Source organism: Silene latifolia, chromosome 4, assembly GCF_048544455.1.
Source record: "Silene latifolia isolate original U9 population chromosome 4, ASM4854445v1, whole genome shotgun sequence".
Taxonomy (NCBI): Eukaryota; Viridiplantae; Streptophyta; class Magnoliopsida; order Caryophyllales; family Caryophyllaceae; genus Silene; species Silene latifolia.
In genome coordinates this window covers 37406537-37478625 of record NC_133529.1, presented here as the reverse complement: position 1 = coordinate 37478625, position 72089 = coordinate 37406537, and the positions used below count along the sequence as shown (strand labels likewise).

The 72089-nt window shown below is 38.6% G+C and overlaps 2 protein-coding genes and 1 non-coding gene across 3 annotated transcripts in view; all 3 read right to left on the bottom strand.

The window, feature by feature from the left end:
• LOC141651397 (uncharacterized) overlaps positions 1-2582 on the bottom strand; it is a 2975-nt gene extending 393 nt beyond the window's left edge. The window contains exons 1-3 of the mRNA XM_074459112.1: positions 2163-2582; positions 1626-2068; positions 1-1561 (exon numbers count right to left, since the gene is read on the bottom strand). The exon at positions 1-1561 is cut by the window's left edge and continues 393 nt beyond it. Coding sequence (XP_074315213.1) covers positions 1-1561; positions 1626-2068; positions 2163-2582 — 2424 coding nt within the window. The remainder of the gene's footprint in view (positions 1562-1625; positions 2069-2162) is intronic.
• Positions 2583-27022: 24440 nt separating this feature from the next.
• On the bottom strand, positions 27023-27129 carry LOC141653997 (small nucleolar RNA R71). Its single transcript, XR_012547580.1, has one exon. It is a non-coding gene; the product is annotated as a small nucleolar RNA R71 (small nucleolar RNA).
• Positions 27130-33056: 5927 nt separating this feature from the next.
• Positions 33057-33812, bottom strand: LOC141651396 (uncharacterized). Its single transcript, XM_074459111.1, has one exon. It carries the CDS (start codon positions 33810-33812, stop codon positions 33057-33059), a length of 756 nt encoding a protein of 251 aa, XP_074315212.1.
• Positions 33813-72089: the final 38277 nt, after the last annotated feature.

Below are 72089 nucleotides of genomic sequence, written 5' to 3'. Positions count from 1 at the left end.
GCGCATACCATTGCACAGACCAGCTGCATGATCTAAATTTCTTAATAATATCACAGGTGAATCTTCCTTCAAAATTAGTTCATGCGGTGTCATTCCAACAGGGCATAGCGAATTCAGGAACTCAGCTGGGTATACATTTGAGTTGTCATCAACAACGCTATCAAAGCTATGATAAATGTGTGGTGTTCCTGGGAACATTTCAATCAGCGCGCTGTTTACAGAGTCAACATCAGCGTTTCTCGGAGTTAATATGGCTCTGTCGTTGAAAATTTCTGGGTTGAAGGCGTAGTGCTTCATCTCTGGGAACACAACATTAATCAGTGTCTCCTCTGGTTCCTCTCCTTCTTTTGTTTGAAGAATTAACTCTTGCGGCAGTGACACCCAACTACTTTCTTCTGTTTGCAAGTTTCCATTCCCCAAGTCTAGAAAAAACTTTGAAAATTGAGGGTCCTCTCGCGCCCTAATATTTTCAGTGAGGCCAAATTTTGTTAGTTGTGGCCAAATAGGAGAGCTTACAATGCTTGCTTCAACAGCCTCTTGTTGTGTGCGCCGTGGAAGCACTGACAACACCTGCCTAAAATCTCCACCAAAAACTATGACTTTTCCACCAAATAGCTGCGAACTACTGCATACATCTTGGAATAACATATTTACAGCCTCAATATTCTCCCTCTTTGCCATTGAAGCCTCGTCCCAAATGACTAATGAAGCTTCCCTTATTAAGCAGGCCAATCCTCCTTGTTTAGGGACATCGCAAGTTATGGACTCTTCAGTATCAAGAGGAATTTTAAACCTAGAATGGGTTGTTCTGCCAGTGGGTAAATTCGATGCAGCTATTCCTGAGGTAGCTGTTGGTAAGCATATTTGGCCCATTGACCTGACTTTTGCATATAAAGCCCCATACAAAAAAGTCTTGCCAGTTCCACCTGGACCATCTATGAAAAAAGCTCCTGCTTTTGCATTCTTGACGTGTTGAATTATTGCCTTATACGCAGTGCGCTGCTGAAGATTGAGCTGTTTGCGTGAAGCAAGCTGCAGAAGAGGTACGGGGGCGTTCAAAGCATCGCTGATATCCCTTGTACTTTGTAGTATTGTTTCTTGTTCAAAGTGTAAATGGTTCAATCCAAACTGGCTGAACGTCTTACCCATCCCCTCCAAAAATTGCTCAACCTTTCCTACTGTCAGCTGCAACACCTTTGCATGCTCTTCAGGAAACTGCTTTCTAAAATCGTCGGAAAGTGGCTTGTAATATTTATCCCAGAATTCAGCAGGGTTGTTTGGGCAACTAAAAACCAGTATTGTTGCAAACAATCTTCTAAGAGCATTAGGCATCTCAACTTGGATAGCTTCGTCCATGCACATATCCGCTGCATTATCTTCTTCTAGGACCCCTCTTTTGAGCGCTGCTTCTTGAAATGAGACGCAGCAAACACCGTTCACTGTTTTGAGGTCTTCAAATAACTTAGGCCCTCTAATATGTGCTAGAAGCAACCTTAGGTAATACCGTTCACCTTCTCCAGGAGAAGCATGGGCAACCCTTCCTACCACAACACCGCGGTCTCTTGGTTTCCAGGTTTTTTTTATCAATCCATACAAAATGCTCTGGGAACTCGCTATACAGATACCGCTGTTCCTCTTCTAGGCGAGAATTTGTGTTAAAAAATTCAGTTAGCATTGTTTTCGCTCTGTCTTCATCAGCAATGACCATTGCAAGTTCTTCGTTCTCTGAAAACCTTGCCATCTGACAATTGGGGATATGAAGTGGCAAAGGCTGTACATGTGGGTAAATTCTCCAAGCTGCTTCTGGAGGTGATACCCACCTACTAGATTGGTACCTCTCAATTTCATCCACCAACATAGAAGCAGTCCCATCCGCGACATTAAATAATATCCTATCATAGCCCTTGTACATGTATTTATATAAGTATTTCACTGCTTTAATAGTAGAGCATACCTCTACATTTAAGTGGCAATCAAACATAGCAAGCAGATAAGGGTTGTAAGGAACCACTGATCTATTATCCAACTTAGCTTTTCTTAATGAAACAGTTTCACCAGTATCCCATCGCTTATACAAAGGATATGAGTCTTTCCCATTTGTAGTAAACTCCCTGAATTTTTTGGGGTAATTTTTACTACAAATTTTTTTTATCCTTAATTACCATACACGCACATTTAGGAAAATCAGTGCCACATGGGCCATGCAGCATGTGTTTTGGTACAACTGCTCTTAGGTGTGGGTTATCAGTTGAGGGTATTTCTGCTGATACATATTTGTCAAACTTTTCTGGTGCAGTAATCTTGTGCTCGGGTTTTAGAATGATAAGGAAATGCGCATGTGGTAAGCCACGCTTTTGAAACTCCACCACATTTATCATTGCTGCAACCTCCCCAAAGATCTGTTTTTCCTTTATCTGCTTTCGAAGTAATGTTAGCTTAGCATGGAATATCCTGGCCACCAAATCTGGCCTGTTATGCGCCTGTTCCCCTGGGGACAATTCAGCTTTTATCTCTGGCCAGTTTGGATTGCACGTCATAGTTATAAACAGATCAGGTTTTCCATATTTTTGCACAAGTGCCATTGCATTTAAATATCGCCTTCTCATATCTCTTGGTCCCCCGAGGAAGGAAGGTGGAAGGACTATTCACTTCCCCACATTACATGCACAATTTTCTCCTAGCTGCAATGTATCTAGAATCTCTTGGTAGAGGTCCGCCCGAATAGTTGCTTGATTCAACCTTAAAAAGTCCAAGCGTGTATTCTCAATCTTCACATACATATCTACTATGTATTGTTGAAACAGCCTGCCCCCTCTAAGCAGAAAATTTCCAGGTCTTATCTGAAAATTATATGCGTAATACTCTCTACAAGAAATATACTTTTCCGCTTTTGTTCGCCTTCTTGCAGAATCTGTTACATGTTATAAAAAAACATTACAGAAGTGTATTTGCTGATACACCTGTTGGGTGCTAACTGCCAAGCTATAAACAATAACAGAGCCTATTAAGGTACCATTCACTGAAATAAACACTTACTTGCCACTTCTGCTTCAATAAGAGATTCAGGCATGTCATCTGAAATCGCAGACCTTGGAAATGAGGAACTGGCTTCGTCATCAAAGTTTGGGCTTGAAACTTTTTTTAAGCCCTGATGCCACCCACAATCTCCCTTCGGGCAGCAAGAGTGGATACTGCAGTGGGTCGTAGCAACCATAAAAATGCCTAATTCTATGGTTATGAGAACCTCTTCCATATGCAATTATATTAGGGCCTTCATTTCCTTGCACAACTGTAACATCTGGCCAAACTACAGTCACTTCATCAGATGTGGGTGCATTATATACACGCTGATCATTGCTTGCATTAGTACTTAACAATATCCTCGTATTCTCAGTGACCTCTATTTCTTTGAGGGATCTAAAAAACTTTCCATATGGATTTGCATCCATAAGTCCCATTAGAAGAGTAATCATTTCCTCTTTCAAGTTAGGGAACAATCCTAATCGATTTTCTTTTTCATGCTGGGCATCATAGAAGTATAGTTGTAAATACCGAGGGATACTATCCATGGGTATTAGATCCGGCAAATAATGATATAGTTGGCCCTGTGCTTGGAACACGTATATACCTTTGGCAGTTTCAGCGCCAAAACTCCCTCCTAAAGAACTGAAAGCAAAAAGATTATTATATAACCTTGAAAAGGTTTGGAAATGTTGTGATTCTGGGTCCCTAGAAGTATAGAGTTGCATCAGTTCTTCTGGATATTCATTAACAGCTAATTTAATTTCTCCACTGCAGCAACAAAACCCCTTTGATTCAAACTCAAATTTCATTGCTCCACAATCACTGCAATAGGTTGGTGGTTTTAATTTTGCAGCTTCTAATGGTATAGGCTTCCCACCCAATGCATTAGGTATTTCTGTTAAATTAACCAGGTAAGCCATATATATTTTGTGCTGGCATGTTATCATTTGTATGTAATTTTAAAAGATTGAGAAAGTACTTTTTTTAGAAGTTCAGCGTCTCTTCTTCCCTTTATTTGCATTCTCTACTGGCGTTTGCTCTGCTGTTTTTGGTCGTCGAAATCTATATGGCCGCTTTGGTGTTTGCTGTGGTTCAGTTGACGCTGCACCTAAGATTGTTTTAATTTAACGCGTTATATAAATGGCCATGCCTTAGAGAATACTCTTGTTATAAAACGCATGCACAGTTAAACCTTCGTGGTGCTTATCTTGAGACTTGCTAGTTGTGGCAGCATTTTCATTGTCTGTGGCTACAGGTCCTACCTCTGGTTGTGTCAGTGTTTCTTGAAAGTTGTTGGTTACGTTGTTCCTGTGTCTTTTCCTAGTTGGCCTGCCTCTTTTCACAGTCTTTCTATTGGTACCAAGCGGTATCTCTCCTGCAATGTATAGCCACTATTAGTTTCAATAACCTTCTAACATGACAGTTTAATTACCCTCCAGCGACATGCCGTTGATGCTTAGTTGAATGTTATGATATGTCATTTAAGTTTGCTTTTTCCTGTTAATATCGTTCACAAATCTGTGCAAGTTTGAAATGGCAACCAACAAATTCAGTTTACATCACATTGGCCCTGCCCTAAAATATTATTGGGGATTATTAAGGCCATACATTGCACCAACCTGGTTCCATAGGTTGACACATCTAGAATGAGTGTATAATTCTAACGGTCCTGGTACTGTGCCTATGGAAAACGGACACACCCTGCAAAAACATTTTAAAATTCCAATCAGACATAGTTCACAGTCTACATAAACGCAACACTAATGACTATTACTTACACTGTAGGTTCTTACTCATATCATACCCAATAAATTAACAAACACTTTTTTTATAGAAATTGCTTGTAGGCCTTTTTGGTTATATATGTTTACTAAAATCAATCTAACATTTATGTCCTTATATCAGTTCTTCTGCGCATGGTTATTTCCCTTTTTTTTTACAAAGTTTTGTTGTCAATCATAATTTGGCCAAGTTAAATATTACAAGCACACAAACCAGCAAAGATAGGGCATCCTGCTCGAAATTTTAGCTTTCCACACACCCTAAAATAGATTTTCTTCGTCCTAGAAGATGGCAAATAACATTTCATTGCAAAAGAGCTGGCCTGGGTTTTTACATTTCAACATGGTAGTACAACAGTCGTTCAGCATCCATCATTGAACAGCTGAAGATTCTGGTTGCGCTTGACAAAATGCTGCCCAAATACATTATACACAACTAATGACTAGGCAACGCAACCTAGTTGAATGACCATATTTTATACTACTTTATTACTAACAAAATGAGAGCAAGGCCCTTATTCCTGTTTAATTTGAGGTCTCGTCTTTGGGCAGACACTGTCTCAACATCAAACATTACAGCATCATTAGTGGGCAGCTTTTGGTCTACATCAGCTGTTCCTAAACATGAGACACCCTGGCCCCAAACCATTTTAGTTTTCTTAGGAGCGGGTGGTAAGGTAAAACCAGACCGAATTCCATAGGAAGTTCCTTTAGGAGTCCCGCACTCCTCCGCAATAAAGAGAGGCACTGTTTCCAAGTTAGAAGCTACACGGATCTGGTTTGCCTGGACAGACCTGTGCCTTCCCCTCTGAAATCCACACTGGATTTGGGAATACCTCATCCTGTTGAAGTTAGCATCCTTCACAGTGAAACCATAAATGGTTTGAAAATAAGCTATGACCTTCTTAGCCAGGTTTTGCCTTGCTTTTTCAACAGTTTCCATGCTGTTGCTAATAAAATACTTCTCCCTAGAAGGATGTTTGGGCCAGCTTACTGTAAAACAGCAAACAAACCGCCCATCAGGCTATGTAATGAAATCCATTTCATCAACAACAACATCATATGCAACCACTACTTGAAGCCAGATATCCCACAAGTCTGTAGTCACCATTTTAGGTAAGTTAGTAGGGACACTGACTTTGCCCTGAGCGTGAACCCTCAACGCATCATTGCTAGGCCCCCATTCAGCATATTGCAGTGCCTCTCTTTTACGCTTGAAGAAGTCGCAACACCCCTTATAAATCCCACGCCTTTCCAAGTTGATATCGTCCACCACAATTTGTTTCTTCTACACAAGGTATTGCACGGCCTGTTCAACAGCTTGCTCTTCTGAGTCTGCCATAAATTCCTTTTTCTCACCCATAAAAAAACAAGCAGCAGGTCCAGAGCCTCTACGCAGCACCAAATTGGCCTGATTGAGTTCCAAAGTTGCTTGGCTATATATTGGTTCAGGCCAACCTAATGCCTTCATAGCATCAGCCAAAAGAGTATGGAACGAAATCCTGAACTCCCTCTTTTCATCAGACATCTTAACAATAACCTGTAAACGCACCTCATAAATTCCCACGTCAAAGCACATCCTTTTGCAACTTCTAATCGTAGGCTTATATGCACTTAATCCACCCCCATTAGAACTCTATCTAGTAAGCTATCAGATACCAATTCATATAGCAAATATTTAAAAGTTACATCCTTCTTAATTCTACCCACATTTCACAACAATTTCACGCACAAACCTTTTTTTTAATTTTTGAAAAACAGGCAAATTCACCTAAAATTTAACATTATTCCATGGCCACATTTGGCCCTTAAGTTCAGTATTTAGTTCACAACTCATACAACAATGCACCACTATAACCATTTAAAGGAAACAACAAGACACAACACATTTTTTAGACAAAACAAGTACAGATAAAGCGCAACCAAACATGCAGGTGGCAACCAAAATCTAATTGCAAGGCAATTTACCCAAATGTACCTCTGTCGATGGCTTACTCCAGCAGTTCTGCTATTTTGTTCCCTGCAACAAAAAGCCACCAAAATCACAGTCAGTTGAAGTATGAAGAAAATTTTAAATCAGGTTAGTATATTTAATTACACCAAGAGGTCACAACTCGAATCTAATTGCAAGGCAATTTACCCAACTGTACCTTTGTCAATGGCTTACCCTAGGAGTTCTGCAATTTTGCTCCCTGCAACAACAAACCACCAAATTCAAAGTCAGCTGAAGTATGAACCAAATTTTAAATCAGGTTAGTTTATTTAATTACACCTAGTGCCAAGAAGTATACCTGTAAATTAGACAGGAATGAGCACATTCACTCACTTCAGCGTTGCCTGCATTTTTATATTTAACAACGACCCCTTGCCTTGCTACTATGCTGAAACAGTACTGTGACATCAGAAGGCCATACCCAACGCCTCAACACACATGCTTTTAAACCTGTCACACTTACTTAAGACACATGCTCTTAAGCAAACCTTACCTTAACAGAGAAAGGTCACTTCACCTGATATCCCTCCCTTTCTAATAGATCAGTTAACCCACCAACTTTTCCAAAATATATGAATCACTGACCTCCTAATCCCATTCCGTAACTGAATTGGCCCCACAAATCCAACCAACTACCTTTCCTACGATTTTTGAGCATGTCATGATTTTAATTCTAAAATAACATGGATTGCTTGCATTTTTTTGTTTATTTATGGGCAAAGACGAACCAATTTACATGCATCACATTCGATTGTTTACACCTTTGACGTCCTCTTCCCTTTTAATTATTGTCTTCCAATGACACCTAATTTTGGCGGTAATGATAACAATGATCGTATAAGTATCTGACATATTTTGCAAACGTTGGTGATGATGACCATCATTTTCTACTAATATTATCTCACCCTTTTCTAAAAACTATATTAAACGGATCTAGCGCTAACCAGTAATGCCACAACGAAGAATATTAATATCCATTAATTACCTGAAAAGGAGAAACACCCTGAAAAGGTTTTAAAATACAACGGGCCCACCGCCTTAACACACATGTTGTTAGATCTATCACACTGACTGTAAACACATGCTAGTAAACAAAACTTACCTTAACAGAGAAAGGTCACCTCACCATACTTCCCTCCCTTTGTAATATATAAGACACCACCTCTCACACATCAACTAACCAAATTTCCCTAAAGATATTAATCAGTGACATAATAACAACATCCCCTTACTGTAATTGGCCCACGGAACCACCTAACCACGTTTCCCCCTTATTTTTCAGCGTACTTTGCTTTTAATTGTTATAAATTATAGCCATGTTTTGCCACTTTTGTTTTTTTGCTGGCAAATTACTAAATACCAGTCAACCCATTTGTATTGTTTTTAATGGTAATGATAACAATGACCACTCACGACAATCAGATTAGACGATTCGCCCTTTTGGTTTTATAAATTACTATTATATTTAACGTGTTTAGTTCCTAGCAAACACGGGTCAAGAAAGGCTGTTTAGATACAATCTTTACTGCAATAGAAAGACGGTATTGAAAAAGGTTCGCACAATACAAAGTTGCTTAGTCCACCGCCCCGAAGTCGTTTGTACATCTTAATCCGTCTGATACTGCTACACATTATTATTTGTGTGTCTGCTAAGCCAATGTAGAAGTAGGAATACGCATGTTCCTTTTCTCGCTCTTGTCGCACCAAAGTTTATAGAATTATAGCGCACTGTAGTTACTGCCGATACATAGATTTGAGGTATTTAAATGTTAGCGTATAAAGGCTGTTTACAATTTTATAAATTGTAATAGTAAAACGTTGCGGGAAAAGGTTCGCACAATACAACATGCTAAACAGCTACGGGCAAAATCGCTTGTACCGCGAAATTCAATTGAGGCTCCTACACATAAATAATAGTATTTTAAGTAGTCGACTATAAAACTAGGAAGTTGTTTCATCCGAAAATCGCTTGATATAGTGTATAAATGTTGTTCACATACATTTTCAACGGTAACAGATAACATATGTTGTTTATATACATTCTCAACTCTAACAGTAATACGTCGCGGAGAAAGGATGGCACAATACAACGGGAGAAATAGCCAGACACGAAGCCGCTTGATTGCCTTAAAAAATGGCAGTTAGAAAGTCGTTTGAATGGCTAATTGCATTTGCGTAGAAAAAGGAAATTGTACGCTGGCTGAGAAATAGAACACTTGGGCCACAAACAAGAAGCTGGCTGAGGAATGCACCGTAAGCCCAAATAACCAGCAAAACCGTTTTAGACAAACCAGCCCATATTGATTAAACAATAATATTTTTTCAACTATTCATTAGGAATAGTAGCTTACCTTATTCTCTTTTATATAAGGGGAGGGATTATTGTGGGTTTCGAATTGGTATTAATTCGGGACGGTTACGTTGTACTGGTACTATATTATTATAGTGGTGTAACACCCCCATTTATTTAGGAGCTTTCACTAGGCATTCCTAGATAAATGAAAGTGTCACCATATCAGTTGCCTGAGGTAGTGATTACAAAAGTAAATGAAACCACTGTACTTTAAATAAATATAACGTTAAATGGCTTTATTACATTGTTCCAAATTAAATAACTATAATTAATTAAAATACAACTGCAGCGGAAACTAATTAAAACGAATAATAAATAATGAATGTCCGTTCTAGATGATCTAGACTGCTAAGTAACCGTCAATGCCTCACGCCCTTCTGCTTCCATCTAACACTACAACGAAAACGCGGGAAACTAACGAAAAATATCCGTCAGTAACGCGAAAATATCGTCAGTATTTTTTGTTTCCTGACGGAAATTCCGTCAGGAATCCGCGTCAGCGATTTTCGTCACTAAAATCCCTGTCCTGACGAAATTTTTGTCAGCAAAAGGCAATTACTGACGGATCATTGACGAAATAATCGTCGTCTAGCAACAGCTGGTGACTGACGGATTATCCGTCAGTACAGTGTATTCTGACGGATTTTCCGTCAGGATGAGGGCACATGGCAATTTTGGCGGATGATTTGAAATTCTGAAAATTTTGGCCTCTGACGGAAATTACGTCAGGAAAGTCAAAGAATGTTTGACTTTCCGGACGGACTTTCCGTATGGAACATGACACGTGGCACTAGACTGGGAAACCAAAGTTTATGCCTTTGACGGAATTTCCGTCAGGAAAGTCAATTGAGGTTTTACCTTCTTGATGGAATTTCCGTCAAGGATTATTAAAATGCAGTTGCTGGAAACAGCAGCTTGCTGCCCAGCCACGATGCGTATTTGCATCGTTTCAAATACTGCCACGATGCGTATTTGCATCGTTTAAAAACCTACAAAACACATATACAATCGTCGACCGCTAAGCGGGAATCCTTTTTCACGTCGACCGCAATTGCGGGAATTAAGAGAGCCAACAAAAGAAAATTGAACGCAAATTTTTTACATAAAAAGTCGGTCATATTCGTACATTGTCTTACTGATTAAACATAAATCACCAATATTTTTTCATACTCCCTACTAGACGACAAAACTAACCTAACTAAAGACTCTAACCTATGGGGGAAATAAAACTGCCACCTCCAAACCCGTGTCCATCATCCGCAAAGTCGTCTTGACCATGTGGATTGAATTGTGAGCACGTGTTTGGGAGTTGAGATGCTTGTATATCAGCCCAAGACTTTTGCATTGCCCTCATTTGTTCGGCCTGTTGATGAACAGTTTCTTCAAGAGCTAGTCGAGCGGCTCGCTCATCATTCATTTGGGTGGAAAGCTGTGAAATCATGTTAGGAGCATAAGAAAAAGATCGGCGACCACTTTTGTTAGTAGGAGGATCATACCATACTTCAGCCCCTTTTTCTCCAGTCCCAAATAGCCGGTTCTTCTTGTCAAAGCCCTTGACAGCCTTGTAGTATGACCGGATCTTGTCAGGACACTGTTCATGTGGCAATGGTTGACTCATCTCCTCATTGTAAGCACTCTGAAAACAGAGACAAAACCATCAGAAATGATATATATATATATATATATATATATATATATATTACCGTTCTTTCTAAGAAAGATATTACCGTTCTTTGTAATAAAAATAAACATTAAATTGAATACAATAACTTACGTCTATCTCAGCAGTTCGAGGATTAACCCACTCGCCCTTCTTATTTTTCTTCGTCTTCTGAAACAACTTGTACGGAGTGGCCTCTGCACCCTGAAAGTAGCATGAAAACAAGTAAAATCAAGTATATTCGCCAATCATTTATATTAACTACTTTTTAAAAACAATATAAACAATACTCACCAATTCCTTAAAAGCATCGGAGCAACTCTTCCGACCAAGAGTGTGAGTTGCCAATGCTTTCCCATCTTTAGCACCCGACCTCCGATTTACCTTGTTTATTTTCGAGTTTTTGGCAAAATTGGGATCGGTTTCTTTCCTTGTCTTAAGGTTCTCCTACCAAGTATCAGGCACCCAATCTGGCTTTTTCTTATTATACTTCAATCCATGAATAAAAGAGGTAATCCGCCTTGTTACCTTAGTCTGCCACTCAGGCCCATGGTCATAGCCACGATCGACGGGTCTTACATGAGTTTGTTTCAAAAGCAAGTGTCAAATTAGTTATATAAAACTTAAGAAAATTATTATATACTTAGAAAATTATTATTGAAATACATAATTATAGATAAGTGTCAAATTAATTACCACAAAATAATTCCACATCTTCATACACTGTGCTTGGCTCGTTTCACCCCACCTAGTGAAGTACTCATCTCCGAGGTTACGGGTGAACGACCAAGTAACATATTGCTTGATCTCTGAGTCATCCCACCTGAAAAACACATAAATATTTGAAATTAAAACATTATTATGTAAATGATATATATATATATATATATATATAATTCATAAAAGTTTTAAAAAAAATTAACATAAACTTACCAATAACGACCTCGCCGAGAATGGTCCTCTGAGAGAATCACTTGCATGCCCTCCTGCTCTTGTGTTGGAGCTCTATGATCGTCATCCTCATCCTCCTCGTTCTCCTGATCACGACGAGATCCACCACTACCACTCCCTATAATGCGTCGAAAAAAATTCGGCATAGGCACTGCTTAAAAACATTGCAAATTGTTAGTCTAAAGTAAAATCGTTAGTGCAAATCAACCATTTCTGCAGGCTATATGAAACAATGGAAACAAACACTAACTATATATAAACAATGCAAATTTTATTGAATGTTTAAAATTCAAACTTTTTTACAAATGGATTAATAATTGTACAATTACAACTAGTCCTCCTCACTATCACTGTCACTACAAATCAAAAGAGGTTCATCATCTGAAAAAAGCACTCGTACTTCTTCCTCTTCTTCCTCATTTTCGTCTCTAATAAGTTCTTGAACTTCATCTTCATCTCCTTCTTCTCCGACATCTTGGTCATATTCCCCTTGACCTCTTTCCATAACCACTTCATATTCATCTTCATCTTCTATATCTTCCACCAAAATTGGTGAAATTGAATGATCATTCACAACCACATCTACTTGAAAGACACTTTCTTCGACAGGAGCATCAACTTGTGATCTTGCCTTGGTTTTAAAAACCGTGGACTACTGAATACCTTGATTACCTTTTTTGATGGTTGGATAAGGAGCATAACAAACTTGATCGACTTGAAAAGCTGCAACAAATGGGTTACGTCCACAAAGTTTCTTTTTTTCGTTTACATCTACAAGTCCGTAAACCTTATGGATATTAAGTCCTTGTGGGGAATTATCAAACCAATCACATTTAAACAATATGACCCTATAAACCCTTTGCTCGGTATAATAAGAAAGCTCAATTACTTCATTTAGGGTTCCATAGTAGTCCAACCCTTCAGTTGAATTCACAGAAACCCCATTGCTTAAGGTAGATTTCGAAACATCAACTCCCTCCTTAAAAGTTCGAAATTTATAGCCATTGATGGAATACCGTCTCCAAGACTTCACCATGTTACTAAGACCCAATGCTAAACCTATTATTAGAGGATCCTTCCATCTATGAACCTATGAATAAAACAAAATGTTAATTAAGGTGTTATATTCTTTTCAATATTTTATAAGAAATTAAAATGTGTAGTTTAATTTCAAAGAAAATGTATCATCACTTTCTTCATTTCGGAACCATTTCGGAAAACGTTTATCATGATTTGTCCAAACATCATCAGAGGACGTGACATCAAGAAATCTGAGTTTGATATGTGTCTCAAATTCCTTATAAGTACCAAAAGCATGTTTTAGTTATGTATTACCTATAACTTTGATCTAATTTGATAATTAAAAACAATTGAGTAATCATAAAGTACTAACTTACTTTTCATAAGACTCTAAAAATTCTCCACAGTTGCTTAGCACATAAAAATGAGCTTTTTCATACTCTTTCTCAGTCAAGTACCTCTGAATACATTTCCCGGTTGTTATTCCCATGTCATCATTGAATAACTCAGGTAACGTAGAATTTAACTGGTCATCGGAATTTACACCAACATCTAAGTCATTTGCTTTTGTGTCAATGTGATATTCGAAATAAAAGGAACATAAATTTGTGGACATGGGCCACACCGCGGCGCGCCCGAAAGCGCTTGAAATAAGCGTGTATTTGTGAAGCCGCCACCAATTTTTATGGGAAATTGGAACTGTTCGAATACCTCGTGCCATGTCAAGACACAAAGTAGTGACATGAACACTAAGAACTCGTTACCCTTAGCATTCTATGTCTAGAATGACTCTTGTGGATGCCAATGAACACGGATGTTCACAGAGATCTGGAATAAGGGGTGAAGGTACGTATTAGGAAGTCCTTTTACTGAACATCTAATCCCGCCCGCCTCGATAGCGGCCTCTACTAATGATTAGGGAAATTATTCATATTTGATATGTTGTCGATTATATGCATGCAATGCAACAAACATAGATTAATCCTAGCATGTGAAATTAGACTATATCGGTGAACACGTACTTAACACTTATATGGGTCAAAGTTGGAAGTTAGATTGATTACATGTGAAACAATCAAGCAAACAGGATTAAGAAATAAAATTAATAGTCGATTCACATATTCTAGTGCAAGACTACGTCGAAGCAAGAAGGAGTTCAGAGGCAGAAGCCAGCCTAGAACAGGTGCAACAATGGGTGCGTCCTCTAGAAGTGGCGCATCACCCACTGCGTTTGTTCCAGGATGGGTTCTGACTGTGAAAGTCAGACTCGGTTTGTTGTTACGGTTGATTGATTATAAAAATTAATGTTAATGATTAAACCCGAATGATAAATATTAAGAATGAATTTTATGTACAAAAACCGTCTCAAACCAATTAATATTGATTACTAATGATTATAAGACGAATTAAACAGATTTGAAAGCTTAAAGGTTGAGTTTAAAAAATAAAGAGAAACTTTAATATACAAAAAGTGAGTTTAAGAGACTAAGTATTAATTACCGAGTCACTAAAACCCAGATTTGAGTATGAGACTGAATAAACCAACCAATATAAAGAATTAGCGATTTAAACCGACGAAAGAAGAAAAGGTTTAAGAAAATAAATTGACAGGTAAAATAATTTGATGAAAACTAATTAAGAGATGTAGGTTGAGAGAAAAGAAAAGAATTGAAGAAGAAAGAAGGAGAAAAGAACGAATCCGAGGAGAAGAAGAAACAGAGCAGCTGAAAGCAGCCTCTTGAAGAGGTGCAGCAGAAGCTGCGATCCTTCCAGAAGGCGCAGCAGACATTGCGTTTCTTCTACTCGTCAGATCTGAACAGTTTTGACGAAATAAGGTTTGAAACGTGTGTTTTAACAAATTATCGTCTTGGCATTAATATGATGTAAACTCGTAAAATAAAATACAACAATAATATAAACAAGATTAAAAGATGGGAGTTTACACCCTCAAACTTACATGTTAGCGTCGCGAGATTTAACTAAATCGGCTTTTAGTGGTAACTCGACTCAAACTTTAATGCAAATGTGAAAGTGTCCCTAAAAAAGGATTTTAAAAGATTGATTAATTAATTGTGTAGTGGTCAAATTGGTCGGTCATGCAAACGTGACTAGTACTCAGAATGATCTGAGCTTACGTTGTCGATTGATCAAGCACGTAGGCATCGAAAGCTTAGAGCAAGGTCTAGAATGCAAAGAGAGAAGAGAAGGGCGAACACTCGCGTGAAAAATATGGAGACCGAAGGTCTCTATTTATACTAAACAATGTGGAGAGTTTTGGAATGACTCAAACTTTGGAAAGAAATCACGGAAATATTCCGTAAACAGTAAAAGAGGGCTGGAGAAGAGGCGCAGCAGCTGATGCGGTCCTTTTAAGAGGCGCAGCACCTGCTGCGTCATTTCCCAGAGGTTTCCTCCTGCGGAAGAAAGATTTCCGCGTTTCTTTTATGGAATTGCGGTAGATCTATACTTCCTTATTCCGTAAAATATGATTTATGGTTGATATTTTACCAAAAGATATAAAATTTAATTATGGAATAAATATCCGGAATATTCTAGAACATTCTGACTCGGCATTTTAAACGGTTTCTTAGAAAATGAAGCGGTTTTTGACCCGGACTCCAAATGAACTCTAATTAATGTCAAAACGACCGTAGCGGCACGTAGATGATGACCAAGGGGTAGACACAGCTATTTGAGCTATCACCTAACGATAAACTTACGAATTGTCCTAAATCGTTCCGTGTACTAAACATGTGGCCCAATCATCACTGGGTGGTTGGCAGATGGTGTAGAAATGAGGTATCTACAAAGCCCCCACTTTGACCGAGGCTTGGACAAGGCGAAAGTCAAAGTATAGCCATCAGGTCAATCGAAGATTACAACCTGACGACTATGGCGATGCGAGGCGGTTCAAGGTGTCTGAACCAAGGACCTGTCGTCGAGAACATTTTAGAGTCTGTCGACTATCGGAGAGGGTCATTTAAAGTCCATTAGACTATGTAAGGAAGCTCGCCAGCCATAAGAAGAAACCATACCTGAGACTTCTTTCCCGAGATGTTTCCGGAGGTGCGTAGGAGCTCAGGGTAAGACCTAAAATATATGTAAGAATTGTGCTAGGGTGTGGGGCCCTAAAGGAAAACATCGATGGGAAGGAGGCTAAATATAAGTTTAACCTAAGGGGTAACCAAGGTTTGGGTTTAGGAACTCTAAGAAAAAGTGATCCTAAAGGATTATGATCCTAAGGGTAGAAGTGTACGAACTCTAGGGGAGTTTGGGAACCTAAAGAGCTAGGCGTATGAAGATGGGTATGTGAACCTAAAAGGACAGGCTGGTATGGGAACTTAAAGGCTTGTGAACCTAAGAGGAATTGGGATCCCAAGGTTAAGTTTAGGAACTTACGGGGTTACTAATTCTTGTTTTGAAAGCATGCGTCTAGGCTTTCTAAGGAAAAAAAGGAAAAGGTACGAGAACTTCAAAAAGATTTATGGGTTTATGAACCTACGGACATTTTGTATGGGAGATTTCAGGTTTACGAACCTAAGGGAAGCTATTTTGGGATCTAAAAATAAAAGGGTATGAATCCTAACTTTGGGTTTACAAACCTAAGGAAGGAGGCTCTGGTTTGGGAACTTCTGGAGAACGACACCTTTGCTGAATTCCGTGAGGAGACAATAATATTGAGGGTAGTAGGACGTCGGTAGAAACTGCTGGGGGATCTGCTTGCATCGGTCTCAAGCAAACTCTGGCAAAAGCTTGAGGTTGAATCTGCTTTCGTCGGTCTCAAGCGAATCGTGCTTCCGATAAATACGTGGGCTGTAAGAGGCAACGAAATCTCGTTGGGGAACACATCGACTATTAGGAACATCTTGATCATCATGGGAGAAATCTTGAGTGAGCAATACTGCTACGGAGAACATATATATTGACGACTAGGAACATCTTGATCGTCATAGGAGAAATCCTGAGTGAGCAATACTGCAAAACACTGCTGCGCTGGATATAACGATTTGAGCAATACTACAAAATACTGCTGCACTGGGGAGAATGAAGACTTGAGCAATACTGCAAAATACTGCTGCGCTGTGGAGAACGAAGACTTGAGCGAAGCCCCCAGTTGGAGCGAGCACTGCTTCTGATACTTACCTGCATGGTTAGTAGCCACACAAGAATGCGATCTAATACGAAAAAATAGCACATAAACACATATACACAAGAGCAATTATCACATGGACCTCGAATGAGGAAACACATAGGTTTTGCAAAAGTTGTTTCTTTATAAAAGTTATTTAAAACTTACTCAAAGAAATTTGTCGTTTGTAATGCGTTACGCATATTCAAATGGGCTTTAAACACATGATATTCAAATGGGCTTTAAACACAGGTATGCACAACCCCTAGCCAGTATGGGTAACAACGCGACGTTCCCAAGGTAGGATGCGAATGATGGGGACATATAAAGACAAGGCATGAGCCGTGGATCAACCGACCCCTCTTGAGGCACGATAACTTGAGAATCGATCTAAGACCTTTGTCATTTTCCGACGTATTCAAATGTGACCAAAAAGGAGGAAATCAAGGGCACCCCCGGATGATCATTTTGGGTAAAAAGGAGACGAGGTTTGGTTAAAAATTTTGTTTGAAATTGAGGTTTGATGTTTGAAGTGGTTGATAATTGGGTTAAATAAAAGTTGGGACGGTTGTGTCCATGAGGAAATTCACGTGGAGTGAAATCAAACCGATCATAGTTACGAGGTTTGGTTAATTTTGTTTGGGTGTTGTGGTATCCACGTATATATCCACCTGAAGAGGTGAAATCAAACCATGCTCGTAGTTCAGGTGTGTGCCTAAGCTTATGTTGTCAGGACCTTAAAGTGCATGGGTCAGGAGAATATAAACCTTTGGTGACTCGAAGAACTGATTTGAGATAACTCCCTCTGATCATCGTCCAAAGAGGAATAATTAAGTTTGTAAAAAAATTCCTTGTCGTGTGAGCACACCCAAAAGTAGACCTTAAGGATGAATTGGGTATGTCCCGTTTTGAGTAGCAAAGTATTTGAAGACTCTGTGTCTGGGTCAAGGTGAACCTGGATTGGATATTTGGGATATGGAGCTTGGAAATAAGAGGCTTTGATGAGATAAATCTCTGGAGCTTGATTTTGTGGTGTTTAAGGCTTTATGGGGTTATGGCTTGTAATATGGCTTGGAAATGGAGTCTCCTGGCTTGATATAGCCTGAGCACATAAAGGTAGGTTAATTGACGTGGGATCAAGTTTCCATGTCTTGGCCCTATAGGATGGGTATACTTGACAAGCTTGAGAGGATTCTGAAAATTCCTAACTATCTCCCTGTAACGATCTTGAGAAGGACTTAGGGTGTGTGAAAGGCTAAGCGAGGGTGCTAGCTGACCATCTTCATCGATGTCTTGATTTTATATAGACTTCAGTAGTATTCCGTTTAGCATTTAATTTCAGGCTTGTTCTTGATTCAGACTCAGATTTTTGATTCAGGTTTTTGAAGATAACTTTGACTTTGGATATCGACATTGACTTTCCTGATTGAGCCTTGTTCTTTTGACTCTTTTGTCTTGGATTACGGGCATAACTGCGGCCTTGGATATTGATCTTGGTCATTTCTCATGATTGAGCTTTTATCTTTGATCATGGCTCGTATCGTCTTGGATTTGTTTGCTACCATGGATTTGGGTCAGACTAGCACCTTTGGTGTGAAACGGGTTGGTCATTAGTAAACAGGTTGTTTATTGTGGGAAATGGTCCTGCCTTCCGTCATAGATAGTTAACAAGGGAGATGGTCTATATTTGTCCTAGAATCTCTTGAGATAGGCTCGTCCAAAGCTGGGGTATAGTGAGGTTTCTATTCCCAAACATGGAATAGGTAAGAAAATGGACACGGAGTTTCGGGTCCTCTACAACTTGGAATGGAACATCGTGTAAGTGTACTCACATCGACTGACATGTGTTGTTCGTTTGTTTTAAAATGTCTCAAATCAATTCTCGTTGTCACAGGAAATGGTAAAGGAAAAGAAGAATAAGTGGATTGAAAATTGTACTTTTATTGCAATGATTAATGGATGTATTGAACATAGACTAGAGAAGACATGTGACTCGTGGGACAGCCCCCAGGTTGTCACTAGTAATGGAAATGGACAAAAGAAACATACTAGAAAAAATATGGGACAGAAAGCCTAAGACTCGGACTCGGACTCGGACTCGGACTTTGACGCGATCTTAGATCCAGGCTCGTAATCATCGGCCCACGCTTGAACATTTTCTCTTCCAGCAATTGGCTTCGGCATCTGACTTTGAGCATTCACCCATTTGAGCACCCCGTCCTCATCATTGGGAACACTGGAAGGATAACAGTCAAGAAGAGTTTCCTGATAAGTGGTATATCCATGAGGATTGCCTAAGCTGCCGTGTGAGTTAAAGGTTGAGAGGGACAACTTCCTGCTTTCGATCATATCCCGAATGACATATTTTAATTTGAAACATTTCTCTGTATCGTGCCCTTTGCCTCTATGGTACTTGCAGTAGGCATTCTCATCCCAGAACTTAAACTTCTTATCTGGGTTAGGCGTAGGTCCTATAGGCTTCAACATTCGTCGCTCCATGAGTCTCTGAAGGACATCGGCGTATGTAATACCAATGTTGGTAAATTTTCTAGGAGGCGTACCCTTCTTGTCGGAAGCCTTTGTGAATGACCTTGGAGAGTTGTTAGGTTTCTTTGACGAAGTCTCCATGAGGTTGCCTTTGTTGATTTTGATCCCTGGACGAGAAGAACTAGGAATAGCTCGCTCACCTATTACTTTCTCCTTAGGACTGTCAGGTCGAGGGTTTATCTGGACACTTTTCATCTTGAGAGGCGAGGCCTCAAGCTTCTTAGCCATTTAAGTAAACTGGTTCTCTATGTTGGAAAGCCGAGAGTTTAGGTTATCAATGGCTCCCTCTAACTTGGAAAATTTATCATTGAAGGCAATGGAAAGCATGAGCATTCCACTTTGGATATCGTCGTCTTCGAGGACATTGATTTCTTTGTTATCATGAGGAGCGAGGAGATGAGAACAATCTCGGGATGATTCTTCATCATGTTTAGTGCTGCTAAACCCAAGAGGGTTGATCTTCTTGGATTGCTCGACAGAAGGTGGGACTGGAAGCTTGCCCTTTTCGATCATATCTTGGATGGTGTGTTTCAAGAGAAAACACTCTTCAATATCATGGCCTCTACCTTGGTGATATATGCAGTATTTGTTGCCCTTCCAGAGATTCACTTGCTTCTCAAAAGGTGGATCCGGAGTCGGACCTATTGGATGTAGCTTACCTTGGGCAAAGAGTCTCTTCAAAGCATCGGCATAAGACATGCCTAAATCAGAAAGCACCCTTTGATGCCTCCCAGGTTTCCTTTCGGTTGTCTTCGGCTTTCTAGGATGACAGTTATTGCAAGAGGTAAGCTTTGGACGACCTAGACTAAAGGTTTCTCTAGGTGGCGTGTTCTTTTCCACCATCCCATTTTCAAGGGTGAGGACGCGAATGCTCAAATTTTCCACTGTAGCTTGAACTCGCAGGACCATGGCATAAACGTCTTGGAGAGACACAGTGATTATGGCTTGAGATGCTTTGTGACTTTGCTGACTGACGGAACTTACTGGATTCCTACTCGACAGAAATGACGCGCATTACAACTCGATTCGACATGGGATCACACATACTAAGGCAATAAGCAACGAACACAGGAAGGGACAAGTAACTACGAGGATAAGATGACAAATCTAGACGTCGACTTGTGAATTCATGAATTGTTGTGAGCGACTTCTCGTGTTTGAATTCACGGTGCTTGACTTTAATTTAGACTCTAGTGTTGACTTTGACGGAGTGACCCTTATATGGCTGACCTTATTAATGGGATTGATGACACGTGTTGATTCTAGACTCGAGTATAAGTTTAGATACCCGGGGTGTGCTTGTAGGTATTAAGAAGACGACTGCATTTTAAGACGTTAGACTCAAATGTGAGGCCCATTGAGACTCGTTTGTTGAGCCTCGGGACGTGTCATTCGGAATATTTTGAAAACACGACTTTGAAAGAAAATGGGTTTGACAGGTGAGCCCCATTTAGTCTTTTGTGTATGACTCGGGCACATGTGACATGAGGTGTTGGAAATATTTAGATCCTAACTGAATTGGGGTAGGGGGTCCAAAATGTTGGCGTGACGCCTTAGGACTGGACTAGAATTTGAAAAGACCCAAAATGTAAAGGAAGATAGGTTTATAACCTGACAGAGTTTCGGCTAGGACATAGTCGGTTTAAATTTCGACTCTAACTTAGCCTAATTGAATTTACATATTTACATTTACATGGTTAGAAAGTATATTTTATTTTAAAAAGGTTTTTTTTGGACTTTTGTTTTTAGACTTTTACTCAAAAAGGACTCGACTCGTGAAGTGGGTGTGCGCCACTATGTCAAGTGGGATTTGAAAATGACAATTTCGAAATGTTTGTCCTAGACAACTCTAGTGTAGTTGTTGGAGTGCAGACTCGAAGTGAGTTTTGAAATGGGTTTAAGGCCGGAAGTTTGACTCGACAGAGTTTGGGCTTATTTTGCGTTGTTTTAGGCCATTTTTGAAAATGTTTATATTTTGAAATGGATTTTATTTTACAAAATTTCGTCGTAGTTTTGTTTACAAAATGGTGATCACATATATGATACAAACATTCATACAGGCATTATAACGCTATGCTGAGGTCATTTAAAGGGTTTTGGCTTAAAAGGTGGGTTTCCATACCAAGCAATCAAACCCTGGTCTGTGGAGAGGTCCGTGCCAAACATGAGTATGGTCGGTTCCTAGTCCATTTTCTCGAGTAGTGAAAGCCCTTGATACAAACAAGAGTATATACCACGGTATGGTTGACGTTAATCATGTAGGATTCAATAATCTCTTATTAGACACTTCTAATAACTATATAAATTTAGTTTAGTCATAAAACTAATTAGATCTTATGCATGCATAACAATATAATGCAAAGTAAGAAGAAATCCGATCTACTTACAATAAGGGCCGAAATGGATATACTAATTGGACTCCTTCCAAATTAGTCTTCTTTAAGAAAAATCCAAATGCTCCAAGAAAACCTTTAGATCCAATGATAGGATCTACTCCTCAAGGATTTTTACCAAGATAATCACCCTTAATACTAATTTATATATTAACTAGATACATTAAATTAGTGACCTTAAAATTAATCTTATTCTTATTTCTATTACTACTTTTAGTAATCTAAAATATAAGATTTTGAACAACTTTGTTTTCTTTAATAAAACTCAATTTTAGAGAGAAGAAGAGAAGAGTAAGAAGTTGAGTTGTGTAAGAATGAATAATGAATGAGAAAAGAAGAGAAAAACTCTATCTTTTCTTATGGGTGACCGAAGGGCCTTGGGTAGTATGCCCAATCCATGCTCAATTTTGTTCTTCTCAAGATGTAGAGTGTAAGGCTAGTAATTAGGTCTATTAGAGACATTATCATTGTGCTTAATTCTCAATTAGAGCAACAATTAAGTCCTAAAACTCCCCAACCCCCTCCACTCACACGGCACCCTTGAGATAATAGGGTCCATTTTAAGTTTGTCAATTGTTCAATTTGTGTAGTATGACATATTGGACATGTTAGTGGACATGTTATTAAATAATGCATTTTTAACTTATTAAAAATCATTATATAAAGAAAATAAATCACACACAAAAATTGACTAGTAATTCATGATTACAAGTACTTAAAATAGGTCATAGAATTATAAATCACAACAACTTGTATTTATAATAAACTATTCATTCTTATTTTAATTGTTTCAAAAACAATAAATAAACCTAAGTAATAAAACAATTTGATTTCTTAGTACGAATCTTATTTAATCGAATTACAATAAGATACGAATTCTCACTCATAAAATCATCCGTTCAATTTTAAGGAAATAATTAACTTGTATCAACATACAATTAATTAATTAATCAATTAAGAGTGTTACCCTAGAGGTATGACCTTAAGGGATCAACTGATCACCACCGTCATACGACAGTAATGTCAAACTATAGCCAGCCAATCATTATCGATTAATGTGGGTCAGTTGACAATAAAATATTACTTTCCCTCACGCATTCTTATTATGAGATTTAAACATGTGATCGCATTATTGTCGAGGACACATACTCCAACAATCTCCCACTTGTCCGCGACAAGTGTGCGTCACCAATTCTCTTGTCCTATTACTATCTCCCACTTAATGCAAGGTGTCTTGCAGGTCGTACTTGCATTTGATCATATCATGAGTGGTTTCCTCGATCTGGAGAATAACTGTCTGATCGGAATTATATACCGTAGATACCTTCCGAGCGTGGCCACGCATTTCCAGTTCATTGCTCCTCGAGTGGCCTTGAGATATAAGATAACCCTGACAGGGATGGACAATTCCTATTGCACTCTTCCCTTCGAATAGCCACAACTCATCATGACGCAAAATGTGCCCATTTGACCCCAATTACAAAGGTTGTAGAACATAAATCAAAGTCACTCTGAAACTGTGCCATCTTAGGCGAACAGTCTTTAGTCAAAGAATCGACTCATAAGAATACTATAGTAGCTCTTGCCACGACCAGGCTATAAAAATTGCTAGAACTCTATAAGCGGTCATTGCCTGACAGAGTGTCCCATACAGTCTGCCTATGTGATCGACTAGTCATCTCTCATGACTCTATAGCACTTGAACTTGCCATCAATCGCATCACACTCTAGTTACTTCGAGACGTCACCTCATATAAGCAACTAGGGGCCAATACTATGTTAATCCAGTTCACTTTAATAGGGTTCAACGTTGTCCTTACAACCTATTTGGATATAACAAAGTAATAGAAGAGTTTTTAATAAAACTCAAACGATGAATGTATTATCGCATATGTAAAATTGATACCATATCAATTACTACATAATCTATAATCCATTCTAAATATTGAATACAACTATACATCTCAACTTAATTGAAATGGCATGACTTATCACGCTTAGCCTATGAAAAGGCCTTGAAATAACTCCCACTGTCCTCGCAGTGTGTAGGGATAGGACCTTCGGTTGTTGGAACGAACTACCATGGTTCCTCCAATTCATAAAACCGAATCCTCATATCATCCCTTCCTTCTTGCATATCTCATTATTGCAAGTGTACTCAATTTTCGTTGTAAATATCTCATTGTTCTACTGCCTAGAGCGTATCTAGCAGATATCCTCCTTAAATAATATAGCCAAGATGGTTCTCTAACCATCCTTATGTGTTTAGAATATGGTTTTCCTTTTGTGGAACTCCTTGCACAAAAATCCATCTCAATTCTAAATGCTTAGCTTCATGTCTTTAGTACTTCCTGAGTACTAACTAATGAACTATGCGGCTATATAGACACTTCACTCATAGATTTGATTTGTAACTTTTCGTCATACTCCAAGTATACGATATTTAAAAATGGTGATACATCTAAGCGTAATGAATTAATCCCGCAGCGGAAGCAAGTGGATTTAATTTCTACATGTTCAATACCTTTGAACTTGACTAGACTCTTATCAATATAAGAATATTCATTTAACGCCAATATCCTCTTAGAACTATCTTTATAGGTCTGGATACCTTAGAGATGTATTATTCCTCTCCTAAGTCTTCCATCATTCACAATGATCAATATGTCCCTTACATATAATACTAATAACACCACATTACTCCTACTAAACTCCATGTATAAACAGAACAACTCGATAATTCGAGAAATGTTTATCACATGATCAAAACATACAATTCAACTCTTTGACATCTACTTAAGACATTCTCTTAAGTTCGTATCCTACTTTAGGATAGTTGCGATTTTACAGAACTCATGCAAGATGATTTTTTAAAATCCAACTATATCAGATCATATCCGAATACAATGAAGCGTTGTTATTGCGTGCAAAACCCTTTGCCACCAACCAACCAAGCTTAATAACCATTTTCATGTTTATGCTCATTTCAGACTTTTGTGGAGTTGAAACTAGATAAAGCATCATAATAAGTTACAGGTTTGTTACTTTCTAAAGTAAGATGACTCCTGTCCACTTAGATTTCGAAGAAATATTTACTGATTTTGACCAAGAAGGAACGTCTTCCTACTTCTTATTCTCAGTTTGTGGCTCTTGAACATTTTCTCCCACTCTGTCTATAAGAAATAATCCTCTTTTCTCGAATAGACAGCATCACGAGCCACAAACCCTTTGTTCTCGTGATCATGTAGGAAGAGAGACCACACGTTTATTATCGAAACAAGCTACAATTTAGGTACCATACCTAACTGATACGTGCATATTCTATACACTTTATTTGCAGTTTTGGCACGTATTTCCATGCGTATTTGTTAGCTTAAAGCTATTATTTCTCCCGAAACGGTTTACTTTGGAATTTCTATGATTTATTGTAGGAATGAGTGGAAGTAAGCTAAATCAAGCTTAAATCGTCCTCCGGAAGCAACTTTATGGAAACTTAGAAGATGGGAGTTCGGACTTGTTCACCTCGGGATGCGTGCATGGAGTGAAGAGGCTGTTTTGAAGAGAAAAGGATGTTACTGCACAGTGTAGTTGGTCGATCGACTATCTTGCTCAGTCGATCGACCGTGGAAGTTGAGCAGAAGAGACAGCACTGTACTGGCTGATCGATCGACCGTGCCACTTGGTCGATCGACCAGGTTTCGCAGCCGTGATTTATTTTACGTGTTAGACTTTTAAAAGCCCACTTGTAATTAACTTTTGGGGAGAACGTTTATCAGTAGTACGCAGCAATAATTTAGGTTATGCTTTTTATTTATTCAACAACTGAAGTTCTTAGATCTGGTTTTGGAAACAAGAAAGTGTAGACTACGGATTTCAATTCAATTGCTTCGTTCATCAATTCTTTAGTAAGCTTTAATGCAATTTTCTTCTTCTTTTATTTCTTGTCAATTTAATTCTTGTTGTTACTAGTTTATATTCAAGCAATTCAGTTTTAATCTTTTGTCTTAAATTCAATTTCAATCATGTCAATCTTGTTCTTTGCCTTCAATTTTGCAATTATTATAGTTTTAATCATGCATAGCTAATTATCTTGATCGGGAACAAGGTGAGCAATGGCGTAAATTAGGGTCGATTTTATTAGTATGATTTCTTCCGTATCTATCTTATTTCCTTTTGATAAACCCGTCTTGCTAGATTGAAAGATTAGTAGGTTAGGTTTTCATTAGTTTTGGAATTTCTTTCGAGCGAAAGCTTTGAGAAATTCTAGGGAATTAGAAGACCGTAAGGTTAAATTTGAGCATTGATCGAAAGACTTGCTCATGTTCCCTGAGACCGTATTACTAGACCTCTGCTATCTTCTTGACTTGACCTTAGCCATGGTGAACCGAAGTTCCTGATCTCTCTTTTATCTTATTTGCGAAACTTCTTATTTTGTCACTTAGTATCTAGAATCAAACAAATTCAAAACCCCCCATTCAATTGTTACAACAATAGAGTAAAAATTAGTAAATAGAATTGATCTTGTCTCTCTGTGGTTCGACCCTTACTATCACTAGCTATAGTTTTAGTTTGGATTATAAATTTAACTTTGATACAAAACGACGGTATCAAATTTTGGCGCCGTTGCCGGGGAGACGGTGTAATTCTGTTTGCTTTATTTTTAGTTTATATTTCTTGTCTCAAGGAACTTTGGTTCCTTGAGGCCGATGCTTACTCTTGCTTCTAGTTTTGCTTTTGTACAGTTAGAAGACAGGTTTTTGAGAGGAAGGCTTGAGTACTCTCAGTTTTGCGAACATGACTACAATATATGATAATCTTCAGCCACAAGAGCAGCATGTTCCAAAGGGGTACGAATTACCCACCCCTACTACTGGTCACTTCGAATTTCGTTCCTCCTATATCGATTTAGTGGAGCGGAATCAGTTTGCTGGTCTACCGGACGAGGATCCTTTGAAGCATATGGAAATTTTCACGTACTCACTCTTTGTTCCATACCTGTACCGGCTAGGGTGACCCAAGATGAAGTAAAGAGGATGATGTTCTTGTACTCCTTGAAGGATTCTGCGCGAGATTGGTACCGCTACCTTGATAGGGTAGCAGCTGGAGTCACAGATTGGACATCTCTAGCATTAGCTTTCTACAAAAAATACTTCCCACTCGCAAAGACTGATGCTTTGAGAATTAAAATTACAAATTTTCAGCAAGGACCTGATGAGGAATTTTGTGAAGCATGGGGACGTTTCAAGAGTCTGGTTCGGTCTGTCCCTCACCACGGTTCCAGCAGTGGTACCTTTGCAACTTATTCTACAATTCTTTATATGATGACTACAAGGTTATCCTGGATGCAGCTGCGAATGGTAGGTTCCAAAATAATACTGGTCAAAATAAAGGTTGGAACACTATTGAGGAGATGGCAGTCCATAGAGCTGAGTTTGGAAGTTCGCGTGGAAACTCGCGAAAGCAAAGTGATAAAATGAGTGCCGTTGTGACACTCATAGCTTCTATTACAGCCCGTCTCCAGAAGCTCGAGACTTCTGAAGCTTCCAAGGAAAGAGTTGAAATTCCTGTCCATAACTCAGATGAGACCGCGGAATTGAGAGAAATAATTCGAGCTCTTTTGGTTCAAGTCACGAAAATAGAAGAAGCTGGGATTGAATCTGCAAAGAATTTTGTGAAGCAGTTAGAGAATTTAGCGGCTAACCTGTTAGGTTCATATACCTATTATTAGACTCCTCTAATAGTGAACTAATTAACTTGTTAATTATTTGTTCTTTAGATCTAGTGCATGCATAACAAAATGAAAGATTTATAAGAAAAACAATGTTCCTTACATTGTTATGTGTTTCGAAATTATGGGCACAAGTAAGGTCACTTTCCTTCACTTGTTCTTGAGCAAAATATGATGGATGATCCTCCTAAGACTCCAAGTATAGAAGCCACTCCAATAAATTGCACCCAAGATTAATCCCAAAAATTCCTACTAATATTAACTAGATATATAGTAAAAATGTTACGTTAATGTTACTAATATTTCTATTATTACTACTTCTAGTAATAGATTTAATGTATTAGTATTTATGAGAGATTTATGCAATTGCATGTGAGGGAAAATATTGAGAGAATACAAGCAAAAGAACAACAACACAAATGAGCAAAAAAATGCCCATTATAAAGGCCAAAAACCGATGGCCATATGTGTATGTGGGGAATCTTTTGCATTTGTTTTTACTCTATTGTAAAGTGTAGGTAGAGTGTGTAAGATGTAGGCATGATTAAAGCTAGTATGTAAGGTCACTTTCATGCTTTAATCATAAATCAACAAAGATAAAAGAGCATCTTTTGCTCTTCCATTTTGGCCGAAATATTGGACCCTTTTGGTCTATTTTTGCCTTTTGTCATTTGTCCCATAAATGCTTATAAGTCATATGTTTAACAATCTTACATATTTAATTATTAATGTAATCATTTAACACTTAAATATTACAATTAATAATATAATATACACTCCACTTTTTGAGTAGTATACTACCATTATATCATCATATAATGGGTCCCATAATTACTAGTTAGTTAAAATTACAACTTCTTGTAACTTTAAATAACTAATTAGCTCTACCTCAAAACTTATATAATACCTCAACTAATTTAGTAATTTAACGCTTAATTACTAAATTAAATCTTATTTAATCACATTATAATAAGACGCAAAATTGCACTCCCATAATTAAGGAATTAATTAATTCGTATCACATACAATTAATTAATTATCTATTTGGGCATCATCCTATAGGTGTGACCTAAAGGGATCAACTGACCACCACCGTCACACGACAGTAATGTCAAACTCTAGTTAGCCAATCATTACCGATTAATGATGATTAGTCGACTGTATAAAGAATCATCCCTCACGTATTCTTAGTATGAGATTTAATTATGATATTTAAATCATGTGATCGCACTATTGTTGAGGACACATTTCCCAACAATCTCCCACTTGTCCTCGACAAGTGTGCATCACCAATTCTCTTGTCCTATTACAATCTCCCACTCAATGCAAAGTGTCTTGCAGGTCGTACTTACATTTGATCTTATCTTGAGTGGTTTTCTCGATCTGGAGATTAACTGTCTGACCGGAATTATCTATCAAAGATACCTTCCGAGCGTGGCCATGCATTTCCAGTTAACTACTCCTCGAGTGGCCTTGAGATTTCAAACAACCCTGACAAAGGGTGGACAATTCTTATCGCCCTATTCCCTTCGTTCAGCCACAGTCCATCATAACCCAAAATATACCCAGTTTGACCTCATTTACGAAATCGTAGAGTATAAATCAAAGCTAATCAGAAGATGTGCCAACTTGGGCGAATAGTCTCTAGTCAAAATAATTGACTCATAAGAATACTATAGTAGCTCTTGCCACGACCAGGCTTTATGAATTACCAGAACTCTATAAGCGGTCACTGCCCGACAGATCGTCCCATACGATGCCCTGCCTATGTGATCGACTAGTCATCCCATATGACTCTATGGCACTTGAACTTGCCATCAATCGCATCACACTCTAGTCACTTGGAGACGTCACCTCATATAAGTAACTAGGGGCGAATACCATGTCAATCCAGTTCACTTTAATGGGGTTCAATTTGTCTCTACAACCCATTCGGATACGACAAGGTAGCGGGTGAGTTTAATAAAACTCAAACGATAAATGTGATTATCACATATGAACAGTCAATACACTATTACTACTTCATATTTTATAATCTTTAGTGTATTATTAACACTAGTTAAAATGCAATACAAGCTTGGCAAGTGGATATACCCGATATCCATATATTCCAACTTTTTTAATTGCAATTTCCTTCCATTCAATGTCATCTCTAATGACATGAATTCATTTCTAAGTATTTGTCTAGACTTATGCTAGACTTGGGCTCTTTAACTTGAAAGACGCTCTCACTGTTATCACATAACTTGTGATAAAGTCATTTGTAGAGGGATTCACCCTTAATCCCTACGTTGACTATTTTATCACAACTTACTTAGATTCCTTTTGTAGATATTTGCAATGCGCGAAACTAAAACACCTTTCTTAGTCTCTTACTCCTTTGTCAATAAGACATCCTAGGATTTCAAAAAATCCCTTTTGGTTTGGAAACTAAAGTTTGTGTAACCCTTCAACACGCAACTTAGTTTGTCATCCAAACATGTGAACGAATCCTTAATTCTTCTCAAGAATCACTAGGATGTTCTTTAAGGCTCTCACAAGCCATATGATGGGAATTATCTTGTTATTGACTTATCATGCCCTAGGCATATGTTTCATCACCGCACGTGCGTCTGTTGGCATACATGATCATTCTAATGGCGGAAACATTAGAATTTGATTTCATGTGATCAACAACTCAATAGGTTCAGTGAACGACTATGATTCCATCATAGTAATTCCACTTCCATCAACATGAATAGCCTATTTGACTTTGTTGTTGTACAATAGATGTGAAATATCTTATCCTCATAAGACTCTCAACTTTATGCCAATATACTCTCACATAGATTCGGTAATCTAAAGTATATTGCACCTTTTCCTAGTCTCCCAATCACTCTTGCCAGAAGAGAAAATTGGTACATAATTCTCAATAAGTAATATGTTATCAACATATAAGACATAGAGAAACAATTCTAGCTCCCACTTAACTTCATGTATATCATGATTCTTCAATCATGTGAATGAAACAATTCACTATAATCACATGAACGAAAAGTAAAATCCTTTAATGCTTGCTTAAGATCATTTTAATATCACTTAAGAAAGCTACGCATAATATGTTAGGATTCTCAGATCTTCATCTAAGATTTTGTGTTTCAAACACTTCCTTCTCTAAATTCCCATTTTAGAAAAGCGAATTTTTATTTGCCATTCTTCATTAAAATGAAAAGCGGCAATTCCTAACATAATTTGTCTTGATTAACATCTTTATGTAAATCTTATGCATTCGAGTACTCTGGAGCTCCTTTTACTTTTGAGGAGACCCGCGCCTTAAAGTAAATCTACTCTTGAGTAACAATTTTCGGATTGTAATGCTTCGGCTCGTATGTAATAAGGTCATGATACTATCACTTTCACAAAGTAATATTTTTGAACAATAAGACATGTGCGAAAAACTCCTACTGAACTATGCTCTCATACTATCTTCATAGATGATAGTTCAATACCAACTCCTACTCTATAATTCTATTACTTTCACAAAGTAACATTTCAACTATAAGAGATGTTTGTGATGATTCATTCTACTCCCACTCTATCTCTCAGAAATACATCTATTTCTTGAGAGATAGCTTTGTGAGTCACAAACATTTATATGGTGGAGTATAAGAAGTTTATCTAGACTGTGAATTAGCTTTCAAAAGGCCATCCTAACATGGCAGCTTGATAATATACGAGTCTTATCCATGTCATCTGTTTAATAGACTCTCTATTCTAGGTATCTCATGGTTGACCCTCCGTTTAGAATTACTTGTCCGTATTGGATTGCAAATTCCAAAAATTGAGTTCATCAACTCAAACCGACTCATATTAGTTTGATCTTATGGGTAGTGACACTAGGTCATAATCCATCTTTAATAAATCAAATTTATTACTTAGATCTTTGCCACTACGATTGGATCGCAATGTTTTCGTCTTTTCTTCAATTGGTTCTCTACACCATTTAAAAATTTCTCAAATTTCTCAAATGCCTCACTTTATATTTGATTAAGTAAATATACCTATATCTACTTAAATCATTGTTAAAAGTGACGAAGTAGTCATAAATTTCCTTTGCGATGATGCATATTTAGAACACATACATCGACATGTATTAGTCCCAACAAATCACTTGCTTGTGTCCCTTTACAACTAAAGGAAGTACAAATCATATGGCAAAGGAGACAAGATTCGCATATTCCATATGATTGAAAATCAAATGGTTCAATAAATCTAGTCAACACTAGCCTTTAACGCGTTTCTCTTTTATGTAACCAAATTGAAAAATCAAATGTACAATCATTTGTATTACTAGTTATGAGTCTTTTGGATCGTATTATGTAGATATCATTGCTTGAGTTGGAAGTGTCTAAAACTTGTATATTATAAAGATAAGTGACATGGCTCACATCCATGTCTATTTTCAATAAAATACAACAATTGTCTTTGATGACAAAATATAAATCCTTTCATGTCTCACATGGAAATATTGTTTTAGACTAAGTGGGTACATAATAACAATTATGTAAATTATAACTCAAAGCTATTTGCTAAAACAAGTATATAAATTTCTCTTGAAGTGGCGGCTACCCGAGTTCCATTTCATTGTCGGAGATTCATATCACTCTTGTTTAGCTTTTCCACATTTCCAAGTCCCACTTGGAGTAACAAGCCCAACTTTGATATCTTCCAAATACTTGGGGCAATTTCGCCTCCAATGGCCCATGACATTACAATAATGAAATTCCTCATAGGATTTGGCACCCTTCTTGGTCTTGGTCTTGGTAGTCCCACTATCTATTTCCAATTTATAATCAGGTTTGGGTTTCTCGCCCATTTTTGCCTTCCCTTTATTAATACCAATACTCCTTTCATTTGCAAGGACACTCTTGCTAGAACTCCCACTGAATTTGATATTTCTCATTGTTTCTTCAAACAAAGATGCCTTGGGTTTTGTAAGATTTTCTTCACAAGATTTTCTTTCCAAGGTGGTGGGCAATAATATTGGAGTGGGTGGAGTGGAGGTGGTAAAGAAGCAAAAATTTCCATCCTGACCAATGCCAATGCGTAATTCTCTAATCGTATCATTGTCATACTCTGAGCATTTTTGATCGAATGATTGGAGCCATGTATCAACGGTGATTGGTGTAGGAGTATTAGATGAGTTCATTGCGAATTATTTAACTACAAAAACGGAAACATGAAGGAAATAATTAACATCTATCGTTTTAATAATACTCGTAAATTTAACTACAAGCATTGCATTTATATAGTGACCTCCACCCAACTATATAAATGATTCCGAGATCCAAATTCATATTAATACGAGTACGGTAAGCCGAGTCATCCCTTATTAATATATATTTTTTTTTTTTTTGGGAAAATGTAAGCTTCTCGTTAAAAGATCATAATCTCCAATTACAAACTATTAGAAGGCATAGTGATACTAACTTCCTTCATTACTTAACAAATTTATCTAACCAATTTTTAACATTAGCCATTTGACATTTAGTCTTAAACTTCTTAACTCTATTACAAACATCTGCCTGAACAAATTTGACAAGCTGTTCTGGACGAATCACAGCCTGTTCCACCCTGCACTTGTTTCTAGCCATCCACACATGATAAATCAATCCTGCCAATATAACCCCAACTATTCTCTTCTTGCTGAGACTCCTGTATCGTTTATGACACCACCATTGAATGCACTCTTCATCAGGTAGCATCTCATCACACCACACAGCAACCAGACTACAACACCTCCTACTGTACTCACACTTAAAGAATAAGTGACTATGATTTTCCTGCTGCAAACCACAAAGATAGCACAAATTCGACTGAATAATCTTCATGTTCATCAATCTATCCTGAGTAAGAAGTCTGTTATGACCCATCAACCAACTGATAAATCCATGTTTAGGGACCACCCACATATTAAGAATCCATGGGTACCACTCACAGACATTATCCTGACCTTGTAACCATTTGTATCCCAATGCAGTAGAATAATACGCAGTCACTCCAGAACCAGGCTGTAAGAGCTCCTTGAATGTAGTTTTTATCTGACAAATCTTTCTCCATGCCCAGCTTGAATTAGAGGTTGGTTCATAATCCTTCCAATTCCTACCTTTGATATAAATTGCGTGCACCCACTTAACCCACAAGTGATCAGCTTTAGTCGCAATCCACCAAACATACTTTGCCACTGCTGCCATATTCCAAATCATCAAGTTATGTAACCCACTCCCACCTTGTCTCTTAGGCCTACACACACGGTCCTAAGCAACTAAAGCTGGGCTAGAACTGTCTTGATGCCCATGCCAGAGGTACTCTCTACAGATGGAGTCAATCTTTTTCAGCACAGTTTTGGGGAGAATGAAAATACGAGCCCAATAGTTGTGAAGGGTACTAAGAACAGCTCTAATCATAACCATCCTGCCAGCATAAGAAAGATGCTTTGCCCCCATACCTCGTATCCTATCCACAACATTATCAACCAACCTAGTACAATCCAGTATAGATAACCTCTTAGGTGATACAGTCACCCCCAGATACTTAAAGGGAACATCACCCAATTTCATGCCAGTAGCCCTTCCTATCTTATTAACCAGCCAATCATCCATACCATTGCAATAATAATTGGATTTCCCCTTATTCATTTTCAATCCAGAAGCCTTGGACAAAAACTTGAAGGCTTGCAACAACAACTCAATAGAAGCCCTTTCTCCTTTGCAAAACAGAATCAGATCATCTGCAAAACATAAATGTGAAAGCTCAATTCTTTTGCAAAGGGGGTGAAACCTGAACTTTGGATGCCTCTGGGTTACCATCAAAGTTCTGCTCAAATACTCTAGGCACAAGGTAAAGATCAAGGGGGATAAAGGGTCTCCCTGCCTCAGTCCACGCTTGCCTGGGAAGAACCCAAAGACCTCCCCATTTAAAGCAATAGAGAATGATGGGGTGGTGATGCAATTCATAAGCAGAGTTATCATATGCTGAGGGAACTTAAATGCTCTCAACATTCCCTCCACAAAACCCCACTCAATACTATCATACGTCTTTTGAAGATCTAGCTTCATCAACATTCTGGGTGAACAATTTTCCCTTATTAATATAACTCGGTGGATTAACTCTTTAATCGATTCTACTTTTAGAACTCTCGGTCAATAAAAATTACTCTAATTTTCATCTTTAGCCCGGAATACATGAGACTACGGTCAACAATACTTCCGTTGAGCTCAATCCAAATTTCGATGTAATAACATTTTACTACCCCACTTCGCCAACGTAACAAGGTTTGTATTACAGTAAAGCCGGTTCAACTCCCTTATGAAATTGGTACTTCGTGGGTTTCTACTATTTGGTAAAGCTATTTCTCAATTATTATATGTGAGAGGTCTTGTCAATTTATTATCTATCACGTTTTAAGTGAACTAAAGCGGTGAACTACGATAATTATAATTGACACGGTCGATGACTCGATATGATATGCATGTGTTGTTACGGCGATTTGGCAATGCATGCAACATATTAAAAGAAATGCAAAGCAATAAATAAAATTCCTAGTATGGCCTTCCTAAAAATAGAAAATCAAATAATCTATTACATATTCGGAAACCAACTCCTTTGGCCCCTTGAATCTTCAAGTGGCACGCCTCCCAAGACACTGTCTTCGTCGGATCACCTTTCCGAATGGCACCGTCTTTGAAGATGCTCCATAATTACAAATAATAATAAAAATACAAAGCTATTCCTATTATACATTTGTAAAATGGAAAAACTAATAAAATAAAAATAAAAGTGATACGAGATCACATTAAATTACAACCGAATCAATATTCCCTTTCATTACGGGTAATATCGATTAAACTAAGGCCATACTAAGATAAAATTACATAATTCAAAAATTATATAAATAAAAGACATTCAACAATTGAAATATGCAGCATTATAATATGTACCTATCATGCCAAATAATGTGCCAAATCGCCCTATTTAACTTATGTCGTACATATAACCCGGTTTTATGGAAATGCGTGATAATAACCTTTTAAAATCACTAATTAACACTTAAATCACATCTAAGCTCAAGTTAATTATCCTAACACTTTTTAGGACTCAAAAATTAGTCATCACTAAATTTTTGACAATAATTCAACTTGATTTAATTTTATGCTCATATTTGACCTTAAAATCATAATATATATGAAATAAATCCAAATCAAATTACAAAAATTTCAAAATTTGAATTTTAAATTTTTGATCGTTCCGGAATAATTCCATGACACTCATAATGTCAAAAATCATGGTTAAAATTTTCGAATTTATTTTGAGAAAATATAGTTGCATTTTATCGGTTTTATCTCATAAAATACATAAGGTTTCAGAAAATTAATCCAATAATTTTTAAAACTTTATATCTGATTAGTGGGATATTAATGCAACTTAAAATAATTTTCTCAAGCCATGCAATACGTTTTAGCTAATTTTTGCTAAAATAGTCACTATTTATGCTATTTTTACTCAAAAATCCATAAATCATGCTAAAGAAGATTTTTTAATCTAGAAATTTACATACACTCTGTAAATATTTCATGTGACATCATATTAAAAAATCATGGCTTAATTCGAGATTTAACTATTTTTAACCATTTTACCTCTTTTAATCCATTTTTATCTCATAAAAATCATAAATCATGCAATATTAATCAAATTAACTCAACTTCTTACACACAACTTGTAAAATATGCATGTGAGGTCATATAAAATTTCCAAGGTCAGAAACGAAGTTTAACTATTTTTAGCATTTTAATTCCCATTTTAGTCATAAAAATGTAATAAAATGACCAAAAATCATTAAAATGAGCAATAAATTTCCATAAATCATAAAAATGACCTAAAACTATTTTAGGACCAGAATATATAACATGCATGGTGATTTCGTGGCTTATAATTATAAATCACAAATTTTTTAAGTTTTATATGTTAACCTTTTCACTCGGAAAAACAATAACCGATTATGCATGCAACAACCTTATGCTCTGATACCACTTGTTAGGTTCATATACCTATTATTAGACTCCTCTAATAGTGAACTAATTAACTTGTTAATTATTTGTTCTTTAGATCTAGTGCATGCATAACAAAATGAAAAATTTATAAGAAAAACAATGTTCCTTACATTGTTATGTGTTTCGAAATTATGGGCACAAGTAAGGTCACCTTCCTTCACTTGTTCTTGAGCTAAATATGATGGATGATCCTCCTAAGACTCCAAGTATAGAAGCCACTCCAATAAATTGCACCCAAGATTAATCCCAAAAATTCCTACTAATATTAACTAGATATATAGTAGAAATGTTACCTTAATGTTACTAATATTTCTATTATTACTACTTCTAGTAATAGATTTAATGTATTAGTATTTATGAGAGATTTATGCAATTGCATGTGAGGGAAAATATTGAGAGAATACAAGCAAAAGAACAACAACACAAATGAGCAACAAAATGCCCATTATAAAGGCCAAAAATCGGTGGCCATATGTGTGTGGGGAATCTTTTGCATTTGTTTTTACTCTATTGTAAAGTGTAGGTAGAGTGTGTAAGATGTAGGCATGATTAAAGCTAGTATGTAAGGTCACTTTCATGCTTTAATCATAAATCAACAAAGACAAAAGAGCATCTTTTGCTCTTCCATTTTGGCCGAAATATTGGACCCTTTTGGTCTATTTTTGCCTTTTGTCATTTGTCCCACAAATGCTTATAAGTCATATGTTTAACAATCTTACATATTTAATTATTAATGTAATCATTTAACACTTAAATATTACAATTAATAATATAATATACACTCCACTTTTTGAGTAGTATACTACCATTATATCATCATATAATGGGTCCCATAATTACTAGTTAGTTAAAATTACAACTTCTTGTAACTTTAAATAACTAATTAGCTCTACCTCAACTAATTTAGTAATTTAACGCTTAATTACTAAATTAAATCTTATTTAATCACATTATAATAAGACGCAAAATTGCACTCCCATAATTAAGGAATTAATTAATTCGTATCGCATACAATTAATTAATTATCTATTTGGGCCTCATCCTATAGGTGTGACCTAAAGGGATCAACTGACCACCACCGTCACACGACAGTAATGTCAAACTCTAGTTAGCCAATAATTACCGATTAATGACGGTCAGTCGACTGTATAAAGAATCATCCCTCACGTATTCTTAGTATGAGATTTAATGATGATATTTAAATCATGTGATCGCACTATTGTTGAGGACACATTTCCCAACATAACCAAGTCGCCAATTCTTCATGCAAATGTGAGGGGCCAATTGAAACCATTAATGCCATTAATCTCTGAAGTGGCCTATCTTATGATGGTCCCGATAAGCCAAGAGAAGACTCGGGAAATGATGAAAAGACAAATTTAAATTCTGGTGCGAAAACGAGCTTTATTGCCAGTACCAGCGGTCGATCGACCAACAACAGCAGTCGATCGACTAGGATCTCAGACGAAAAAGTTTCTGACCAGAAACTGTTCAAACCTAGTGTGATTGGTCGATCGAACGAGCTCAATGGTCGATCGACTGGGTCTCCAGTGCAGGACGCAAATCCGTCAACTAATTTGCATGATTCTATACTTATTGACGATTTGACGGAAGTTTTAAATTTACGGAAGCCGAAGGTTGCTGATCCTACGGCCAGTGTTGCAGTCCCGTATCCGGAGCGTTTAAAGAATTCTAAGCTGGAGCGCAAGTTTGGTAAGTTTTTGGAGATGGTCAAGAATCTTGAGGTAACCATTCCTTTCACTGATCTAATTACCCAGGTACCCTCTTACGCTAAATTTATGAAAGACATTTTGAATCGTAAGAGAAATTTTCAAGATGATGGTACTGTTGCTTTTGTGGAAGAATGTAATGTTATTTCGCAAATTAACATACCACCTAAATTAAAGGACCCGGGTAGCTTTTCAATTCCCTGCACAATAGGTAACCACGAAATTAGAAAGGCCCTTTGTGATTTAGGGGCCAGTGTCAGTGTCATGCCATATTCTGTTTGTGAAAAGCTAAATATCGGTAGACTTAAGGTGACCGATATTACCCTTCAGATGGCAAACAGATCGACTCAGAGACCTTTAGGAGTCTTAGAGAATGTACCCGTTCGAGTGGGTAAGTTTTTTATTCCTGTCGATTTCGTTGTTTTAGACATTGCAGAGGACAGTCAGATACCTATTATTTTAGGTAGACCATTTTTACATACAACAATGTAATAGATGTCAAACGCAGAATCATAACCTTAGAGGTAGGGGATGACACCATTGAGTTCGATCTTGCTCGTAAGGCGACCGAACTCTTGCTTGATGATGATACGTGTTACTCCATTGATATTGTTGACAGGGCTGTTAATTGTAACTGGAGGGAATCCTTAGCCAAGGATCCCTTAGCTAATCTAACCCGTTTAGATGAGTGTGCAGGTAATACAGCGGAGAATGCTGAGGAGCCAGATGCTTTGGTAGCCTCAATGGAAAGCTATGAGCTCACAGAGGAAGAAGATGAGATGCTCTTAAGCCTGGCCAACGAGAATTTGGTAAACACTTGCTATACCATTGAAGCTGATTCTGTCTATCTTTGAGAGGTAAAGGTGTCGGAGCGTAAGCCACTTCCTCCTAATCTTAAGTATGTTTTTCTAGATGATACGGAGCAGTACCCAGCTATAGTTAGTGCTAAGCTTAATGATGACCAGCTTTGTGCTTTGATGTGTGTGCTTAAGAAAAACATAAAAGCTTTAGGTTATTCTTTGGATGATATTAAGGGCATCAGCCCTGATATTTGTATGCACAGGATAGAGATGGAGGAAGGCCACAAGCCTTACAGACAGGGTCAACGCAAGTTGAACCCGAAGATGCAGGAAGTTGTTATGGCCGAGGTGATGAAAGTACTCGATCGCGGTATTATTTATACATTGGCAACTCCAAGTGGGTTAGCCCGATTCAGGTAGTTCAAGAAAGGAGGGACTACCGTGGTTAAAAATGAGAAAAATGAATTAATACCAACACGAGTTGTGACAGGGTGGCGGATGTGCATTGATTATAGACAGTTGAATGCCGCCACCAAGAAAGACCATTTCCCCCTCCCTTTTGTTGACCAAATGACTGAAAGACTTGCTTCTAATAAATTTTTCTGTTTTCTAGACGGATATTCAGGGTTCTTTCAGATCCCTATTCATCCGGATGATCAGAATAAGACCACTTTTACCTGTCCACAGGGTGTTTTTGCGTACCGCAGGATGCCTTTCGGATTGTGTAACGCCCCAGCTACCTTTTGAGAGGTGCATGATGGGGATTTTTTCTGATTATATAGAGAACATTATGGAGGTATTTATGGATGATTTCTCAGTTTATGGTAATGGCTTTGATCGTTGTTTAGCCAATCTTGATAAAGTCATGCAGCGTTGTATTGATGTTAATCTTGTTTTAAACTGGGAAAAATGTCAGTTCATGGTCAATGAGGGAGTTGTGTTAGGGCATCTGATTTCTGATAAGGGTATACATGTTGATAAGGCAAAAGTGCAGGTGATTGAGCAATTGCCTCCTCCCGTGAATGTTAAAGGAGTGAGGAGTTTCCTTGGTCACGCTGGTTTTTATCGGCGTTTCATTAAGGATTTTTCAAAAATTGCTAAACCACTTACACAATTGCTCCTTAAGGATGCTGTCTTTGAGTTCACTGATGAGTGCCTTTTAGCTTTTAACAGGTTAAAGGAGGCTCTAGTTTCTGCGCCGATCATTCAGCCGCCTGATTAGGACCTCCCATTCGAGATTATGTGTGATGCCAGCGATTATGCGATTGGTGCAGTTTTGGGAAAGCGGAAAAATAAAGTTTTGAATGCCATATATTATGCGAGTCGAACTCTGGATGAGGCTCAAGACAATTATTACACCACTGAGAAGGAGTTTCTAGCTGTAGTTTTTGCCTTAGATAAATTTCGGTCTTATTTGTTAGGTTCTAAGGTTGTTGTTTATACTGACCATGCAGCGCTGAAAACTCTCTTTCTTAAGAAGGATGCGAAGCCGAGGCTTTTGCGGTGGATACTCCTTTTGCAGGATTTTGATTTGGAGATCAAAGATAAGAAAGGTGCAGAGAATGTGGTGGCTGACCATCTATCTCGTCTGCAGCTGACAGAAAGGGAGGATTCGTTACCCATTAATGATTCTTTTCCTGATGAGAGTTTGTTAGCTATTACTAATTCGAGGTCTTATCCACCTTCGTGGTTTACTGATTATGCTAATTTTGCTGTGACAGGTAAGATACCACCCGAGCTTTCATGGCAGCAGAAGAAGCGGTTCGCTTATGATGCTAGACAATACTTTTGGGATGATCCTTATGTTTTCAAGGAATGCGCAGACGGTCTTATCCGGAGATGTGTGCCTCAATGGGAGGTGAAGGACATCCTAGAAGCTTGCCACTCTTCTGCCTATGGTGGTCACCATGGTCCGTACCGGAGTGTAGCTAAGGTACTCCAATCTGGTTTTTATTGGCCAACTTTGCATGCAGATAGTAGAAATTTTGTTGCTGAGTGCGATGCTTGTCAAAGATCGGGGAATATTTCAAAGAGACATGAGATGCCACAGGTAGGCATTCTACAGGTTGAGATTTTTGATGTCTGGGGCATTGATTATCAAGGACCTTTTCCAAGCAGTCAAGGTAATAAATATATCCTCGTAGCTATAGATTATATGTCCAAATGGGTAGAAGCTATCGTTACTCCCCATTGCGATGCAAAAGCCGTGATTAAACTGTTTAAAAAGATTATTTTCCCTCGTTTTGGTGTCCCTAGGGTTGTCATTAGCGATGGTGGAATGCATTTTAAAGAGAAACAACTTAGTGCTTTATTGACTAAATTCGGTGTCCAACATCGTAGAGGTTTGGGGTATCATCCCCAAACTAGTGGTCAGGTTGAGATTTCTAACCGAGAATTGAAAGAAGTTTTAGCTAAAGTTGTTTCTAAATCACGGAAAGATTGGAGTCTTAAGTTAGTCGATGTCTTATGGGCTTATAGGACCGCGTTTAAAACGCCGATTGGGATGTCACCATTCCGATTGATTTATGGTAAGACATGTCATTTACCTGTTGAGTTGGAGCGTAAGTCTTGGTGGGCTATTTGTGATTTGAATTTGGATCCTAACCTCTCTCGTGAGAAACGTATGACACAGTTAAATGAGTTGGAGGAATTTAGGCTGCTGGCCTATGATAATGCTAGGATCTACAAAGAGAAAACGAAGCGCTGGCACGACAAGAGAATCATTAAGCGCGAGTTCCATATTGGCGATAAGGTACTTCTTTTTAATGCTCGTATCCGTTTATTTCCTGGTAAGCTGAAATCCAGGTGGACTGGCCCTTATACGGTCACAGCAGTTACAAAATTCGGATCAGTTGAATTGGAAACCTCATCTGGAGACCGGTTCAAAGTTAATGGCCAATGTGAAGCATTATCACGGTGCAGACGAATTTGTTGGGCAGGTCGAAGTACTATACTTTGACCCAATTTTAGAAGCTGCAAATTGAGGTAAGAAGGTCGTGCGGGACCTTTTAAACCAGCGCTAACCGGGAGGCAACCCGACTTGTATATTTTTTGTAATTAGGAACTTTGCAGTTTTATTTCATTTAATTTGCATTAGGAGTTCTAGTTATTTGATTTTAATTAGCATTTTCTTTTGTGGAAAGACGTACGCCTTTGAGAATTTTTGCAGGAATTTATTTTATGCAAAGCGCGTAGGGTGATTTACTGAATGTCTATGAGAGAAAGACGGGTAATTGAAGTGGAAAAATAAATTTTTGACGTATTTGAGATTAATTGCCAGCATATGCAGTCGATCGACCAAGTTCATCAGTCGATCGACTGAGGAGAAAAAGGCATAAGCTGTTTCATAGGGAGATTGGTCGATCGACTGGGTAAGATGGTCGATCGACCACTACGCGATATCAGAGAGCTGTATAGGGGAAGACTGGTCGATCGACTGGGCCTGATAGTCGATCGACCAACGCGCGAAACCAGTGAGCAAATTAATAGGGAAGTCATAACTCTTCTTTCATTCATTCTTTCATTTTCATTCAATAAAAAATCAGAGAAAACCCTAGTTTTTTTCCCCTTTTCGCGATTCCTGCCAATCTACCCCTTTACTTCGATTTTTCTTGCTCAAATTCCCGAGTTCTCATCAAAGGTATGTTTCTAATCCTATTTTCGTCCTTTAAATTCGATTCTCGCTGAACTTTGTTGCCCAAATTTCGAGCATTGTTAACTTGTGTCGGAAAAATCGATTTGGGGTTGAATTCTTGTCGAATTTATGTTTTAATTGCCTTTGCTATCCTATTCCCTTGATTTTCAAGCCACCTTAGCAACTAGGAGATGCTTAATCCCGTTTTCCCCAATTCTTCAAAACCCTAATTTCGTCTTCAAATTCTGATTTTTGTTTAGGGTTTTATAAATTGTTATTGTTCAAGGTTATCGGAAGCTAGTTGTTGATTTGTTCATTTTGTAGGAAGCAATAATGACGAAAGGGAAGCAGACGATGTTCGGAGGGCAGTCCAGTCAAGGAGCTGCTAAACGGTCGCGGGGTCCGCCGTTAATGATCGAGGCAACTACGGATAGTTTACCTGACTATCCGCAGGTTACTTTCTCTACCTCTACTCAGCGTGCTAAATTCATTAACATGGTCGAAAAAGTAAAAGTTCAGGCCACTCGTTTTCTTCATAGGCCAACTTTAGAGAAACTAGGGTGTCTTAAATCTGTCGTGTCTCTGCTAAATGGGACAGGGATGTCGGGACTTGTGGACATGGCTGAGTTCACTTACTATACTTTGACCCTCGAGTTTTTCTCGTCTTTTTTTTTTTACCAGGCTTCTTTTGAAGCCAACAGGAGTAGCTCTTGCATTTCTTTTCGGCTATTCAATGTCACCTACTCCCTGACATTAGCCGACTTTGCTGGTTATTTGGGTCTTTATTTCGAGGGTAACACCTCGGAAACTTCTGATGTGCACAGGGTAATGTGGTCGTGTATCTCTGACTGGAACGGCCCTAAGAGGACGGGCACTTCCGTCCACTTACCTTCTTTTCGTTATTTTTTCCGGCTGATGGGTAATACCATTTTCGGCCGCAAGGAGTCAAATAATGTGAACACCATTGAATTATCTATCTTGGCGGGCTATCTGAACATTGAAAGTTGGGTAGCCCGTATTTATAATATAACTTATTTGACCGCTTCTCACTTTCACACTATCAGTGAGGGCGCTTTGGCCACTATTGTTTGTGGTGGGTTGGTGACGCGTTTGGCCAACCGTCTGATGCTTGTTTTTCCTCGAGAGGAGGCCCCTCTTGACCCTGACGCACGCTTCATGGACCTTGAGTACGCCAGGTCTGTGAAGTGGGTCGATAGTCGGAGTCGGTGGAAGATAGATTCTTTCATTTGCGACCCCATCCCTATCCTTGGCCTCCCACCTATCTTGCCCCTTACCACTGTTTTGGGGGCAACTCGCCCGCCCTTGCCTAGCTACAGGCTCCCTATTGGGGCGGGCACTGCTAATGCTAGCACCTCGAGGCAAGCTCGTGCCTCCTCTTCACAGGCACCCTCCTCCTCCACTCCTGCTCCCACGGGCTTCCCGGCCACTTTTCGTCCCCCTACACCTATGGTTATCCCTGCGGTCATGGACCAATGGGCGGTTTCACGTCTGTTGGGTGACCTGTGCAGGAGTTTTGATCAGCACAGATTAGATACGGCTCTGGCCCTGTACCCAGTTTACGAGGAGTACGCTCGGACAGGGATGCTGTCACGAGGTCCCTGGACTCACCCGTCCTTCTTTGTTCCCCCGGTGGGAGGATACCCTCCGCCTGCTACGAGATCTACTCCCACGACTACTACTGCCGTTTCTGCTGAGGCGGAAGAGGAGGACGACTCGGAGTCCGAGGAGGAGAGTGGTTCTGAGTATGACGGTGGTGACTAGATGCATTATGACCTCCCCCTTTTTTCTTTGGCTGGTTTGGGGAGGTCGACTTTTGTGAGTTTCCGATCCCTCTTTATTAGTTTCTTTTTATTTTGTTGTTGCTTATATTCTTCCCTATTTTGCTGTTGATGCTGGTGATTTGCTGCTGAGCACAATGAGGGCATTGTGCGTTTTGGTTTGGGGAGGGTATTTGCATATGTCTATTGCATCTGCATTTGTTTTTTATTGCATTTCAGTCACACGTTTATTGCATTTCAGCTTGCATTTGTTTTTTATTCAAAAAAAAAAAAAAAAAAAAAAAAAAAATTAAAGAAAATTGAAAAACCACAAAAAAAGTCAAAAAAAAATCACGTTTACTTTCCCATTTAGGTCGAGTCGGAACGGAAGGATTTCAATGATGATTTTGCATTGCATATTGTCTCATTACCCTTTCCTTGCACTTTGAACATTTCCAAGTATGTCATTTGCATAGTCTACGAGTTTTTGGTGAAATTTTGCTAAACGAATAGACTTGACTCAATATTGGCAAGCTATTTAAATTTCTAAGGATAGAGCTTATTAATTAAATCGGTGACATTCATGAACGATTTCATGTAGGAATGAGAGTAGTTTCTCCTTATAAGGCATGTCACATTAATTTGCATAAGCATGAGTCTAGTCTACTTGATAGCTATATGCATTCGGGTCCGTGGTTTGTTGACACATGTGGTAGAGGTTCCCCTTTCTCATTTTACCCATAAACCTCACAAAGCTAAATTTGCCTTTTTTGTCCCATTTAGATACATACTAAATTTAGCTACCCTACCCGAGCTAGTAAAGGTAGTAAGTCGGGAATGTTGTCTTGTGATTTGGCTTTTATTATCTTGTTGGATGTTTTGTTGGGAAATGAAGGGAGGTTATGATTTGAAAAAATAATGAAGTGGAAAAAAAAAAAAAGAGAACTGAACTGGCAGAGAGTAGCAGGCCAGCAGGGGGGGTTGATCGACCGACCTAGCTGGTCGATCGACTGCCCGTACAGGATTTGAAAGAACAAAAAAAAGGAAGAAAAGAAAAGGAAGAAAAGAAAAGAAAGAAAATGAGGAAAAAAAAAAGAGAGAGATCACATGTATAAATTGATTTTCGGATGGTGATTTCTTAAATTCCCATGTGCTATTCATTTTATTTTGGGGAATTGTTATTTTGGTAAGTGGAAGTAAGAAGTGGAGTTCCTTATAATTTGGTTTAGTGGTTATTAGCTCGGCTTAACCCCTCTTTCCCAAATTCATTTTAGCCTTTTTTTACCTCTAGCCTCACAATCCCAAATCGCCTCGGCATGTGTCATGGTCATTGAATGGTTGGAATGCATATGCACGGTTGTAGAGACTTTATTCATGTTAGATTGCAGGCATGTTCTTATGGGTCGTAGATAGGTGAGAGTCTTATTTTTATCACTCTTCTGTCTTGCACAATACATCTTACCTTGTACTTAAATGAGCGAATGAGTGACCCGTGAGAGTCCGATATATACGAGTCTTGCAAGGTCAAAGGTTTGGCAAATTCTTTAGCATGTTCAACTCGTTTGCATTTGACAAAATACTTGGATGATAATAGTTGCATTAAATTGGTTGGGTATGGTGGTTTGTATTAGCTCTGAGCATGAAATCCGTTCCATTAGAAGTTTTTAGTCAGGTCATAGTGCTTGCTTGGGAACAAGCAAGGTTTGGTTTGGGGAGATTTGATACGTGCATATTCTATACACTTTATTTGCAGTTTTGGCATGTATTTCCATGCGTATTTGTTAGCTTAAAGCTATTATTTCTCCCGAAACGGTTTACTTTGGAATTTCTATGATTTATTGTAGGAATGAGTGGAAGTAATCTAAATCAAGCTTAAATCGTCCTCCGGAAGCAACTTTATGGAAACTTAGAAGATGGGAGTTCGGACTTGTTCACCTCGGGATGCGTGCATGGAGTGAAGAGGCTGTTTTGAAGAGAAAAGGATGTTACTGCACAGTGTAGTTGGTCGATCGACTATCTTGCTCAGTCGATCGACCGTGGAAGTTGAGCAGAAGAGACAGCACTGTACTGGCTAATCGATCGACCGTGCCACTTGGTCGATCGACCAGGTTTCGCAGCCGTGATTTATTTTACGTGTTAGACTTTTAAAAGCCCACTTGTAATTAACTTTTGGGGAGAACGTTTATCAGTAGTACGCAACAATAATTTAGGTTATGCTTTTTATTTATTCAACAACTGAAGTTCTTAGATCTGGTTTTGGGAACAAGAAAGTGTAGACTACGGATTTCAATTCAATTGCTTTGTTCATCAATTCTTTAGTAAGCTTTAATGCAATTTTCTTCTTCTTTTATTTCATGTCAATTTAATTCTTGTTGTTACTAGTTTATATTCAAGCAATTCAGTTTTAATCTTTTGTCTTAAATTCAATTTCAATCATGTCAATCTTGTTCTTTGCCTTCAAATTTGCAATTGTTATAGTTTTAATCATGCATAGCTAATTATCTTGATCGGGAACAAGGTGAGCCATGGCGTAAATTAGGGTCGATTTTATTAGTATGATTTCTTCCGTATCGATCTTATTTCCTTTTGATAAACCCGTCTTGTTAGATTGAAAGACTAGTAGGTTAGGTTTTCATTAGTTTTGGAATTTCTTTCGAGCGAAAGCTTTGAGAACTTCTAGGGAATTAGAAGACCGTAAGGTTAAATTTGAGCATTGATCGAAAGACTTGCTCATGTTCCCTGAGACCGTATTACTAGACCTCTGCTATCTTCTTGACTTAACCTTAGCCATGGTGAACCGAAGTTCCTGATCTCTCTTTTATCTTATTTGCGAAACTTCTTATTTTGTCACTTAGTATCTAGAATCAAACAAATTCAAAACCCCCCATTCAATTGTTACAACAATAGATTAAAAATTAGCAAATAGAATTGATCTTGTCTCTATGTGGTTCGACCCTTACTATCACTAGCTATAGTTTTAGTTTGGATTATAAATTTAACTTTGATACAAAACGACGGTATCACTAACCATATCACATATGAAATGTAGATGATTGCTTTAATTATATTTTGAGTTAGTGGAATAAATACTAGACAAATTGTGATAGAACTACTTCCAACTTAATAGTAAAGATTCAATCATATCGTATAGGATTCTTTGTCACTTTCTAATATTATGAAGGTGAACTTGTGATACTATATCACACTCCTTTTGGTGCATATAAAAGTCTTCACTTTATTGTTCCCTATATTAACAAATTACTAATACTTTGGTCATAATCTTTAGGTTTTGATACTTTTAAACATTCATTGAACTTATTCAAAGAATTTCTCTTCTTACCTCATTAAGTGGATACCAAGTATCTACCTAGTTCGTTGGTAAAAGAGATGAAGAAGTAATAACCCTTTCTGATTGAATACAACTTCTAAGTGTAAATAGGGCGAATATCTTGCTTTATTCATAATTCTTTTCTAGAAAGAAGTCATGAATTAATCTTGCTTTGAATACAAGATTCGCACACATACCAAGAGATTCCCAATCAGATGGTTTGGGACACTAGAAAAAACTAGTCTTCTAAATGCAATTTCAATCGAGAATCGAGAAATAATTTGGGTCAACAATTTGAGTCTTATACAATGAATACACTATAACACTTATATGTCTATGAATGAAATGGCAACTACCCTAGTTCCATTCATGTAAAACTCTGACTTTATTCTTGCTAGTCGTCGTACGATTATTCAATGTTAGGATTCTAAGGATTTAAAAAACCCTCGGATTGTGATATAAACACATCCTCCTATAAATACCCATTTAGAAAGGTGGTTTTGACATCTTTTGCCATATTTCATTATCATGAAATGTCGGATTTGCTAACATTGTTCACAAATTTGTATCAAATACTCATAACGTGATAATTCGCAAGAAGGCTATGTCAATGTCATATATATTCAGGAAGGAATATGTTGGTGTCACACGACCAACTTCCTTGATCTTTACTTATTTAGGAATTGGTCTCTATTTTAGTGTCTAACACCTTCTCTTTCGAGCCTCGTTCTATCCTTAACAATTAAGATAGGTACTTACTTTTTATTGCTCCCACTCACTTCAAGAATTTCTACTTGATGAAGACTTATCTTCATATAAATTCCTAGTTAATCCTTCACAAGGATGAACTTTATAGTGGTATTTGGTCAATCAAAATTTCTAACAAATTAATTTACCAATTTTACATTGTCATGTGCTTAACAACTTAAGTGCTTTGATGAAAAGTGTTTCGTTTGAGCAATAATATTTTTGAACCGTGGATGCATAGAAGACATTATCAAAACATATTTTGATCAAGTATTACTTCTATTCATTTTCTTCACAAGAGAATATTGGTATGTAAGGAATTTTAAGATGTTAATCTTATAGTTGCATAGGACAATTCTTATTGAGTTCTATGGAAGAGAACGATTCCTATGGATCTAGTCCACAACCTATGATACGACTCTTTTAGAAAGAGATTCTATTTGTCGTAAGTAATAGTGGTCTAGCGGAGACTCGTGTTACAATCGAATTGATATCATATATGAGTAGGAGCGATAATAAAGAACAACATAAAACAACGAAATAGCGGGAAAATCAAACATTCATCGTTATATTTAAAACATTTAAGAATGTTTTATCATTTATATAGTGACCTCTAACCAACTATTATAAATGATCCCGAGATCCAAATTTATATCAATTCGGGCACAGTGAGCCGATTCATCCCTAATCAATATAACTCGGTGGATTAACTCTTTAATCGATTCTACTTCTAGAACTCTCGGTCGATAAAATTACTTTAATATTTATCTTTAGCCCGGAACACATGCGACTACGGTCACGAATACTTCCGTTGAGCTCAATCCAAATTTCGATGTAGTAACAATTTACCACCCACTTACCCAACGTAACAAGTTTAGCACCCCGGTGAGCCGAGCCTACTTCCTTATGAAATTGGGATTCATGGTTCTACTATTTGGTAAGGCTAATTCTCAATTATTATTTAGTGAGAGGTCTTGTCAATATATTATCTATCTCGTTTTAAGTGAACTAAAGCGGTGAACTAACGATAATTATAATTGACACGGTCGATAAAATAAAATGCATGTGTAGTTATGGCGATTTGGCTAAGCATGCAAACATATAAAACAAATGCAAAGCAAAAACAATAAAATCCTAGTATGGCCTTCCTAAAAAAATAAATCTAATAAACTATTTACAAACTCGGAAACCAACTCCTTTGGTCCCTTGAACTTCATTTGGCACGCACTCCAAGGCAACACCGTCTTTGTCGGATCACCTTCTCGAATTGCACCGTCTTCAAGGAACTCCGGAATAAATAAATTACATAGCTTTTCTACTTTATACATTATAAAAAGAAAAAGAAAAATAAAATAAAAGTGATACGAGATCACATTAATTACAACCGAATCGATATCCCCATTCATTTCGGGAAATACCAATTAAAAAAAACTAAGGCCATACTAAGTACAAATTACATAATTCAAAATTATATAAAATTAAAATATGACAAACATAATAAAAATCCAGCATTAATATATGTATGAAACATGCCATGTGAAGTGCCAAATCGCCCTATTTAAGCTAATATCGTATATTCGGTCCGGCTTTATGGATTATTGTGACTATTAACTTATTAAAATCACACAATATTACATAAATCTAATCTATGTCCAAGTTAATTACCCCAACCTTCTTAGGACTCAAAAATTTAGTCTTCACTAAATATTTGACAATAATTCAACTTGATATTTTATTATTGATCTTTAAACACCATTATTCATAATAATACAGAAATAATTCCCAAAAAAATCAAAAAAATTCGAAAATTTCAAAATCAATATTTTGTATATTCTGGAAAATTCCCAACATTCCAAAATTTTAATAAAAAATTGCCCTTAGATTATTTTAATTTATTTCACAAATAAATCGTATAAAACATAATTTTAACCATTTAATTCCAAATTAAACAAAAAATTATGCAATAAATCAAAATTAAAATTTTGAATATTCTAAACAAGTTTCTAGAACCTGAAAATGACAAATTTTTAAGTCCAAAAATCGAATTTACACTTATGATTATTAAAGTTGCTATTTATTAATTTCTACAATATAAAAATCAATAATCATCCAAATCAAACGAAATTTGACATGCAACTTTAGATCTAATGTTCATATCATAAATATAACATTGGAAAAAAATTTCATGCCATAAAATTTATTTTAGCCATTTTTGCCAAAATAGTCACTATTTATGTGATTTTTACATCTAAAAATCATGAATCATGCAAGATAAAACCATTTTATCTCACACTTTACATACAGTGTGTAAATATTGCATGTGACAACATACAAAAATTTCATGGGCAGAAACGAAGTTTAACCATTTTTAACAAAATACCTCTTTTTAATCCATTTTTATCATGTAAAAATCATAACACATGCAATATAAACTATTTTATACGAAATTTTACATACAATAGGTAAAATATGTATGTGAGGGCATGTAAAAATTTCAAGGTCAGAATCATAGTCTAACTAATTTTAGCATTTTAAATGTCATTTTATTCAATAAAATGTAATAAAAATACTAAAATCATATTAAAAAGCAATAAAATACCATAAATCATCAAAATGACCTAAAATCAATTTAGGACCAGAATGTTATTCATGCAAAAAATTTCGCGGTGATTAGCCTCATAAAACACAAAATACAAGTTTTATATGTTAACATTTTAACTCGGAGGGATGAGAGAGATTGTAGAGAGAGAAACTCTATTAATCTAATTTAGGGATTTCTTAAGCAATGGCTAAAAGAAAGAACCCTAAACATAATAATCCCAAATCAATTAATAATAGTAATAGCAATCGATCTAATATTAATAATAATTCACATAATAAAAAATCACAAAAAATAGTAGATACGAATTTAGCGAGTACGAGTGGATCATCTCCATCGCCGGTCCGACGCGTGAGTCTCAACTTTCCCCCTTTATCTCACTCGGAACTGGATGTTATAGTGGAGGAAGAGGAAGGTTCAGAAGATGAGGTACTGGAATATGAAGCTGAGGAGGATCCTGGGTCTGATAAAGAGATACCAGAGCCAGTACTTCGACTGTCATCAGCTGATGTCGAGGAGGAGGTAAACTTCTGGTCCTCTACTGTCTTTTGTTACATCTTAGGGGCGAAACCTCCTGCGAGTGTAATTTCTGGGTTTGTGAAAAGGGTGTGGCAATCTTATGGGGTTGACCGTATTTCCTTTTTACCAAATGGGATTTTTCTGGTTCGTTTCAAGACGAAGGAAAAGCAGATGGAAGTTGTCAACACTGGACATTTAATGTTTGACAATAAACCTGTCATCGTAAAGGAGTGGAAACCAGAGACGGAATTGATTAAACATGATGTTCAATTGATTCCAATTTGGGTTAAACTTCATGGGCTTGATATCAAATTCTGAGGGACGGGTTGTCTGTCAAAAATTGGTGGACTTGTTGGCAAATTCTTAAGGTGTGATGAGGCGACATCTCGTAGGGCTTTCTTAGGGTTTGCGAGATTGTTGGTGGAAGTTCAAATTGGGCAGGATTTTCCAACTGAAATCGTGTTTTTGGATGAACTGGGCAAGTCTCAGAAGGTAAGGGTGGCTTATGATTGGCTACCTTTAACCTGTGAGAAGTGTAAGGGTATGGGGCATTCTACTGACCAGTGCAGGAAGGAGGGGGGTCAAAAACCAACTAAGATTTGGAGACCTAAACCTAAACCTCAACAAGCTGCAGCTGGTCCTAGGAAGCAGCAGACTCCAGTCTCAAAACCGGTTGCTCAGGCTAAATCTCCAAGGGATCAGTTGGTTACACCTGAACCTTCTATCTCTGTAGGAGTACCTGTCATTGTGGGGAAGTCACCAGTGGTTGAGACACAGTCTTTACCTAGGAGATTTATCACTAAAATGCTAAGGCAAGATTCAGGAGAGCCAAGAATATTTACACCCATAGGCTTATCATTCATGGATGCTCTTACTGTTTCTATGCAGAAGGCTAGGAATGTGAGTACTGGTAAGAGGGTGATTCAGGTTGGGTATACTGATAATGGTTAATTTGGGTTTTTGGAATATTAGGGGTATGAATAGCCTAAATAAACAAAATGAAATAAGATGGTTTCTTCATCAACATAATTTAGGTTTATATGGTTTGCTTGAGACTAAAATCAAAGGTAGTCAGTGGATAAAGGTAAGGAATAACATTTGTGACAATTGGTCCATATGCACAAATAATGGGTATCATCCAGGTGGTAGGATTTGGCTGATTTGGCAACCTCTGATGTTTGATGTGGATATTCAGATGGTGACTGATCAGCTCATCCATGCTCAAGTTTTTGACAAGGGTAACAATAAGAAGTTTTGGGTTACTATGGTGTATGGTTTTAATAAAAGTCAGGAGAGAATCTCTTTATGGCACAATTTGAAGGTTTGTGAGGGGTTGGTTCATGGACCTTGGATAGTTTGTGGAGATTTTAACAGTGTGATTGCTGTGAATGAAAGAATTGGGGGGGGCTGATGTCACTTGGAGTGAAATGGCTCCCATGAGAGACATGATGGCACAATGTCAGTTGCAAGAAATCAAGACCATTGGTTCATATTACACGTGGAATAATAAGCATGAGTCTGGTTCTAAGGTTTATAGTAGGCTGGACAGGGTCTTAACAAATGATGATTGGATCCTTAGTTTTCCTGATTCCTTTGCTAACTTCCTCCCTGAAGGTCTTTTTGACCATTGTCCATGCATTATCTATGGTTGACAGTGGTGAAAGGAAGAAGACCCCATTAAATACTTTAATATGTGGTCTTTGGATGAGAATTTTCTGGAGGTGGTTAATGAGGGGTGGGGAATTCATGTGCATGGCACTCCTATGTATCAGGTTATGCAAAAATTGAAGAGTGTAAAACATAGGCTTAAGCAGTTGAATAGGGCCAATTTCAGTGATATTGAAAATTTAACCCATGTTACTGAATTATCCTTGAAGCATTTCCAAGAAAAGTTGAGACTGGATCCCCTTAATCCTGAGTTGTGCCAAGCTGAGAGAGAGTGTGCTGCTGAACTTAGTACACTTGTTAGGGCCAGGAATTTATACCTTGCTCAAAAATCTAAGGAGAAATGGATGGATGAAGGAGATGACAACACCTCTTTTTTCCATGCTAGCATAAAGAGAAGAAGGGCAAGGAATAAAATTTATCAGCTTAAGGATAAGCGTGGCATTCTTTGTACCCAACCTGAAGATATAAAAACTGCATTTGAAGAGTTTTATGTTGGTTTGTTGGGCACCTCCAAAACTGTCACTCAGATTCACAAAGGTATTGTTCAGGCTCGCAAATGCTTAACTGCAGTGCATCATGCTATTCTTAATGCTCCTTTGACAGATGAGGAGATAAAGCATGCTATGTTTTCTATCCCTGGAAATAAAGCACCAGGACCAGATGGCTATAGCAGCCAATTCTTCAAGGATAGCTGGAGCATTGTGGGTAAAGATGTTATCAAGGCAGTGAAGAGTGCTTATGGTTCTGGGATAGTACTGAAGGAGTGTAATAATACTATCTTGACCCTGATCCCAAAGATTGATAATCCTGAAAGTGTGCTTCAGTTTCGTCCCATAGCTTATTGCTCCACTTTGTACAAGTGCTTGGCTAAGGTGCTTTGCAACAGGTTGGCTGGCATTCTCCCTGACATCATCAATCCTGCACAGAGTGCCTTTATTCCGGGAAGAGACATTGTTGGCAATATCATGATATGTCAAGACCTCATCAAGCTCTACAAAAGGAAAACCTGTTCTCCTAGAATCATGCTAAAGATTGATCTTCAGAAAGCATATGATTCTGTTGAGTGGGACTTTCTCAAAGGGATGCTAGAGTATTTGGGGTTTCCTGAGAGTATAATTAGCCTGATCATGGAATGTGTTAGTTCTACCTCTTATTCTCTTGCTGTAAATGGTGAGACTTTTGGGTATTTTCAAGGCAAAAGAGGGCTAAGACAAGGTGACCCTTTGTCCCCTCTCCTCTTTACAATTTGCCTGGAATACTTAAGTCGTTTGTTGGAGGGGATTAAGAGAGTTAAGGGGTTTAAATATCATCCTTTGTGTGCAAGAGTTGGCCTCACCCATCTGTGCTTTGCTGATGATCTGGTGGTTTTCTGTAGAGGAGACATGACTTCTCTTTCACTGGTGCTAATAGCGTTTGAGACTTTCTCCAGAGCTTCAGGTTTAAGGATGAATGAAGGGAAATCAAATCTGTATGGGAATGGTATTCCTGCAAGTTTTATGGATCAAATTGAGCAGGCAACAGGTATGCAAAGAGGTGCCATCCCTTTTTGGTATTTGGGAGTGAATATTATACCCAAATGCTTGGGGGTGTTGGATTGTCAGCAGCTTGTTGATAAGGTGACTGAGAGAATCAGGAATGTGGGGAACAAGAAGATGTCTTATGCAGGGAGGCTCGTTCTTATCAAAGCTGTGCTTAGCACTTTGCATAATTACTGGGCTCGTATCTTTATCATCCCCAAAACTGTACTTAACAAGATTGATGCTTTGTGTAGAGCCTTTCTTTGGCATGGCAATGAGGCTAAGGAAAGCCCTGCACTCGTAGCCTGGAACAAATTGTGCAAACCTAGGAAGAATGGTGGTCTGGGGCTTAAACATCTCCATAGCTGGAACATTGCAGCTATTGGGAAGTATGTCTGGTGGATTGAAGCTAAGGCTGACCACCTCTGGGTACGTTGGGTTCATGCCATTTATATAAAGCAGCAGGTATGGCAAGAGTACTCTCCTTCTTTATCTGCTAGCTGGGCTTGGCGCAAGATCTGTTGGGTGAAAGAACTGTTGAAACCTTTTATGTTCAATGATCAATAGAGGACACAACATTCTCAGTACAGTATTCAGTTAGGATACTCTTGGATAGTTGCTCAGGGGGTCCCTGTTGAGTGGCATCCTTGGGTAAGCAATAGGGTGCTTGTGCCAAAGCATTCTTTCTTCATTTGGCTCACTGCTCAGAATATGTTATTGACTCAGGACCGTCTGTGCAAGATGAAGATTATCCAGGAGAATAGGTGCTTCTTATGTGGAGTTGATGAGGAGAGCATTGAACACTTATTTTTTGAGTGCTGTTATGCTAGGAAGTGTTTGGACCTGGTGAGGTCCTGGTTACAGTTGGATATACCAATGCAATTGGTGCTAAGTTGGTGGGTAAAGAAGAAGCTGAAATCCCTGGTCATAAAACACATTATTGGAGCTGTGATTGCAAGCCTGATGTACCATCTTTGGCAAGACAGGAATCAGAGTCGTCTTGAACAATTTGTTCCCCGGCCTGAGAGACTTGTCCATTGTGTTAGAAATGAAGTGTTAGCTAGAGTCAGAGGAAAAAGCATGTTGTTAAAAAGTCAATTAGCTAGAGTTTGGATTGAAAATTGTTTGAGTCGTGTAATATGATAGGGATATAACCTGTGTATGTGCATGTTGGCAAAATTGGCATTAATATATAACTTACCTTTTCCCAAAAAAAACATTTTAACTCGGAAATACAAAACCGATTATGCATGCAACAACTCTTGCTCTGATACCAATTGTAGGATTCAATAATCTCTTATTAGATACTTCTAATAACTAGATAAATTTAGTTTAGTCATAAAACTAATTAGATCTTATGCATGCATAACAATATAATGCAAAGTAAGAAGAAAACCGATCTACTTACAATAAGGGCCGCAATGGATATACTAATTGGACTCCTTCCAAATTAGTCTTCATTAAGAAAAATCCAAATGCTCCAAGAAAACCTTTAGATCCAATGGTAGGATCTACTCCTCAAGGATTTGTACCAAGATAGTCACCCTTAATACTAATTTATATATTAACTAGATACATTACATTAGTGACCTTAAAATTAATCTTATTATTATTTCTATTACTACTTTTAGTAATCTAAAATATAAGATTTTGAACAACTTTGTTTTCTTTTCTAAAACACAATTTTAGAGAGAAGAAGAGAAGAGTAAGAAGTTGAGTTGTGTAAGAATGAATAATGAATGAGAAAAGAAGAGAAAAACTCTATCTTTTCTTATGGGTGGTCGGAGGGACTTGGGTAGTATGCCCAATCCATGCTCATTTTTGTTCTTCTCAAGATATAGAGTGTAGGGCTAGTAATTAGGTCTATTAGAGACATTATCATTGTGCTTAATTCTCAATTAGAGCAACAATTAAGTCCTAAAACTCCCCAACCCCCTCCACTCACACGACACCCTTGAGATAAAAGGGTCCATTTTAAGTTTGTCAATTGTTCAATTTGTGTAGTGTGACATATTGGACATGTTACTAGACATGTTATTAAATAATTCATTTTTAACTTATTAAAAATCATTATATAAACAAAATAAATCACACACAAAAATTGACTAGTAATTCATGATTACAAGTACTTAAAATGGGTCATAGAATTATAAATCACAACAACTTGTATTTATAATAAACCATTCATTCTTATTTTAATTGTTTCATAAACAATAAATAAACCTAAGTAATAAAACAATTTGATTACTTAGTATGAATCTTATTTAATCGAATTACACTAAGATACGAATTCTCACTCACAAAATCATCCGTTCAATTTTAAGGAAATAATTAACTTAAATCAACATACAATTAATTAATTAATCAATTAAGAGTATTACCTTAGAGGTATGACCTTAAGGAATTAACTAATCACCACCGTCATACGACAGTAATATCAAACTCTAGCCAGCCAATCATTACCGATTAATGTGGATCAGTTGACAATAAAATATTACTTTCCCTCATGCATTCTTATTATGAGATTTAAACATGTGATCGCATTATTGTCGAGGACACATACTCCAACAAATCGCTATCTATCCTTAGGCCCAGATAAGAATTTGGATTGTCCAGACGGGACGATTGGTCCAATGGATTGGGTTAAGCCTAGGAAGGCCGAATAAAATGACCTAAGAAGGTCGAGTAATAAAAACCGACAAATGTCTTGTATAAACTATTCCCTAACCTCATTCAAGTTTCACCCTAGGTAACACGTAAGTGTATCATCCTGTAGATACCTCATTTCTGCACCTCCCGCAAACCACCCGGTGATGATTGAGCCGCATGTTTGGTACACGGAACGATTTATGACAGTTCGTAAGTTTATCGTCAAGTGATAACTCAAACACTTGTGTCAACCCCTTGGTCGTCATCTACGCGCCATTACGGTCGTTTTGACAGTAATTAGAGTACATTTGGAGTCCGGGTCAAAAACCGTCTTCATTTTCTAATAACCTTTTAAAATGCCAAGTCAGAATATTCTGGAATGTTCCGGATATTTCTATTCAATATTTTCAATCTTTTAATCTTTGGTAAATTATATCTCGAAATTATTTTATAAATAATAAGGAAATCAAGATCAAACCGCAATTCCATAATAGAAACGCGGAAATCTTTCTTCCGTAGGAGGAAACCCTGGGGAAAGGATGCAGCAGGTGTTGCGCCTCTTCCAAGAGACGCAGTGGCTGCTGCGCCTCTTCCCCAGCTCCTTTCTGCGTATTTTAAGATCTTTTCGAGATTTACTTCCAAAGTTTCACCGAAACCCTAATTCCTTCGTGTGATTAGTATAAATAGAGACCTTCGTTCCTCATATTTCTCACGCGAGTATCCGCCCTTCTCTTCTCCCTTTGCATACTAAGACCACGCTCTTGCTTTTTGGCGTCTACGTGCTTGAACTTTCGACCACGTAAGCTCGGATCTTTCTGAGTACCAGCCTCGTTTTGCATGACCGACCAACTTGACCAACTCCACATCAATCAACTTAATCAATTTTGTTCGTTTTCCTCTTAGAGGGCACTTTCTTCGTACATTCGAGTCGAGCATCACTAAACGTTAACTTAGTTAATCTCGTTTCGTCAAACATGTAAGTCTGAGGGTGTAAATCCCATCTTTTATTATTGTACTTTGTTTTTGAAATAATTATTGTAAGGTTTACGTCGAAAATATATTCAAAACCGATTTACGAAACTTTTATTCAAACCCTTTTTAACGGATTAACGGGAGACAGATGTCGAGAAGGAACGCAGCAATTGTTGCGCCTCTTCGAAGGGATGCAGCACCTGCTGCGCCTCTTCCTGAGGCTGCCGCAGTTCCTGCTTTCCTTCTTCTTCCTTCGTCTTTTGTTCGTTCGTTTATTCTTTGCTTTGTCTTTGTTTGTTCTTATTTCATTAACACGATAATTTTAACATAATAATTTTAACATGTAAATCATTAATAATTTATCATCATTAAATTCCCGACTTAAATCCCTTATAATTAATATTTGCGGGTTTTCGTCATTAAAATCAATTCGGATTTTTAGAGATTCGGTTCATCAATATCAAGTCTCTGAAATTCACCTTTGTATATTTTCATCTGTTATTTATCATCACCATCATTAGTCCGTCAATAATAACCTATTTAATTTAATTCATTATTAATCCTCGTAATTAATTTTGTAATTAATTCGTTCTAATTAGTTTTATCCCGTCTTTTATTGTTTTTATGACCAATTCACATGTAAATAATATGTTCAACCACTTCTATCAGAGTCAAATTTCGATAATCAAGCATTAAATTCACCAATGAACATTAACGATATGCAATTCCGGCTTCACAGCCAGGATTCATCTTAGGAACAGACGCAGTGAGCACTGCGCCTCTTCCAAAGGACACAGCACTGCTGCGCTTGTTCCGGGTTGAATTCTGCCCCTGAACTTCCGTTGTTGCTTTGACTTAGTTATTAGCTTACATATTAATTAACTATTACTCGTATTATCACCTAATAATCTGTTCGTTAATTTAGTTTCTCTTTTCTTTTCACAAATCATCCGTTTTAAGTGTATTTTCGACGTAAATCAATTAACCCGTTGTAATTATTGCAATTTTCAATTATTGTATTTATTTCTTTATCATATTGTTTGTATGCTCTCACATGCAATCAACCTAAATTTCTACCTCGACATTAATGCATGTTAAATTACGTGTTTACCGACTTAGTTAATTCTCACATGTTAGGATTAATTTATTGGATGTTGCATTGCATGCATATAATCGACAACATATCGAGTATGAATAACTTCCCTAATCAAGGAAGACTCTTCAAGCTCACCACTGGAGAAGGAGAGATGTTCAAAGGAGAACCAGAAGACGATGAATTTGAGTCAGAGTCGTCGAGTCAGAGTCAGAGTCCGAGTCGGAGTCTAGAGAAGTCTCTAGAGAGTCTCCTCCTGTCGTCACTCCCACTCCCCTTGTTCCTCCTAGCTTAGCATCAAGTAGTAACAGCAGTTTGGGAAATGTCCCAACAGCTGTCCCTTTACCGCCACTGACTACTGAACAGATGGCCTCTTTGTTTCAACTCTTTTCAAATTTTAATATGAATAAATCAGGTTCTGCTTACTCTTTGTGTTATTCTGAATACAATTCTGTTTACGATGATAATGAGGATGACCTAGACCCAGACTAAATCGAAATACCTCCTTACATAGCCAAAGAAATACTACAAGAGGGGGAAGGGGGACCAGTTACAGAAAACACCGAACCCATCAACATAGGAACCGAACTAGAACCCCAAGAACTTAGAATAGGGACGACCTTGAGCCCCGCCGAAAGGACCAGTTTTATAGACCTCGTACACGAGTTCAAGGACGTTTTTGCATGTTCCTACAAAGACATGCCAGGGATCGACAGGGATATCGCAGAGCACAGAATACCAATCAAACCAGGTTTCAAACCCGTAAAACAGAAGCTTCGTCGAATGAGGACGGAATGGGCTCTTAAGATGAAAGAAGAAGTTGATAAGCAATTCAAAGCCGGGTTCATCAAAGTATCCGAATACTCAGACTTGGTAGCCAACATAGTACCCGTACCCAAGAAGGATGGGAGAATCCATGTTTGTGTTGATTTCAGAGACTTAAAGAAAGCGAGTCCCAAGGACGACTTTCCTCTACCACATATCGACATATTGGTGGATAATACAGCGGATCACGCATTGCTATCCTTCATAGATGGATATGCAGGGTATAATCAGATCAAGATGGCCATAGAAGACATGCACAAAACCGCCTTCGTCACTCAATGGGGCACCTATTGCTAGACGGTTATGCCGTTTGGGTTAATCAATGCCGGATCAACGTATCAATACACCACAACTACACTACTACATGAGATGATGCTTAAAGAAGTTGAGGTATACGTAGATGATATGATTGTCAAGTCCAAAGATAGAGAGGGGCACATTGTGAACCTTTACAAATTCTTCTCAAGACTACGAAAGTACAACATGAGACTCAATCCACAGAAATGTGCATTTAGGGTAACATCCGGCAAACTCCTGGGATATGTCGTTAGCCAACGAGGGATAGAAATAGACCCTTCCAAGATCAAAGCTCTAATCTAAATGCCGCAACCTCAAACAGAGAAAGAAGTTAGAGGATTCTTGGGCAAGGTGCAGTACATAAGCCGATTCATATCGAAACTCACCATGATCTGTGAACCTATTTTCAAAAAGCTAAAGAAAACGGATCACACCATGTGGGATGGTGACTGTCAAAAGGCATTCGACCGAATAAAGGAGATACTAGCCAAAGCGCCAGTACTCATGCCACCCCAACGAGATCAACCTGTTGGTTTATATCTCACAGTAACTGAAACAGCCATGGGTGCCATGCTGGCCCAAACGGTGGGAAAAGAAGAAAGAGCTATCTACTACCTTAGTAAGAAGTTCTTGGAGTATGAGTGCAAGTACACACCACTCGAGAAGACATGCCTCGCTCTTGTGTGGGCAATGAAGAAGCTACACCATTACATGCTTAGCTACTCCGTCAAAATATACTCCAAAATGGATCCTATCAAATACCTCTTCGAAAAACCTGTTCTCAATGGACGCCTAGCGAGATGCACTTTGATGCTCTCAGAGTTCGATCTCAAGTATGTACCTCTGAAAGTTATAAAAGGACGCGCCATTGCCGAGTTCTTCGCGGAAAAACCCATCAACGATGCACAAGCAATAGACACCTAGTCGTTTCCGGATGAGGATATACTCCAAACCGATGTAGACTCCTGGGACCTTTGTTTTGATGGAGCGTCGAACTTAAGAGGATTTGGAATAGGAGTGTTGCTCATTTCTCCTGAAGGCGAGCATACATTACTCTCTGTCAAACTCGACTTCGAGGTGACAAATAATGCGGCAGAATATGAGGCTTGCCTCATTGGGCTACAAGCGGCAGTAGGTTTAGGCATCAAGAATCTTCGGGTACATGGAGATTCATCTTTGATCATCAACCAAATCACGGGATCTTTGAAAATTCGGAGTGAAAGCCTAGCACCCTATCAAGCAAGGATAGACCAAGTTGCCCAATTCTTCAATCAAGTAACGTACCTACACCTACATCGAGAAGAGAATCAATTTGCAGATGCTCTTGCAAAACTGGCATCTTTGATTAATATGCCGGATAATATGGTAGAAATGCCTTTATGCATCGAACGACGGTCAGAACCAGCTTATGTGCACCAAATTACAGATGAAGAAGAAAGCCCAGAGGAACCTTGGTTCCAAGCAATTCTGAACTTCAAACTCAACGGCACCTATCCACCAGACATGGACAAAAGGGGACAACGTGCTATACGCTTACTAGCCTCCCAATACGTCCTCGTGCAAGGAGAATTATATAAAAGAACACCTCTTGGTGTAGTCCTGCGTTGCCTTGATCATTCACAGGCACGGAGAGTGATGGAAGAAGTCCATGATGGAGAATGTGGCCCTCACATGAGTGGACCAATGATTGCATCAAATATGTCAGACATTGTCATAACTGCCAAATCTTCGGGAATGTGCAACACGTCCCTCCTTCACTACTCTACACCATGACATCTTCTTGGCCATTTTCTGCTTGGGGAATCGACATCATCGGAAATATCGCCCCAGCCGGAACAGGAGGTCACTGTTTCAATTTGGTGGCTATCGACTATTTTACCAAATGGGTAGAAGCGGCTTCTTATACTAGTCTCACAGCCAAGAACGTGGCAAAATTCATACAAACCAATATCATCTGTCGATACGGTTGCCCACAGAGATCATCATTGATAATGGGTCACATTTCCAGGCTGAGAGTGAACAATTGCTAGCCAAGTACAAAATCAAACATCACCATTCCTCGCCGTATAGACCACAAAATAATGGTGCAGTAGAGGCGGCAAACAAAAATGTTGTCACAATCCTTAAGAAAATGATTGACAATTATCGAGATTGGCCAAGTAAGATACCATTTTCCTTATGGGGATATCGCACATCTGTTAGGACACCCACTGGGGCCACTCTTTTCTATTTGACCTACGGTATGGAAGCCGTGCAACCAGTCGAGCTCGAAATACCATCCTTGCGTATTCTACTCGAAAGTCAAATCCCAGAAGCCGATTGGAAGAGGGATAGATATGAAGAACTCATCCTCCTGGATGAACGAAGATTGCGCGCATTACATAATGTGCAAACATATCAGGCATGTATCAAACGAGCCTTCAACAAAAGGGTTAAGCCAAGAAACATCAAAGAAGGAGACTTAGTTCTCAAATCAGTTAGAGCTCTTTTACATGTCGATCCACGAGGAAAGTTTAAACCCAACTGGGCCGGACCATTTCTAGTCAAGTCCATACTCCCGAGGGGTGCGGTTAGAATCACAGACCTAGATGGGAATGAATTTGCCAATCCAACAAACCTCGACCAACTGAAACGTTACTATGCCTAGAATAGGAACAAAAATGCGCCTCGCGTAACACCACGTGTCGCTCATGTGGCACGGAATAAAAAAACGGCCCCTGGCCAGCTGAAATAAAGCTTACGTCACCTTGCTCTTGCATTTTCACAAATCGTCATCCTCATATCATCAAATAAACTGAATTGTGCCTTAGGAGTAAGTAAAAGCTCATGCTTATTTTCTAAGTTCATTACAAGCTCTTGCTTAGAACAATTATTCTTTTACATTTACTTGAACTACGCGCAAGGGTTTGATTTCATTTTTTAAAATGAATACGTAGGCAATCCTTCACAGGATACAACCCACTATTATTTTAAATGTAAATAGAAGGACATTTGCATATACATTTGGAATTCGACAAGAATAATAAAAGAAAATCACAACGGTTGCATAACCAATTAACCATTTATTTATTTCCTTCCATAATAATAATAGTATGCCACATAATAAAAATAATGCTAAAATAAATAGGCTAGGATTCTAAAAACCTCACCATTTTTATTACAAACAATAATAATAATAATAAATAATAAATAATAAAAATAATAAATAATACTAAGACTTAGGCTATTCTTCCATTTTCCCTTTGCCTTTGTCATTCTTGCCATATTTCCTATCTCGACCACGAGCCGGGCGCTCCTGCGCTATCTCAGATCTAATCACCAATGGTCTCTCTCGTGGTCTAGCCTTGCCATTCTTATCAACTACCTTCTCGACGACGGGAGAAGCCTTCGGTTTCTTCGACGGGTGAACAACTCGAAATCCGGCTTCTTCCTCTCCCTCGGTCAAGTGCTTCTCTTTCTCCTTCTCTACGTCACGAACCTTGTAGTCAACAGGCTCGTGCATCCTTAGTCTCTCGTGCTCCTCAGGAGTAATAGCCTTCCTCCACTGCAAGTATGAATCTGATACCCATAATGCGCTAACAGAAGAGTTCAGGAACCACATGTTTCTTTGAGCCCATTTGATGGCCCACTCTATTCGGCTCTCAGTAGTAAGCGCCATGGCAGTCTGAGGAACAATGTCAAGCCTCGGAATCGTCTGCTTCAATCCAACCTGCCTCATCAGCCTCTTAGGGAAGATGCATATCATGAATTCCAAGCCAGGAATGCGCACCGATCGGGTAGGGTCCAGAGACGATACTCCAGTAACAGACTTAAGATGCCACCAGGGTACAATCCATCTAATCAGGGGTCCATCCTTGTTCTTTAACTTATTCTCCCAGTAGTTGCAAACCCTAGTAAAATCCACCATATAAAGCCTGCTCCTCATTGTAATTGAGCGAGCATGATAAGCAGGAACATTAACTGGGGGCTCGATCAATCGCAGACGCTCCATAAGCCAAACCTACCAAAGCAGGTATTAGTATCCAAAACGAAAAAGAAAAAAAAACGAAAAAAAAAAAACAAAAAAAAAAGAAAGAAAAAAAGTCGTATTCTTTTACCTGCAAGATGATGGGACTTCCTGAATAAGGAAGGTCGCGGTTGGCTTTCCTATTATCTAACCCCAATAGGATCTCTCCTAAACATAGGTAAGTTGGGCTCCTTCGCAGCTCCATCTGCTCAACTAGGCTCAAATAGCGAGGATCACCTCTCATATCCTCATCAACATGCCCTTGAAGGACATAACCATGCAATAGGCAAAACCCAAATGCCCTACGCCTCGCCACATAGGAGATAGAAGGGTTTGCCCTATTTATGAATCGATCAATAAAATCAAGCATTCGGACTCCTTTTGAGGTCACAAGACGATCAACCTCAGTTCTTGTCAATCCAAGTAAATCCCTAAATTTATTCTTATATCCTTGAGAAGTAGAGGGTATAGCAGGCATATGTTCTGGGTCCCAACCACTAATTGCAGCAATTTCTTCAGGAAATGGACAGATATCACCTTCAGGGAAGGCAAACACGTGGAAGTTTGAGTCCCAATACTCAAGACAAGCATCCAAGAACGGTTTGACGACCTTAATTAGCTTCAAGCTCAAAATCGATCCAAAGTTGTAGGCACACATATCGTGTTTCTCCACATTTGAAAATTCAATGGTCCATTCTTTGAGACGGATTTCTAAAGTATTCATGATGTATGATTAATTAGAGAGTTTTTATGTAATAGACGGAAGAAAGACGGAAGAATTATGTGAATAAAACCTCCATCGACGTCTATATTTATACTAAAAGCTGTTTCCTAAAATCTGTCAGGACGGACACACTAGGGAAAGGGCGCAGCACCTGCTGCGCCTCTTCAAAGGGACGCAGCTCATGCTGCGCCTCTTCCTCAATTGTATTTCCGTGATTTTCCGCGTTGGATCTGTTGGAGTTAGTGTCCTCCACAATAGTGCGTTTACATAATAAATCTCATTAATGGAATATCATCAGATATTTAATTATTTGATCCTCGTCAGTTGATTAACGTAAATCGATAACGGTTGGCTGAGTAGAGTTTGACGTTATTGTCGTGAGACGGCGGTGATCAACTGACCCCTTTCGGTCACACCTAAAGGAACGAACCCCAATTGACAACTAATTAATTGTATGAGATACAATTTATTTAGTCCCTTCATTTGTAGACTAAAAGGTTAGTCGATTATTTTAGAGAGATTTCGAGTTGCGAACTCGAGGCACGGCAGTTATTATTTAATTATGCGATAATTGAATAATAAATTTTGGGAGATGGGTTTTATTTAATTAATTGTTAATTCACTAAAATTGTACTAATTGATTAATGTGATTAATATTAGTACGTAAATAATATGTGTAGTGGTACACGTATATTTACGGAGTGATTTGGACGAATTAATTATGGAAGTATTTAAACATGAAACGATGTTTAAAATAAAATTACACGTATTTGTGCGACAAATATAAGAACCAATATGGACCCGTAAATGGGCAAGTGGACCGTGTAAAATAGAGTAGTGGATGATTAGGAACATAATCATTTCACCTTACTTTATATACTTCCATAAGTTATCTTATTATAGATTTTGCATGTGATGTAAGATTAAATAATATAAGACAATTTGAACACTCTACCTCACCCTCACCTACCCGGCCCCTTTCCCTCCATATAGACTAAGTTTGTTCATTTTGTTACATTAGCTCTCTTCACTTTTGCATGTGAACAAATATTTAGTCTATCTCTCTAAAAAATATTTACCCATCTTTACTAAGAAGTTAGTAATCAATTTTATTACTAAGAAGTGTTAGTAATATTACAAATAATATCAAGGGTATAATTTTAACAAGTTTCTAGTTAAATACTTGTTAGTTTTGGGTTAAGTTCTTGGGTGCATCTTGAAGGAGATCTTCTCTTTGAAGATTAGTTAGGAGGATCATCCATTTATTATAAGCTCAAGATCAAACTAGAAAGGTGATCTAGTTTGTGCCCTTATTACCATAAAATCAATGTAAGGAAATTGTTTTTCCTTAAACTTTCATTTTTATGCTTTTATATTTGCATGCATGTTACATAGATCACCTAAATGATAAATTATGAGATAATTTAATTTTTATTAGAGAGTCTAATATGGATCTATGATCTTTCAGGATCTTTCCTAATTCCTTAAAGCATAATTTCCTATTCGTATGGGTTATTATTTTTGAGAACTCCGTCCAATTACCGTATTTCGAGTTTCCTAATTCCACGGGCACGTATTTCTAGGCGAGATCGGCATTTTCGTCAATTCAGCACACTTATCCATTTCTTTTAAATTTTCTTTTTTTGGGGAATCATTTCACCAATTTAATTATTTATTTTTCAAACTTATCCATTTCTTTTTAATTTTCTTTTTTGGGGAATCATTTCACCAATTTAATTATTAATTTTTCAAACTTATCCATTAATTTTTAATTTTTCTTTTTGGGGAATCATTTCACTCCCGTTTCATATCACATTTCAAACTTATATGTTTTCATTTTCATTTTTTTTAAGGGGTAGCCCTCCCTACTGTCCGGTCATGTTCGGCAAATTTTTTGCATTTTTTCGAGTCTTTGTCTTGCGCTAATTTAGGCCATGTGTACAAATATGTGTTTTATGTGCAATTTCTATGTAAATATCGGCAGTATGACGGCATAAACCGTCATCTACCAAACCTGTTCAAAGCTAACCTGCAGGTACAAACAAGACAACCCAACAGCAAAGGCACTCAGGCTGTCATATATACAACCAAAAAGAAATATGTACACCAAACTGGGGGCTCTTGCCCGAAACAAAGTCCAAAAGCCCAAAATAAAGGTCCTAAAAATGTACAAAAGTGTATGCAGTACAACCAACAACAAAAACAACAGGAAAACAAGCGAACTACTGCTGGTCGCCACCCAACTCGGTAACTCTCTCCTCGAGAGCAGCGATCTCGGCGTCCAGACCTCTAGCTCCCTCAGCAGGCGAGATGTCCCCTCTCGGGACTGCGCTAGCTCTCTCTCTAAGTCACGCTCCCTCTGCAAGTGACAACAATTGGCTCATGTCAATCATTTTAAACATAAAGAAAGTTAGAAAATGAAGTAAACGGAAGGTTCATACCTGACGTCCTCGACCGCCAGCAAGTGCCTCGACGGCAGTAGCCCATAGCCGGTTGGCTACCCTCCACAAAGCTACGAACCGAGATGGCGCTACTTGCATTTCAATAAACAAGGATTCTCAATGATTTGACAAAGTTAAACAAATGTATTCTTATACAAAAGCGAATTTAAGTTGGAGAACTTACCCTCCAAATCAGATGCTGCCAATCGTCCACGCCAGCATCTGTCACCGCCTCGCCAAAGTCGCGAAGCTCGGAGACCGTCGTCATCCCCGCCGCGTCAGTGTACTCGAGGGTCTCGGGGTACACTGAGGGCTCGACGCCCGCCGCCTCAACCTCCTGCAAATTTCAAATGGTTTCCATTAATCGATGATCATTCATCATGTTTTCAAACCAATCGAAAGAAAAGTGAAGTACTTACCACGACCGGCCAGTACGCCAACCTCCGGTAGAGGAACGCCGAGTAGTCCTCGCCAGAAAGAAGGAGAGCGTCACTACCGACGTCTGCCAAGTCAGCCTCCTTCTCAGCATCAGAAGGCTCCCTGAACATCGTCCGAGGAGGGCCGAGGGGGACCGTGAAGGCATCTCGAGAGCACTGGCGAGTCAAACGCTCACCCAAGTACCACACGGGACCCATCGATGTCCTCAACAGCAACCGCCTCGAGCTCCTGGGTCGAAGGACCTCAGCCACAAAAGGAGGGACGCCAGTATAGTCCGCCCAAGGTCTGGGCACCCACTAAGATAAGCAAACGAGAGGTTATGATCAGTTCTAAAAGAAAGCAATGAGAAAGCAAACGAAGAAAGGTGAGTCGAGGATAATCACGCCCCCCAGCTGCAGGGCGTTCACGCCCCGTCGACAGACGTCGTAAGAAGAACGCTGGCTCTTCTTCCGACACATCACCCAATCCCTCACAACGGGATAAGCTCTCGCCCCCGGCTCTATCCTCTTGGGCGCGAAGCCCGGAAAGTAGGAGTACACTCATTCCTGCAAAACAAGATAATCAATGATGATCTTTCGCTATTCGACAAGGAAGAGAAATGATCTTTCACGATACAAGATGAAGGTTCATACCTCCAACAGCAGTCCAGGGCCAACAGTATCAGGAGAAGTCCCCTTCTCCACCAGCTCGGGACGAACCATGGCCCTCATGTAGTGAATGAGGACCGCAAAGCCAGCAGTGACCTAGTCCCAACTACCTAGGCCACTCAGGTCAGAAAGGAAGGGAAGAAGCTTCGTCGACAGCCTCTCTCCCTTGTCTCCGAGGTAGAGCGAAGACAAAAACCACCAGAGCAACCAACGAGCTCTCTGCTCCACAGTACAGGGAGGAGGAGTCGTCTCCCTCCCATCGATCACCACCATCGTCGGGATCTTCCCAGCAAAGTAATCCCGGACGTAGGAACTCAGCACCAACCCGGGAACCGTAGCAGCGTTCGCCGCCAGGTTCCAACCGATCAAACTCCTAGCCTCAGCCCGAGTTCACTCTGATGGCGGTCTCCGGCCACACCACAGCCTCAGTCCCGCACGGCAAGCCAGAAATCATGCCGTAATCCTCCAACGTGACCCCAACCTCGCCGAAAGGCATGTGAAAGGTCGAGGTCGTGTCCCAAAACCGATCAAGGAAGGCTCGAATCAGGTAAAGGTTAGCCCGAATCTTCCTCCCCTTGATCTCCCTCCACGCTCGTACCAAGGCCCCAAATGCTCCCAACTCGATGATGGTCTGCTCCTCCGCTGACAGCCTGCCGTAAGCCTCCATCATCGTAGTGTAACCCGAGAAAGACCTGATGTTCCTGGCCTCCTATTTTGATTCAAAGCAAAAGCTATCTTTAGCTCGAATGAAAGAGGAAAGGGATAGCAAATGAAAATAAAAGAAGGTGAATGAAAGAATGATGAATTCAATTTACCAAGCTCTTCACCGTCCTGTAGGACAAGTGACTCTCCGCCGCCCAGATAAGATGTCGGCTATCCCATCTCTCAGCCCACTCTGGTGCTCCCCTCAGCTGGCGACCACCTCGTCCAACATTGGCCCGCCTCGGGACCTCCTCCTCAACAGCCTCCTCCTCGACGACCTCGTCCTCAGCAGCTGCCACTGCAGCAGCAAAAGCCTGCTCTAACGCCTCCTCGAGCATACGAGAAGGGTCAAGAATAGTGTCCACGTCCATGGGACCTCTCCCTGACGTAGAAGCCTCGTCACCTGCAAGAGTAGGGTAATTTAGGCCACGTCAATAGACGACAAGCCTTAGTTAGGAGATTTTCGAGCCTTCAAAGCTCCAAAATCGCTCTTTTCTCGCCATCTTTGGCCATTTTCCCAAAAACCCGACCGCTCATGTGGTAGTATGGGTCAAGTCAAGTCTAAATTGAAGCCTAGTCATGGGTTCGAGTCGGAATTTCGACAACATTTCGTTATAACGGTGATTATGCCCTAGAAAAGTGTCCTGAAAAAACCGTCACAAATCAAAATTCCGAGATGGTAGGAAGTTTACCCATCATACAAGGATTCCAAATATCAAGTTTCATCACAAATGGGCAATCCTAAGGCTATTTTCGAAGCAATTTACGGTTCAGCTGTGAGACCGTCATAATTTCACTCAAACGCTCATAACTCAATGAAAATTCGAAATGAACACTTGGTTATGATCCTTATACTTCCAATTATCCATTTACAAAGTCAATTTTATAAGGAAAAATCGTTTGGGGGAAAAGCCCCAAATTTTCGACATTTTTAGGGTTGGAATCCCTAATTTATCGGTCCAAATTGTTCAAATGCGGAAGATTAATGCAAAAATAATACGCATACCTCGATTAGTCATGGCAAATGCAGGATTTGGATCAAATTTTGGCGAGAAATCGTTGGAATTTGAGAGAGTTTTGAAGGATTTATGTTTCGAAAATTATTAATAAAACACGATTTTTATCAAGTTTTTACTCAAATAGGGACACATCCAGGAAAGGACGCAACAGGTGTTGCGCATCTTCCAAGAGACGCAGCCCTTACTGCGCCTCTTCCTCCGTTCCCCTCCAAGTCAATTTTCAAAAATTCGTTATAAGTTCGTTATTTGTGGGCCCATCTTTGGTGCGCCTCTTCCTCAACACCATATATCATATATTTGGTCCATTTGATGTTTATTCTTCGCCCGGACCCGTATTTTCGAGCAAACTGCGAACTGTTGTGGTACTTTATCAAGACCTCGCTTGCCACAATGAGCGAATACCCTCTGACAGGTGTTTTGACACGCCTCGGTTATGTTCCCCCAGCGAGAGTTCCGGACAACCAATTATCCCTCTCAAGACGTGGAGATCAGCCTCAATTATGTTCCCCCAGCGAGAGTTCTGGATAGCCAATCGTCCCTCTCAACACGTGGAGTTCAACATCAATCTCGAGTTTTGCCGAAATTTGTTTGAAGACTGACCCAAGCGGATTTCTCCTAGCAGTTCCTGCTGACGTCCTGCTGCCCCCTTCAATCCTTCAATATTACGTTTCGTTTCCCCTTGGAGTCTGACAGAGTAAGGAGTCTCAAGGAATCTCAGGTATGGTCTCTTCTGATGGCTGGCGAGCCTCCTTACGTAGTCTAACGGACATTAAACGACCCTCCCCGATAGTCGACAGACTCTAAAATGTTCCCGACGACATGTCCTTGGCTCAGACCCCTTGAGCCGCCTCGCGTCGCCATAGTCGTCAGGTTGTAATCTTCGATTGACCTGATGGCTATACTTTGACTTTCGCCTTGTCCAAGCCTCAGTCAAAGTGGGGGCTCTGTAGATACCTCATTTCTGCACCTCCCGCAAACCACCCGGTGATGATTGGGCCGCATGTTTGGTACACAGAACGATTTATGACAGTTCGTAAGTTTATCATCAAGTGATCGCTCAAACACTTGTGTCAACCCCTTGGTCGTCATTTACGCGCCATTACTGTCGTTTTGACAGTAATTAGAGTACATTTGGAGTCCGGGTCAAAAACCGTCTTCATTTTCTAATAACCGTTTAAAATGCCGAGTCAGAATATTCTGGAATGTTCCGGATATTTCTATTCCATATTTTCAATCTTTTAATCTTTGGTAAATTATATCCCGAAATTATTTTATAAATACTAAGGAA

Coding starts and splice junctions, on each gene's coding strand:
- LOC141651396 (XM_074459111.1), bottom strand. CDS start 33,812: ATGGCAGCAGTGGCAAAGTATGTTTGGTGGATTGCGACTAAAGCTGAT.